Source organism: Stegastes partitus, unplaced genomic scaffold (genome assembly GCF_000690725.1).
Source record: "Stegastes partitus isolate 25-593 unplaced genomic scaffold, Stegastes_partitus-1.0.2 Scaffold24, whole genome shotgun sequence".
Lineage (NCBI taxonomy): Eukaryota > Metazoa > Chordata > Actinopteri > Pomacentridae > Stegastes > Stegastes partitus.
In genome coordinates, this window is record NW_007577755.1 from 750,418 (window position 1) to 808,871 (window position 58,454).

The 58,454-nt window shown below is 40.5% G+C and overlaps 1 protein-coding gene across 1 annotated transcript; it reads left to right on the forward strand.

The window, feature by feature from the left end:
• The first annotated feature begins 24,433 nt into the window (after positions 1-24,433).
• Positions 24,434-32,501, forward strand: dclre1b (DNA cross-link repair 1B). Its single transcript, XM_008296402.1, has 4 exons — positions 24,434-25,026; positions 27,931-28,096; positions 28,236-28,418; positions 29,988-32,501. Exons 1-4 carry the CDS (start codon positions 24,829-24,831, stop codon positions 31,154-31,156), a joined length of 1,716 nt encoding a protein of 571 aa, XP_008294624.1. The 5' UTR covers positions 24,434-24,828; the 3' UTR covers positions 31,157-32,501.
• Positions 32,502-58,454: the final 25,953 nt, after the last annotated feature.

The following is a 58,454-nucleotide window of genomic DNA, read 5'->3' on the forward strand; positions in this document are numbered from 1 at the left end:
AAATGTCAGTATGTCATCATGATAAACTAAGATGATATAATAAAGTAAACATTATAGTTGCTAAACATCAGCATATTGTCATGCGTTTTGCCTGTGTTCAGTCTAACAGAGCCGTTAGTGTGGCTGCACACTCTTGTTTAACCCTATTCAGGACTTTCATGTTGCCATACGTAGAAGGTCTTTCGGGGCCCATTGGACCCCAAGAAAGAATATCCATCCATCCATTATCTATACACCGCTTAATCCTCATGAGGGTCGCAGGGGGGGCTGGAGCCTATCCCAGCCAATTTAGGGCGAAGGCAGGGGACACTCTGGACAGGTCACCAGTCAAGAAAGTAAAATATTTGTTGATATTCACTATAGACTTTTACACTATGTTAAATACATTTTCTGATAAGTTATAACGTATTTTTGGTTCCAAATGCATGACAAATGTCCCTCTTTTTATATTTAAAAGAAAAATCTTCAAAAATAAAAAAACATTACCTGTCACCTAAACCAAATCGCCTGGGGTCCAAAAGATCCCAAAAGTCCTGAATGGAGCGAACCATGACCACAATCATTCCCTAATCCAAAGTTATTTTATACCAAAAGTTTAAAGACTTGTTTTTCTTTTATATTTTGTGTTGCAGCTCGACTGTTGGACTCCTCTCTTTTTGTGGCAGTAACCTGTTTCAGTTTGTATGCAAATTTGCATGTTCCAGCCCTTTTTGTCCTGCCTGCTCCTCTTGCAATTCAATCCTGCCTGATTGGAGCAGCATCTGCAGCGCAGACCTCCAATCAGTTACCCTGAACAAGTGTTTTAAAGCCCCATTGTTCTGTCATTCACAGGCAGCTTCGGTGTGTCGTTCATGTCTATGTGTTTAAGAGTTGTTTGAGATTTTTGTGAGATGCTAGTTTCCAAGGAAGCAGTTTGGGGCTCAGCTAGGGAATCTCGCTTACGTTAAAGTCTCTTGGAGTTAAAAGAGTGTTAGATATCAGATAGAAGTGCTACTCCTTCTGTATTTTTGTTGTGGTTAGAGTAGATAAGCGGAGCTGTGGTTTTAAAGCTGTTGTTTTGTAAATGTAGTTTAGACTGGGGTGCTTAGAAACTACCAGTAGAAGCCCTCCTTTTGCTATATCTATTTAATTTGTTCGAGTAGCATTCTCTGCCCTCTGTTCCTCCTTTTTTGCTTTGATTTTATGATTTGTGTTAATACCCTATTGTTAATTAAGAACCAAGATTACCTCTGGCTAAACTAGAATCCAGTTGGCTAGTTTTGTGACTTCCTTTCCCCCCTGTACAGTTGGGGTTGTAACATTTTTGTTTGCATTTTCCTTGGATCTTATAGATAGCTGCAGCAGAGATAGACAGAAAATGTGAGGAGAGAGAGGAGGGGAATGAATGACATGCGGCCAAGGTCCGGCTGGCCGACAGCTGAACCCAGCTGCTGACAGCTTTTGCACGTGTTTGCCTGAAACACTCTATTGGATGGCTCAGTTTCGATCATAACCGCATCACAACATAAAACGTGATTAGTGTTTTGAATGGGAACGAGAAATATTGTGCTCGGAGTAAAAATCAGGTCTATTGTAAGTAATTACAAACAAAGCATTTTGTCGATTCATTTCGATCGGTTGTAAAACAATAGGAGCAGCCGGGGCAGGGTGGAATATATAGCTATTGCTCATTCAGCTCATTCTGCATTAAGTGGGCTGTGTTCACCCTTTCATAGCAACGCTGAAGTGTACTTAACCCGTTTACCTGACTTGAAAGCACAGCTGTCAATTTGTGCTCCAGGTCTGTGAACTTGCATTGACCCCTGAACATTAAAAGTAAACATTGCTGGTTGCAAAAAGGCTAAAAGATTTATCGGCCTCCTTCAGAATTTTGCTAGATGTTCCCGATCACAGTAGCGCAGATTATGGTCAGTAAATTCCTACTTGATTTCCATTTTCATAGCTTTCAAAAAAAAAAGGTTAATCTGTCTAGATTAGTCTGATGCTCCTCAGCCCAACACTTGACTTCGATACCCAAAGGTCAAATTGAATTAATTAGACACTCCACCACAGAGCACTTGAGGGAACACCGGATCTAAAATCAAAATCAACAGCACTCAGCATGTCCTCCTGGTTGTACCACACACAAAGAGACCTAAGAGGGCACACAAATGCTCCAAGGTAAGCAGCTCCACAGGACAAACCTGCTAAATTATAGATGACCTGGACAACTGAAAGTGCAAGTTCTCCTAATGGAAAACTTTTTAAGCAACACTGATGGATGGGGGAGAGAGAGAGAGGAAACACTCTTACTGAAAACGAAGCTCTGCATCTTGGTGGAGAGCTACTGTAGCTTTGGAATGAATATTTTATCTTTCTCTCTCACTATCTCCACACAGTATCTTTCTGACAGCGCGAGCAGTGCTCGAACAGAGTGTCTGTCTTTGCTGAGGCGTTTCATGGCCTTGGCCACAGCCTCAATCTCAGCCCCTCGCTCCCAACGAGACCAATCACGGATCACGCCTGCCTCCAAGTCCTGGGAGTCCAAGTCTGACAAGCAGCCGCTTGAATTCAAGATTTAGCACGGTGGAGATTTTTCTTGCTATCCAGATGTGCGATGTCTTTTTAATCACACTACTGCATTACCCATCCTGTTTATTTTTCAAACCAACTGTTCTTGTTCTTCTCTCTGCTGCTCTCAGGCACGCACTGTGTAATTTCTTTTCTCATGTCACCCATCAATCCGTGTGAATCTTTACGAACATCACTGCCAAACTGACCTTTGTTCTCCATCTTTTTACATCTGTACTACTACATACACCACCCTTCCTCCTACATCAGCCGCCCACAGACACTCGCTGTTGCACTCTTGCAACCCCCAGTTTTATATTTCACCAGCTGCCGCCACACAGTGTGAGCAGTGAGCTCGTGCTGACATGAGGGGCGTTATCAATTAAAAAAGGGCTGTAATGTAAGACTCTGGGGTGCTCTCAGCAGGAGGCTAAGTGTCATTTCAATCAGAATGCAATCAAAAATGACACTTAGTTCAGCCGTGAATCTGACAGCTGATCCCTGACACGCCATCACAGAAATGTCAATTTAATGGTGATGGGGGAATGAACTCCTCACATCTTTGAATATTTTCCAGTTTAAATCACCACATTATTTTGTGTGTGTGTGTGTGTGTGTGTGTGTGCGTGTGTGTGTCTTCAGTTCTTCTCTGCCAACATTTGCCCATCATGTCATGTCACTCGCTAATATGATGATGCACTAAGAGTTTCAACCCTGACACGGTGGCAGGTGTAACGAGCAGTGCAGTACTCCTCGGGGAGTGGTTTCTGTCTCACCTCTCTCACTAACGGCTCTGAGAGCCACGAGCTTCCTCTAAAGAAGTGCTTGTCTCACTAACCTGGAGGAAACCTCGTGTGCAGAGTGGATGTTACTTTCTCAAAGCATGGAGACATCTCAGGGCTGATGGCGTGTCAACACTTCATTCTGCTGCTCTTTTCACCTGCTCAGGTTGCATGCAGGATGAGGTGACCAGCAGCTGCAGGGACCCGCTGAAAAGTTTCTGCACAAAAAGTGAATGTGCTGTATTACAAATGTACTGCAGGAGGAATAACTACAGTCAGCAAAACAGCAGGTGAAAGAAAGCGGTCATTTAAGGGTGTGATATGTATGTTTTTTGTTTTTCGTTTGAAGCTTTCAGAAATTAACACAATATCAGCCGAATGTGAAGAAAATGAGAGGGGGAATGTGACATCATTATCTGAAATCAAGGAAATGGCAGGACGTGGTACCAGTATGTATATAATTAGTGCTGTTAAACGAATAAAATTTTTCATCAGATTAATTACGGGGTTGCTGTGGATTAACTGTGATTAATCATGATTAAATATCATTCATTTTTAATATATTATTTGCATTTCATTTTGCATGAGCAAACAGACTCAAGAAAGCACGGAATATATATGCAGTGAACATGTTTGTTACACACCTTCAAAGGTTCATGTTAACAAAAAGAAAACTCCTTCCTGCAGAGTGTGCATATTACTGGATGTAGGTCGACTGTTTCGTCTTGGGGTTTTGTTTTGTATTCAGATTTCCCACAGACAGGGCCAACGTGCTGTTTAGCGTCTTCCATTTCGAGTTAGTTGGTTCTGCCACTACCGGATCAACTGCCCATTTGTGCATGTGCAGCGACATGCTCGACAGTAAGTCTACTTGGACAAAGTACCCGAAATGTGTTGCAAGAGACTTGTCAGGGATTTTGAGTCATTCTGCGCTAAAGATGGATTCATTTAATTGTGCCCCATTCTCAGCAAATTATTGAGATTCTCACATGGTGCAAGAATGCCTTTGAATTTTTCAGCTCAAAATACTGCAAGATAGTTAAATTTAACAAGAATGTACAACTCCTGTTTTTTTTTTTTTCCTCTTCTAAATGTCTTGTTTCAGCATCTGTGACTTTAAATGCAGCTGAACTCCTGCTTTCCAGGCCCCCTTCAGGAAAAAGACTCTCTCTGCTTCTGACATTGATAGCATAGAGCAAACAGTTGACAGATACAGTTGTGAATGAGTGTGAGGTCAGAACTTTCTGTCTTCTACTTCTATTATCTTCTCCAAGGTGTGTCAAAAACAACTTCAGGACTGGTGTCACAAAGATATATTTCAAATGCAAACTACAAACTACAAGTTTTCCCCTTCCAAGTAATCCCCCTGGAGTCTAACACACTTCCCCAGCCTTCTCTGCCACTTCGCCATGAACTCCTGGAAGGATTCTTCCAGGATCCTCCGCAGCTCCATCGTCACAGCCATCTTGATGTCGTCCACATCTTGAAAACGGGTCCCCTTGATGACCCCATTGAGCTTGGGGAAGAGGATAAAATCCCACGGAGCCAGGTGGGGTGAGTAGGGAGGTTGCTCCAGCACGGCGATGTTCTTCTCAGCCAGGAACTGTGGGATGCTCAGGGCATTGTGAGCAGGCTTGTTGTCATGGTGAAGCAGCCATGACTTGTCCTGCCACAACTCTCGCCTCTTCTCGCGCACTGAACGAAGCAAACGATGCAGGATCTCTTTGTAGACGTGCTGGTTGATCGTCTGTAGGGGAAAACTTGTAGTCTGGGTTTGAAACTTTTCTGACACACCTCGTATCTTCTAACTTTTTCCCTGAGTCATCATTTTACAAGGAAACACCAATTTGGAGCCCAGCTGTTGTTAACTCATGTGTATAGTGAGTCTGTCAGACAACACAGTGATTATAAAATCAGCTTGCTGGCATGTAAAGCTGGGAGGCTATCTACTATGTGTGGGTGTGTGTGTGTGGGTGGCAGGAGAGAGAGGCTTGATGAAAGGCGAGTAAGTGTCTCCATATCTTAACAGCTTTTAGTTTACACCTCCAAGGTGTAAATATTAACCACAAAACACAATAAAAATAGATTTTCACCACGTGGGACCTTTAGGGCACTTCCACACTGGCGTCATTTGTCAAACCTGGAGGCTTTGTCAATCTGTGATGTACAGTCTATGCTGCACTCAGTCCAATATGAGAGGATGAAGAACCAGCAGTGAGTTTACATTGGTGTTGCTTTTCCTGTAGACCAGGGGTGTCAAACTCATTTTCATCCTGGGCCACAGAAGCATCATGTTTACCCTCAAAGGGCCGGTTGTAACTGTAAGACTGTATAAATAAACGACTCCTGAACATATTGTTAAATAATTGTCTCTGCATTTGATTGTTATTTATTATATGTACAACTATTGTGCATTCCTTTATCTAAAAGTAAAACACATGCAGCAGGGCTCCAGACTAACTTTTCCAATGGTAGCACTGGTGCTGCCAACTTTCTTTGTTGGTCGCACCAGCTAATGATTTGGTCGCCCGCCCCCTTGTTTTGGTTCAGCACTGCCACAGCTATTAATCCACCATGCAGCTGATGAATAGTTGTTTTTGTATAACTTAGTTATGTTGCAGTGATTTTCAGTGATGCAAGACTTGATATTTGTAAAATGTTTTAACCTGAAAATATATTTATTCTGTCACCACTCCTCTTCTAATATCAGTCATTAACTGGACACAGGCTAAGCACTTGCCGAACATGTGTATGAGTTGATGGTACATTTTACCGATGTTCCCTGAACGCCTCACCTGCTGCTCCGCTAGAAATTGTGATCGATGTTAAAATGTGAATCATCCAGATTGAATGTGGGGCTACTTTTTCTTCTTAACTGACTCAGCAGAGATCTGTCTGCCTGTAGCTGAACACTTTTATCATCAGGTGTGTCGGACCTCTCCCTCTCTCACCTCGCTTTTATGCTTTTTTGTCTGTTTTTAAACATCATCGGCTATGTATGGTTGTGTCATTGGAACACAGTAACAGTGAAACTGACCGTTTTACCGTCAGGCAGAGAGAGACTGAGTCAATGGGGAAGAAATATGACTATTTCCAACCACAGTAACCGGACCAGCAGCTGACGGAAGGAACCCGATCAGCCTGATGGTCATCGTCCACTCCCACAGTGCGACCACGTGACACTTCAGCTGGCACACGCTCATAAATGTTCACATATGAGAACATTTTGGTCTCAGTCTGGAGCCCTGTGTAGGCACATTGCTGTGTTATTATAACATAAATAACATTATATTAGGTTATATTATATCAGGTAAATCCTATTATTCATCAGATGAGAAAACACACATCTCTCGCGGGCCACATAAAATGACGTGACAGGCCAGATTTGGCCCGCGAGCCATGAGTTTGACATATGTGCTGTAGACGGTGCTTGGCAACATTCTGACAGTGTTTATTGTTTGCTAAGATGGGTGTTTGTTCATGTTTTGTCCACACCACTCAGAATAGCTGTATCTGACAAGCTCAGTTCACTCACCATCCAGCAATCTGCCAAAATGAAGTCATTTTTTGTTACAAACAAACCAGCCGCACTGACTTTGTTTAGAGAATCTCCAGTGCAGCTAGCGACAACACAAACTGTACTGAAACACATTTCTAGAGAGATGTTCTGCTATTCTTCAGAGACGGGTTTTGTTTGAGAGGTTGTGCTGCTCTACCTTTTTCTTAAAAATACCCCAAAGCTGTTCTATTGAATTCAAGTCAGGCAGCATCCTTGTCCAGGTTTTAGTTTTCACTTCTTCTCCTCTTTAGAAACTCTTCTGTGTGTTTTGGCAGAGTTGAATCATTATCATGCTGGAATATTCCTCTCCTGCCAAGGTTTCTGCAGACTGGGAATCATCATGTAAACCAGTATTTTGGTGTATTCACAGCTATTCATGATGTAATGTATAACGGTCGTCATGCACTCATGCAGCCGCTTCATCATCACACTCCCAACTCAGTGCTTCACTGTCAGGACTATGCGTTCGTTGTGGTAGTTCTCGTAAGTTTCACTTGATCAAAGAACGTGTTCCCAACATTCTTCAGGCTTCTTTGCATGTTCTTTAGCAAAGTTTCATCTTGCAGTTTTGTGCCAAAGAGCAAGTAAAGATTGTTTTCCAGGAAACCGTCCGTAGAAGTTGACATCATGAACAGACCTTCACGCTGTCTGAGCTGTCACAGCAACTCAGATTCCAATTGATAAACCCTGTGCCAAATCTAAAGCACTTGCCTATCTGTTTTGTTTTATAGCTGGGTTGTACAAGTCGTGTATTGTCATTTTAGGACAACTGCCACTGTGGCTCTATTGATCCTGATTACTGCAGCAACAGTGTTTCCACTGACTTTTAGTTGGTCACTGATCTTCCTTCCATTTTTGTGATTTCTCACAATCAGATTTTTTTTGATTCTTCTGAATATTCTTTGCCACGTGGAGCTATGATGCAGACACTCTGATAGCCCATAGGTCTAAAATAGTTCTGGTGTTCACAGGTCATTTTTATAACCATGGTCATGCAGTTAGGCTGATTAAAAATCACACTCAGTGTTGTTCAAATGAGGTTTTCTAAGTTAGATTTTCTGACTTGTGTGTCAGTGATTGCAGATTTACTCGCTTTGGTTGCAGTTTTTACTTGACTGCATTTTCAATACAGTCTTTTTGAAGGATTTGTCTTTAATTGTTCATGAAAGCAAATACTCCACTGGACTTAGATATTGTGCAACAATTGAAAGTTGAAAGGTAATACAAGTTTGAAATGTATCTGACAGATTGCACAAGGATGTACTCACTTCTTTTGTACATGTATACTGTACATATGACATATGGCACCACACATGAAGCGCTATCATGATCATGACCAGTTTCAGTAGGAGGAGGGACCAAACCTAAACAGGGGGCGGAGGATTGCTAGTTTCTTACAATAGGGGTGGCCAACACGAACACAACTCTCTGGCAATATGCTGCCCTCTTCTGTTGAACGCTTTAGTTCATTTGTGAATGTTAATCTTACATATTGCACCTTTAACTTCAGGTCACATTTGTCTTCTGTTTCTTAAACACCACGACTGTTCTCCAATTCAACACACGCTGCACAGCTACGTACATGAAAAATCTATAATTGCACACATACAGAGCGTGCTCTTGATCACATGAATAATGAATGCCCCCCTCATGCTGCTCTCAAAATAGTCCGCTGTCAACATGGCAGCCTGGCATGACAGAAGGCGGATATTGAATATTGGATTGTTTCTCTCGTTCCTCCAATCAATAGCTGGCAGGTCAGCGTCTCTACAGTCTAAGAATCTGACACAACGGAATGAAAAGGATATTCAAGGTTAGACGGAGCGCGCCTTCCGAGTCAGGCCCACCTTTGAGTGAAACTGTCAAGAGGTAAAAATAATCTTCAATCGAGTAACTCACTGATTGAAATCTGATGACAGGAAACACACTGATGGTGAAAAACAAAAAAAAACAGGAATGAAAAGCCGAGTGCTTATTGTTGCGCACACTGCTGTTCTTGTTATCTCACCGTTTATCTTACTCACAATGAGTAAACCCGGCCTTAAGGAAAACATGGCCTCACCTTCCTGTGACAAGTTTGGGAGTTTAGTATCCTCTTGGAGTTGCTTCTTGGTTAACAAAGGTAGAAAAAAAAAAGTGGAACAATTTGTCTGAAACAGGCCAAGAGATGGCGAAAATCTAAGGAGATTCTTGACAAAAAGTGAGCAGGTCACATCTGCAAATGTTTCTTTCAGCTTGAATGACTCCTTCCTAAAAAGCTTATTTTCTATGACTCGCATTTGCACACAACTCTGAACCACCTGGTGCAAAATAACTTCCTCAGTGAGTGTCAAACAATCCGGCAACATTCATGGACACAGAGATAAGGTTAACAGCCTTTTAAAAGTGCTGAGGTGCTGAGTTTTGGAGCTGCAATCTTTTCTGGTCTGTGCCTCTCTGTTCGGTGGGCTTCTAGCAAGATGAAGCAGCACATCTCACAGTAGATGAGCCACTGAAAGCTGCTGCTGCTGCTGCTGCTGCTGCCTTGTAAAGAATATAGAACACAGGCAGGAGTTGTCTCAGTGGAATGAGTAATTCATCCACGTAAACAGCATCATAATAATGATTCTCAGCGACAATTCGATACCGAAGAAGATGTTAAATGGATTGCGACATGCAAGGACCGGTTATTATCTTATTAAAAAAGATTGTTTGTGATGTCGTTTCCACAGGGGAGAAACAGTCGGCTGCTGCATTCAAATGGGCTTCAGTTTCACACTTGTATTGATTTTTGGAATGTAGAAGTTTTGCTCCATCTAAAAATGATGTACTGGGGAGGAGAAGTGCGTTTAAAGTAAAAGTCAAATAATCTACAGAGTCCAACTTCTTGATCCTAAGCTGTTATCAGTAAAGGTCCCAGCACAGATTTGGTCTTTTACTGTCTCAACTCTGGACATTTCGTCCCTGCAGCCCCAGCCTGAGAAGATACTAAAAATATCTAGGAGCAATGTCTGAATCCTGTTTTAAATTAATTCACTCCAAGCGAGTTCTTAGGCGTGCAGCACTCTGCCAAACACTCTCTGCCAACCGGGCCTTATAAAATGGTAATGAGAACGCTGCTGTCTGCTGACAATGAGATAGACGCAGCTAACACAGATGCACTGGCAGCACATCCAGATTGGCTGCTTATTTCACAGCTTTGAAAATATATTTGTGATAGCTTGACTTTGTCTGACTGTCTCATTGTGTACAATAGCAAAAACCATTTACTCAGAAGCGAGCAGCTTCTTTCGCTGACACTTTGGTCTGCGGGTGATGGAGCTGCATGTCCTACTTCTCGTGTCATCACTGCTGAGAAAGCTTCAAATTTGACAGCAGCACAAATCAAAGCAGCAAATTAATTTGTCATAACCTGTCTGCTCCGGAATAACACTTTAAAAACTCAGGAGTAAGTGCTCCGTTAGCTCCAGTGTGAGCTGCAACACGCATCGACTGCTATTTATGTAATCTGGTTGCTCTCTGCTGCAGTCCCCAGCGAATAGCAAACATCTTTTGTTAACACTTGGAGCCCTGCGCAAGACCTAAAGTCTCAGCGGGATTCTGAGGATATTAATATTTCACTCGCTGTACATAAGATGAAACTTAAAAGACCATCAAACTGACAAGACAGTGTTTATCTAAAGGGTCAGCTGACACAACAGATGGAGGAGATGAATGTGGATCCAGACCGCTTCGATCTCAGCAGAGGACAGTATGGATGGAGTATAGATAGATGCATTCTTTGTCTCAGGGAAAATGCACAGCACCCTAGTGATAGTTTTAAATAGTTAAAGAAAAAAGGTACACTCTATAAATCAGTAATTTTTAGGATTTCTTTTGTTTTTATTTTTTTTTTACGTATTTTTGTGTAATTTTTAAATACGTGAAAACATCAAATTCATTCAGCAAGAATGTGAATTTATATGTCTATTGTAAAATAACATTAAAAACCTGTAATAACCAGTGAATAACCATAAAACTCGGATTCTTTTCCCTGCCAAAAAATCCACTTAAACTGCTATTGCAAATCTATTGTAATTAGATAGACAATAAAATAAATAAATACATTTAAAAAATGCATTAAAAATACATATATTTGTTTTTAGGTTAGAAAATGTTCATGAGGGGATGTTTTTTCATTTCTTTTGTTTGGTTTTTATGCCCTATTTGCTGGATTTATGTTTCTTTTTATAGTTTGTTTTAACAGTGTACAATAAAATCCAAATTAAAAAAATAAATTGTCTATAAATACTTATAAATAATTAAACATCTCCTACAGTGTAAACTACAGCCTAGAGCTGCTGCACCTCAGCTGAGCGGATGTAGAGCAGCGCAGCAGTATTTCATAACAGCTTAAATCACATCGGACCAGAGAGCGGTGATGGCTTCCATCGCCTGTCGAGTACAACAGCGAGAATCAATCATTATCAAACCGCCGTTAACAATGGATCACGTTGACTGCTTGTACCGGCAAACCCCACAAAGAATTACTCACCCATTATGCAGGTTCCTTCAGGATTAAAGAGGCTGATGTAACTTTGGTTCAGCTGTTTTCAATTTAGAAGTCGGTGGAGATCAGAACAGAGCTGTTTACCAGATGAAATTGATTTGTTTATTAGATGTTTTACATTATGTTTTTCTTTTTAAACTTACCATTTGTGTTCGTATTTTATTCCAAATGAGACAACTTTGGTTTGTCCTTTGTTTTCCATAGGATTTTGCAATGTCTTCTATACTTTACTTTTAAAGGCTCTCTGTGTGATAGTCAGGGAAATGTTGTTAATAATAACACTTGCAGCCATTCAATGAACAGCAGTCAGCGTCTTGTTGCTCACATTTGTGCATGTATACTCATACTTTGTAGATGGAGCATCCTGATAGACCAGCACTGAGGTCACTGACATAGTTTTGACTTCAAACTGTATTTGACTATATTTGACTCTCCTTCACTGGAATGGACAGAAAGGTCTGACTATGTAACACTATCATTTGAATAATGTTTGGGTTTTTTCCCCCCTGCTTTGACCCTGTTTACCTCTGACATTACCACTTAGTCAAACAGGGTTCAACAGATAAATCAGGAAAATTTGCCTGCAGTGTTTTACATAGAAAATCAGTCAAAGAGTCGTTATAGGCAACCGACACAACCAGAGATATATTACAATCCATTCACACATTGGCATTAAAGAAAAATACATGCAAAGTGCTTCACATTCTCACACATAGCTCCTTTAATATTGATCCCTTTGTGAAAATTCCTATAGGTTCATCTGATATAGTATTTCATCTATATGTCATCCAGTTCGTGTCGATTATGTAACTCAAGATGCAAGATTTCTCATAAACCCAATGATTACAACCTGTACATGCCATATGTGTCTTTTGATCTGACAGTTTCAAACCTGCGCGTACCCTTGTCGAAACACTGGCTTCTTATCTTAATAAATAAATGCACTGCAGAGCTACAGTAGAGTGGTTTCAATCATCTCTGTATAGTCTGCTGTCATGCTATCAAACCAGTGAGTGCTGCAGCGCCTCAGCGGATTTCTTTTACTATACGCAGCCTTTGAAGTCTGTTAACCCAGACAAGAGTTAATGGAGACAAATGAAGGCTTGCTGTTAAGGCTCATTATTGGAAATCAGTCTTCTGTATAAATTTGCAGCTCTGGGCATTTAGACTTCAGAGGGATCGTCTGTAGTTGTCTTATACATGCAAGGTACAGCAATTTAGTTCATGGTTGAGTCATATTGGTTCTTTTAGTTCATCTGAATGGCAGACTGGCTCACCAGCTAATTGGATACACTGCCTATTGCAATCCAATGCAACAGACCTGTAATAAATAAAATAAAAAACAACTTTGTAGTCCTATAATGTTTGAGTCGTGTTGACAACGCATCAGAAAGGAGATGATTCATCTCTGTTATTTGGTGTTGCGGTGTTGTAACAAGCAGCATTACATTTCAAGACACTTGTAATGTTTTGTCCAGCCCTGGTTATATTTGGGTGAGGGGGACAGAGCAGTAGACAGGCGTTGCAAACTAGCTTAGGACATAAATGCTGTGGTATGTGGCATCGGTCAATGCCAGTAAATGTTCGTTAAATTGGAAACACCTTTCAATACAGCGCAGTCCAGCACAACAGTACCACTAACTAGAGCTTTAAAATGACCACAGAGCTGAATCATTACATGTCTGTGCAATCAACAGAGAGTGAAAATTGAACTCTCGACAAAGACTGGATTCTAACATGTCTTCCAGGGATATAATAGACTGGTCAGTCAGTTCATCTAATCCTGTAGGTTCAGGTTAACAGGACGGCCGATATCGTGTTTAAGCGTCCAGTGCTTGGTGTAGACAAGGAGCTGCAGCCCGCTCTGCCCCTGCCTGCAAATTAAGACCCTGCATGACCTTTAAAACTGTTGTATCAGCCCTCTCAGTCCTCCAGAGCCGGAACACGTGTAGTGATTCACCTCATTTTAAACTGGCTCTAATTGATGCTGAGCAGGCCATCCATGAGCATTAAGTATTGGCATCTGGCTGGCGCATTGGCAGAGAAGGAGAGAGATGAGATAAAAGAGCATTTTTCATTCACTCCCCTCTCTGTGGTGGAAGCACTCTAGGATATTTACCTGAGCCTCTCTCTTTTTTCATGTGTGCACATCTGGCACTTCTACAACGAATGCAAATTTTGTCAACTGTGTGGGCTTCAGTTTGAGTTTTACCTGTGCTGTTTATCAGGAGGTTTAAAAAGGAAGAAATCAAATTCAGAAAAAGTAAACAGCTATAGGTACACTATTCTAAAGTGTGATCTTCAGAACAATAGACAGTTGCTTCAGACAGTAGTTAGATCACTTCTTGCACACTTCATCATGTCGCAGATTAAAATAGGTAATTTTACAGATTCTTTTTAAATATATGAAAATGTAGATATTGTTACAAAAAATTAATTTGAATAAATGTAATTTGACTATTGTAAAATAACATTTAAAAAACTGTAACAATGAACAACCACATATCTATTGCATGTGTATTTTATATTCATTGTAAACATGGATAGATAGATTACAGAAAATGACTGTATTTTCACGAGATAGTTGTTTCCCATTGTTTTACTGTATTTTTCCCTTTTTGGAAATCCCCCACTTTTTTTGTTTTTTTACAATTTTCTACAGTGTATAATAAAAGATGCCTAAATAAACCGACAATAAATAAAGAATAAGGGCTTGCTACTGTGTAAACTACAGTCTAGAAGCTGATGCACCTCAGCTGGGTTAATGTATGCCAGACAGTAGTCAGACTTCTTTACTGCTTGCACACTTCATTGTGTTGCAGATTTGATTTTAAATGAATATAATTGGCATTTTTCTCATTAATTAAATGACTAGGGAAGTGCTCCTTAGTCAGCAAAAGACAGCTTTGAGCCTTCTTAAGCAAGTCTCTCCGAGCTTTGCACAGCTGGATTCAGGCAGTTTATCACATTCTTCCTGGTTCTCCTGTCAGTATCTATTAGGCTGGACGGGAAGCATCTGTGAACTGCCACTTTCAGGTGTCTCCACAGCTGTTCTGTAAGGTTTAACTCTGGGCCTTGGCTGGAGCCTTTAGAGGACAGTCAGAGAATTGTCCTGAAACCACTCCAGTGGTGTCCTGGCTGTGTGCGACGGGTCATTATTGTGGTGAAAGGTCTCTGCAGAGAGTTCCCTCCACTTGGTCCTTGTCCTTGGAACCTGATCAGGTGTGTGCCTTTTGAAACTGCACTCCACAAAAATATAAATGCAGTCTCCCAGCTACAAGAGAAAGTTCCTACAACACTGGACAACATTACCTACAAGTACCAGTAACTTTTTAAAGAAAATGTTTTTCTCAAATGTTCAGAGTAAGTTTTAATTAATTTTTTCATTTTCAGCAATGTTCCTATAATGATAATCCATCCATCCATTATCTATACACCGCTTAATCCTCAGTAGGGTCGCGGGGGGGCTGGAGCCTATCCCAGCCGACTCAGGGCGAAGGCAGGGGACACCCTGGACAGGTCACCAGTCTATCACAGGGCCACACTTAGAGACAGACAACCAAGCCAATTAACCTCAACATGTTTTTAGACTGTGTGGGAGGAAGCCGGAGAAAACCCAAACTGCACTGGGAGAACATGCAAACTCCACGCACAAAGATCCCAGTGCCCCCACCGGGATGCGAACCGGCAACCTTCTTGCTGCGAGGCAACAGTGCTACCAACTGCGCCACCCTGCAGCCCTATAATGATAATATAATATTTTAATGTCAACACTCAGAAGATGTCAGGATCACAGATGATGTTCCATTATAATAACATTCAAAAAATGTTTCCCAGATGTTCTATATAAGATGTTCCTGTAATGTGACAACAAAGGTGGAATATTCTGCCTGCACTGCTCTGAGGATGTTTTTGGGATGTTGTTAAGGAAGACATTCAAGAGTGTTCTACTATAAAACATTCTCACAGTGTTCCATGATAACAAAATGTAAAAAAAAAAAGTTTCCTAATGTTATTGATGCCTCAGATGACAGTGTTTTTATTCAGGAACATTTTATATTCTCATGTATGGTGATATAGTAAAGATGGATGTTCTCAGTGCAGCACTGAAAAAACATTTTCAAGATGTTATCGAGACCTCAGATAACAGAACATTCTTCATAAGATGTTCCTGTACAGCAATATATTAACAGAGGTGGAACATTGTTGTTGCAATGTTCTGAGGACGTTTTGGGAATGGTGATGAGAGAACATTATAGAATCTATAAAATGTTCTCACAATGTTGCACAATGTTATGTGATAGTAAAGGAAGAATGTTCTCTGTGCAGCATTCAGTTTTGAAATGTAATAGTCCAACAATGTTATTGCCAAACACTTTTAGAACGTCTTAAGTCATTCTACCTTTGAGAAGAACATTCTAGGAACTAAAAGAAAACTCCTCGCTGAAAACGTTAGAAGAACTTTGCAGAGGTATTTATGAATCTGCGGGGATGCTGACTTTGACAGAGAGTTAAAATCTGATTCTACTGGTGACAAAAATTCGTAGCCTTTGACTGAATCCACTTCGTAGTCAGGTGTTACTTTAAAGGACAGTGATCAGCACACAGACACACTCCTTTAACCAGTGACTATTCTAGAAGTCCACCTTATAAGGCAGCTTGATTTAAATGAGACGATAAGAGAAAGACTAGAACAGACTGTTGGCTGCTGGTATGTTGATTACAGCCATAGTCAGACACTTTAATTTCTATAACTCCACAATTTCTCATCAAACAAATGGGTTCAGACATTATGGTACAACAGGCAATCTGCCACACGATGCTCCGCATGGATGTGTCCAATAACGTGATCCTGTCCCTTAAAATGTCTGCCAATATCACTTCAGAAACTGTGGGACAACATTGCACGAGCAGCATCGACAACCTCATTGTGCTTCACAGATGTGTGATTCATTACTGGCCAATGATCTCTGGTCAGTGACCTCACTCTACATCTGCCCGTGATCATTTCCAATATGGTGCATATTTGGTTATTTCATGCTTTAATGCTTTGCTTGTGTTTTCATCGTATCAATTAACGCTCCCTTTATGATTATGAGATGTAAATGTGTTGTGTATCATGATGTGGGAATTACAAGTAAATAAAAAAAACAACCTCCCCCCAAAAAAGAGAGAGAACTGAAGCCAGATGAAAAAGGTTGTGTTTGAAAAAGACTACAGAGGCGTCCAGGGGGGAAAAAAGAGAGCGAGAATAGAAGCATCCTGGAAGGAAACGACTGGGAGAGATGCCATAAAAGTTTCTTTTATGTCAGCTCAACTGGAGCTGCATAAATAATTTCAGCCATTTTTTATTGCACTGTGTGAATCCACAACTTTGTAAATGATAACAAGAGCATAACAGAAGTGGGTTAGCCAGAAAGCAAACTAAGAGGAAAAGCAGAGGAATCATCTCATTTTTATGCTGAAAACCCTAAAACTCATTTTAGTTTGCCCTCAGCCATCTCATATTAACCTAAAATATCCATGAATAAGAACTGCATCGTCAATGTGGTTACAGCGGAGTTCATTCATAGTGACTGAATTCACTATTTACCTTTTATTTTCAAATCAGTTGTCCTACTGAGACACAGTCCTTGAAACCCCATCCCACATAATCCATAAATGACCTCCTCGCTTTTTCAATTTCTCTGTCTTCCTGTGCAAATATACTCAGATTCTTAATCCTACAGGGGGTTTAAGACTTAAACTGCCATCAGAATGAGTGCTACTGACCTCACATTTGCTATTTACAGACTTTGCTGTTAAGTGATTGCAAACCTGGTGGATAAAGGTCACGCTCATCACTACTGTGGCCGAATATTTTCAATAAAAGTCTGTGAACCTGAGAGACCTTGTGAAAAAAAATTACAGCATCATGCGGCTTCACTCCTCATTGCTGCAAAATGTTCTGTCATTGACTACACCCGAATTGCTATGAACTACTTTTTTACAGTATATTCATATTGCAGGGAGCGCATTGATCGTCCTACACTCCCATGAGAGTGCAGCTACCATTTAATTTACTAAAAATCAATGTGTAGTTGCAAGTACATGGGAGTATCCCCTATAGAACGGCTGTATTTCCACATAGTGGGATATAACGAGGCAGCTAATGAGGAGTTGTTACCCATAGCCTTGTATAGATTGACACACTGACACCTGGATTTTCATGCCCTGTTAATAAACTGTGGATCTTTTCACACTAATAGTCTCATCAAGTTAACCCACTTGACTGAGCTTGGGCCCTGCTGTGTGTTTGCATGGTACCTCATTAGCAGCAGGACAGACTATTGTTCCGATGTTTGTCTGCTTTACCAGCCGAACTGTAATAGGCACAAACAAGGTTACCCCCCTCGTTTCTCTGCAGCTGCTCATTGCCAGTCCCTTTAAGGCTGCTGTAAGCAACTAACCAGCAAAACACACAGCACACCTCCACAGTCACCCAACAAACACAGCAGAGCACTTCTGCTGGCTCCTCCTGATGGACAGCATCGTTACAAATGTGTGAAACGAGAAGAGAAGCACCCACAGTTGGGTCTTGTAGCCTCGTGGGTGCTGTCACAATGCTGGGAAATAATTGAGCGGTCCTTCTGCAGTAAATGCGGCTCTTTGCGATCCTGTTCCGAACATGTATTATTCACATGGGCAGCACTTTGCTAAATCATGAGCAAATGCATGATTTGTCATGCACATTGATACACTAAACCATATTGCGGCTCTGTGAGTACAGTTTCTTTGGGGCCTTTGTGATCAATTATTCATCACGTCTTTTATTATGGTTTCGTGTACGGGGTACCATTGGCACAAGTTATCTGTTAAGAGTGAAAACAAAAATACAATTGTCACATCTGATAATGTCTAAATTCGATATAGGAGGTTTTCCCTGAGACATAGATCTTCTTTGACATAACTACCTCACATGGAGAGTTTTCTTGATCACGTTCACACATTTTGGAGTTTCATTCAAACCTATAGCCAGCAAACAACTTAAAAACTGTTTTTCCTCCAAGTAAATGATGCTTTAACTGCAGACTTTTTTCTAACCATTATCATTCTAACCATCTCTGAGCCAGTTTAATATACCTACAATATTACTTCTCTGCTGTAGAGAGAAAAATAGTTTTATTAAAAAAAAAGCCTCTTTTCTTCCTCATATTCAATTTGATCTATACATCAAAACACCTCTGTGAAATCTCATCCTGATCGGTGAGAAAAAAACAGTACTGAGTAGCTCATACTCAACAGAACTGACATGAAAGCAATTGAAAAATGGTCATGACAGCAGCAAACCAGTCGAGCAAAACATCTTACATGCACAATCTGAAGCGATGTATATAAATCTGATCGCGGGATGGTCGCATTCTTCATCGCTCATGTGGAAAAATAAAATGATACACAGCTTGATGTTCTTGTTGACAGTATATTTGTGAGGAGTTGTCAGGCAGCTGTCAGGGTGAGTTGCGTGGGGATAAGTGGAGCACTCTAACATATAAACCTGTCTGCTGCAGCAAAACTGCAACAAATCTTGAGATTCAACAAAAATCTTTTTTTGTTGTTTTTTGTGTTTTTTTCTTTACATGAAAGCTTTTACCTATTGCTTGGGGCCATGAATTGTACATGTGTCTGCGCCAGAGACGAATTACACACAACATTTCTGCTGTAAACATTGCTTCAGTCACCTTTATGCACCCCACTCCTGTTTATTTAGTCCAGTGTATTCGGGGGCCAGTGCACTACAAAATTAAATCTAGGTGCATTTTTTGTGCAGTTTTCACAGAGCTTTCAATATCCATTTATTAACTTTCCCCTTTGGATGCACAGGTTGCATCTGTTTTGATTAAAGACTGATATGGTTGATAAATTGACCAGCTTCCACCTACAGATCGAGAGAATTAATGACCATCCCCAGCCCAATAAAGCTTATTAAGATGGCACCGTCTGTGAGAGCTTTTAGTCCTCATGATTTCCCCGTACCACTGCATCATACCAAGAGACATTCAAAAACACTTGGAGCCCTCAAGGAACACAATTAGAATCATCTTCCTCTCAGTATGCAGCGTTGCCGTGACAGCAACCCACCAGCACATTGCTATACATTATGCAGACCCTAAAACTGCACCCTTTGTGGATCCGTGGAGGTTTTTTTCCACCAGGCTGCCTGCGTGCCACACCGCCCGGCTCACTTCCTGAAAGTCTAATGAACTGAGCCAATCAAATCAGATGAGCGAGTGAGGGAATCAACAGCATTTTGTGGCGCATCATGGCTCGAAGCCTGGCTGGAAATAGCAGCTTCTCCACCTCTGACACTGGGTGTTGTTACAGCAGTGTGGAAAAGACGGTGGTCACAAAGACTGGCTCTAAAAACGGGTTGGACAGCAATCACGCTGCTGCGCTGTGGTATTGTGTAAGAGTTTATGCTGGTGTGTCAGATATGACAAACAGCAAAAAGCACAAATAGAGACATCAGGGAAGCCTCCATTGAGGAGCTGAAGAGGATCAAGTCAAAGAAAATGAAGCACAAGGCACTTCAGCGCAGAGAGACAGAGTGGAACCAGGACAGTGACAGAGAGATAAAACGAGAAAGCCAGATGGAATAAGTGGAGAGTGCCTGCCAGAAGGAGGATATGTGTTCTCACCAGCTTGTTTTAGCCAAACTTCCTCTTCGCCCCCCCATGGGACATTTTTGGCTTCTCACACGTGTCCATAAATATCTCTACAGGAGTGTGCAGCACCACTGCATCATCCCTGAGGGGATATAAGACATAAGCTGCCATCGCCTTTGACTGCACCAATTTGTTGACTCGGATGAACAGAGGTGGCTCACATTGCCCTGTATTTATGTGGGATCGATTAATAGTGATGTCAGGGATAAGAGAGAGAGAGTTTTCAATGCCATTTCTGAAACACAACATTTCACACCCTCAATTCTCCTAGCAAGTCAAAAAGACAATTAAGTTAGCTGCACACGGGAAGGTGTACCGTCACTTTGACGCGCTGAGGTCAGTAGAGGTATGTGGACTTAAAACCCTGTTTTTAATAACAGCAGTGGCAGATCACAGACTGTGCAGCCATCTGCTTTCATAGCATCACTGCTGCTGTCTGTAAGCACTCTTGTCTTTTTTTTTTTTTTTTTTCCCTGCATAACAACATGACAGAATGAAAACTCATCCCTTTGACCGTGGCAACCTTTGGCTTGAAAACAGTTGCAGCTGATTTTATTCTTGTCACCATGGTTATGTTTTTATCATTCTGGAGAATAAAAATAGTGCAGCTTTGCTTTGTGCATATAAATCGCTGCTACTGCTAATGAGGATTTATAAGCATTTGAGGAAAATATGTGATGATGTATTCATTCAGGAGTGGTTTCTTGGCTATACAGCACGTAAGTTATCAATATTTCACTCAAGTTGAAACCCTGTTACTGTACTGCAGCTGTAGGCAAGGTGCTACATGGGAATTTCTTTCTTCTCAGAAGTTATGTATAATCACTCTAAAAATAAAGCATAGTACATCAGGAGTATAACTCTAATTTACCGTCTTGTTCCTTGACTATTTGAAGTTACCCCTGTGAGAGTGTGCAGTAATCTGAGGCTCTCCCAGTTGTCTTACTTATCGCAAAGCATAAGATGTGAATAGTAACAAGGGCTCCACTGGTTTCCTGCAGAGACATTTGTGCATGCATGAGTGTATGCACGAGTGTGTGTGTGTGTGTCTGCGGAGAGAGAGATAATTAACTGTAAAGCAGGGTGTGATTAATGCGCTCCTAGGTACGGGGAGAGGACACACATGGTGCGATAAGAGAGGGCTGCGCTGCAATCCCAGGTATAATCCTGAAAAGTGAGCAGTGTGCAAACGGAAGGGTGGGTGGGGGTGGGGCGCTACAATGGGCTGCTGTCATCGCCATAGCAACGCCCCCATTTAGTAGTACCCCCTTTTCCTCAGTATATCAGACACACACACAAAAAAAATGTACATATGTTACAGATAGTTGGCTGAGATGATGTTCAGGATGATTACCTGCATGACTATACAGTATATTTAACAGGTGAGTTAGTCACTGTGGTTACAGAGAAGAGTCAATCCATCAATGCCACAGTCACATAAACACCATTTTAATTGTGCATTTTCTAAAAAAAATAACTAAAAATAAACTGCCATATCTGCGAGGATCTTTTCTGTTATTTGTGCGTTTGTTAGATTAAAAAAAAAAAAAAAAACCTTCTCTCTCCTTTTAGAATCTTCTCATAACATGGACAGCTTAGAAAAAAAATGTCCTTCAGACTCGTTTTATTTTGCTGGAAATGTAATTGTCACTGCACAGCTGTTTGCTCTCTGTTGGCGCCATCTTGTGGAAAGTAGAACATATTTCAGCCATTTTCTTTCTCCTCTGTGGCTACAGTTTGTTATCGAACAACATAAACTAAGCTGAGTAAAACCGCATAAACTTTAAATTATGCTATAATGTGTATAATCTCATTATTGATTAATCAATAAAATGTGTAGCACATATGTTGGCTGTTTTGCATTTTTAATGTTTGTCTTTCACAACTTACAAACAATCAATCAATCAACTTTGACTACTGCATTTGTACAATGCTTAACAAAAACAAGTTCACAAAGTGCTCCATAGAGATAAACACAGAAGACACGCTATGAAATCAAGAAATAGAAAGAAGTTTGGGAAGCTAAAAAAAAAATTACAAATCCAAACTGTGGCAAAGACATATTTTCTTTTTTCTTTTTTTTCTTTTTACAAGAATAAATCTCATTTCCCACTGCATTTTAGAAGGGAAAAAGGCTTTTTGAGAGAACTTTTCAATCTGTACATGATCTATCAGTGTTGATGAATCTGCTTTCAGATTCATTACTGGTCATCATCACAACACTCGTCACTGTGCGCTGTATGCTGATGTCAGCCTCCCTTCCTGTCAGGCACAAAAAGGGAGGCTGACATCCCAATACTACGTGGTTTTCTTTTAACGTGGGCTCTTACCAAACATGCTCAGATGACTGGTTGATTAAGTTGCAGGTCCCGGCAGTTTTTACCAAGTCTGGAAAAACCCAGGAATACCCCGCAGTCTGAAGCATGATTCATTTTCATCCTGAGGGCAATTCAGATTTTAGATAAATCACTTGTTTTTAAATGTTAAATGGTTCAATAAATGTTTTAATGATCTTATAAGCTTTGCTTTTTGATGTTTCATTGTTATTGCCATGCAAGTTTCCTGTTTGTGTGCCTACATCTTTTATTGTACAGATTTATTGTATATGAGGCTTCCATACCTAAATGTACTACAAATTTTAAATAAAGATTGATTGAATGAATGAAAAAGAACAATCACATGACTTTTATTTATTAAAGTTCACTTAGAAGTGAATCACTTCAAGTTCATAAGTTTTATGTTTAGTGTATGTTCATTTTATTTCCATTCATGCAGAATTTTGTTTATCACTGACTAAAAGTTTTTGGTGAGTTTGCTGTCTTTAAAGCAACTCAGCTAGTCCAAAAAGTTATGTAGGACAGTTTTAGTTTTATATCGTAAATTTTAATTTACTGATTTAACTAATATTTATAGTTCTATATTATCTTGTGTCAAAAATAACAATAATTGGCAACTGGTTTGAACAGAATTAAGTTTTTCTGGTGGAAACTGGACTTTATATAGATATCTTTATCATCACTGGAGTCCTCACTGAGAAAACCTTTATCTTAACAAAAGGTTCTTTAAAGAATCATTTCTGCAAATAAATCTTTAATGGACCCCCAATGGTGCCTCAAACAACCATCTCAACTGTATCTTTAGGCACTATAATTTAGTTACTCTCAGGGGGAACACAGACCGCTAAAGCCTTAAATGAACTTGTGGATCCATACAAAATATCAGAAAACAGTGAATGGATTTAACTGCTGTAGACACAGTGACTTTAAAAACCTTCATGTGTGACCTGTAAATGTAAATGAAATTGCACCATTTCTAGGTCTTCCACTATAACACATTTAAACAATGCGTCAAGAAAGCCCAGCAATTTTTCCACTCTAACTCCCACCTCCCATCCTCCTCCACCACTTCCTACAGACACACAATCAAGAACGTTCTGACAAGCTGCAACTCTGTCTGGTTTGAGGCCTGCAACGCTTCAGACTGGAGTCAGAGAGCGATGAAGACATCAGAGACAATCAATTAGACTTCACTTCCATCCATCCAGGACATTGCACACAAACACTATGCAACCAAGACCACCAGCATCATGAATGACCCCACAGCCACCCTCATCAAGGACTATTTAACATGCTGCCCTGGCAAGAATTTCTACAGCACACAGGGTGGAACTTCCAGGTGCTGCACCAGCCTCTTCCCCCAGGCATAAAGACTGCTGAAGTCACACACTCTCACTCTGAAAATCTGTACCAGACTGTTTATGCGCAATATATAAGGTGCAATATAATGTTTTATTCAATGTGCAGTGCGCTTTAACAGGCTCTCTGTCCTAATTTGTACTATAGCTATGTATACAGATGCAAATGTGTGTGTATAAATAGAAATATATGAAATTATTTACTGTTCTTACTGTATTTTGCACCCATTTCATTGTTTTCTTATGTTTTATAGACCAAATATGATTAACTGATTCATTGAGGAAAAAAATCCACAGGTTAATCGATGATGTAAATAATAGTTATCTTATCAGCTCTAATTTCATGCCACTGAATAACACCTTCAGTAATTTAAGGAAAAGAACAACTACCCACATCACAGTTATTGATGGCGCTATAAAGAACCAGAAAAAAGCTTTATTTTTCTGAGTGGTTGGATGTTTTCATCGTGGCCAGTGGCGCCACCACAGTGTGACCTGTCGGTGTCAGTGTGGCGCAAACAGCAGGTCAGCAGCTACAGTATGAAACCAACGAAGAAGAAAAAGAGAGGAAGGAGGGGTTGAAGCGTTAAATTGAAAACAGAAATGGCGGGTTGTCAAAGCTGCACTCTGCACACTGAAAATGCAACGACCGGCCAGCTGAATATGTTCCAGACGGTTGGAGAGCTATTTTTGACATCAGGAGCGTCGCGAAGCATTAAAATAGCATGCAGCTAAAACATGCTAACCAGAGTTACAGCTGTGTTTAGCAGCAGGAATTCACTCCAGTCTTAGCTAGCTAACAGTTTAGTGTCTTTTTTAAAATTATTTTATTGCCAACAGTGAGTTGAGTTGTCGTTGACATTTTGGTTTAAAGTGTACACTGCAACGACATTTCCACAGAATACCAGTACGACAGCGTGTTAGTCGAAATAACTTTGACATGAGCAGCTGCTAAACATCTGGCGACGAACCTGTTAGAGTTACCTGAGCGTCCTCCAGTGAAGCCGTCAACGATGTCCGTCAATGGGAAAGTCATCCCGCACACCCCGCTGGCTGTGGACTTCTGGTATGTTCGGAAATGTCCAGGTACCCGGCTGTTCTTTCTGTCCCACATGCACAGCGACCACACCATGGGTTTGACCTCCACCTGGAGCAACAGGCCCATCTACTGCTCACCGACCAGCGCCGCCCTGCTCAGACTCAAGCTGCAGGTGAGAGAAGCTTCAGAGGAAACACACGCACGTCTGAACGGAAACACACTCGACCCCTGAGTCCAAAGCTGTCAGTGTCTCACAGTTTAGCAAGTGGACTGTCTTCTTCACCCAGAAAAGTCCATTCAGTGTAAGATGAAATACACCTTTATTAATCACACAGCAGCAAAGGGGATAGTGTGGGGAACATCAGTGAAAAAATGACAATATTGCACAGATCTGTAGAAATAACAACGTTGATATTGCACAGATTCTTCCATGAGTAGGAATACTGACATTACACAGATTTTCTCTGTATTTCACTCATAGTTTTGTTTTAGATTAGATTGCACGTTATTTTTCACCACCAATGGGGGAACTCACCTGTTGCAGCAATATAGATACAGGAAAGAGCACAAGAAAGTGACAGGAAGAAAAAGAGATGCATGAGCTGTAAGCACATAGCTACACCGGTATCTTAACCAACAATTAATGGGGCATACCCAGAGCCACTACAGAATTTTATCACAGCAGATAATTCAAGCAGAGGAGGCAAGGAAGATGCACAAGAGGCTCTTCTCATTACGCTAAATTTAGCTCTCTTGAGAGACGATCGAGCATCAAGGAGGCTCGCTGGAGGAACGATGAGTGAGGATACACAGGTGTATCCTTGATTTATTGTCAGTGAAGTCTTCCCATGACATAAAGGAGGCGTGACACAGCTGGATTATACAAACCATACTGGAGGCAGGACTGACAAATGTGTGTATATTATATATAATACCCAGTCACAATATTTGTCTTTTTATGTTGCGTAGCACTCTTTGTGTGCCATGAGGTTTTTTTTATACTTCATTGCACACATATGCCACTTAAGTCATAATGAAAACTGTTCTGTTAGATAGATGGAAATCATAAAAATACAGTGGTAGGCTTTACCAAAACAATGGGCAGATGATGCTGCTGTACCACACGCCAAATGTAATTGATGAAATTTTACACTGATGCATTCAAGGTGAGGATGTCTCATTTTGGTAAATACATGTTGCCTTGAATCCTGTCTTTATGCTTCTCTTCCTCACCTGCTCCACTCACATCTCTGGTAGGTGAGTTTAAGACTCAAGGGGAGGAGTCGAGGAAAGGAGTCGATAATGTTAGATTAGTGAAATGAGATGTGCCTGAGGATGGAAGAAAAATTGTAATCATCCTTGTATAAGCACAGCTACATCATCTGTCCACTGTATGCCTACCACTGCATTTTACGATCTCTGTCAGACGAGCTTACAGCCTGTATTTGCTTCTAATTCCATTCATAATGTGGCATAATATGACCAGAATGCACAGATGTCACACATTTGTATTTTCTTATTTAACTCACACACACACGCATGCAGTTAAGTATAAAAGATTTGTACAGAGTACTGTAAAGAGCTTAGGATGATTGAGTTGTATATATTGTACATACGTTTGCCCATCCTGCTGTGTCACACATCTTTAATGTCATGTGCAAGACAGACTTTGGCAAAGGTTACATCGAAGGTACACAAGTGCATCCCCCTCTTATAGCTTCTCTGATGAGCCTCTGCGTTTTAGGAATTTCAACATCCTTAATGATGGCGCACCAAGATTAATTCCTGAGTCATGGGCAGGAATGCAGAGGGGACGAGAAGGCTTAAAATCATCAAATGGGATGGGCTCTTCCAATTTTTCACAGCAGACATTTTAACTTGGCACATTTGGGAAGGCACCTTTGAATTAACGATAACTCAGTCCCAGTGAAGCATGAAAGTGAAACAGAAAATGCAAGAGCAGGACCTTCCCTAAGTGGAATGCAGCTGTTGTTAAATACCTGTCCTTTCCTGACTGTGACATGGTAAAATATATGGTGTGAGAAGGGTCGTGTCAAATCTGTTTCGACTTAGCATTTGACATTTCACAGCAGGAAAGGCACAGGTGGAAATACTAAAATTATTAATAGTGCCTACCCTTAATTTTGCTGTTAACATTTTAAGGACTTGGTATCATTAATACCGCCTCACTGTTTCACTGACAAGTTTTGCGGGGATCCCTGAACACAACACAAAAGTATTTATTATTAAAGGTATTATTATTGCCTGTGCAGTATCTGTTATCACAAGTCAAAATGTATGCCTTAAATAAGCTCTGTTGCTGAAACCAACAGATATTAATTTTAAAGTCTAGTCAGGATTCCACATTTTTATTTGTCACATTAATATTGAAAAACAAATAAGTCAGTGTAAAACACATGAATATGTACATAAGGTCATGAGCAATACTTCTAAAATTCCCCATTTCATATCATAGTGTAACTATTATGCAGCCATTTACATTTGAAATATTCCTTAAATATGTGTAGCATACAGAAAGGTGATTAACTAAATTACAAAAACACCCACAATGTCTTAATGTGTTGGGCTGCTGCTATCCATCAGAACAGCTTTGATGCTTCTGCTTCTCAGTATGAATTCTTCACAACTGTCAAACTCCAAAAGTTTCCTTCATGTGGTGCTTCAGCAGTCCTCCTTTGGTATTCAGCTGGGTTCTGATGTGACTGCGAAGGCCACAACATAAGTTAACATAATTTTTATACTCCACAAACCATTTCATGACCTTGTGCTTGTAGGCAAGCATCTACATTTGGTGCTTTGGTGTTTCTCCACTCATTTATTCAAGGCTGTCCTTGAATTTGTCACTCACCTGTTGCTTCATTAAGTAGTAGGAATAACACTCATAGGATATACCTTATATAATTATTTGATCTCGGTAGACTGTGTGGCAGATGTTTTTGTGTAACATTGAAAGTATATCAGACGAAATCTGAGGTTACTAGAGCTGGAGTAGATGTATTGCAGCGCTAAGATTTTTTTGTGTTATTCTCTATTGATCATTTCTGTTTGTGCTCAGGTGAAAGAGCAGTGGATCCATCCTTTGGAGCTCGGTGAGCCAAACCTGCTCCCGCTGGACGACATCGGCAAGGAGAGGCTCACGGTCACATTGATAGATGCCAACCATTGCGCAGGAGCAGTCATGTTTCTCTTCGAAGGCTACTTTGGCTCTATCCTGTACACTGGTCAGTTTCTCTAATGCGTCTCTGAAGTATGAAATATTTTCTAAAGCCGTGTTTTGTTTTATTTCCTGTCCTTTTTCATTTTTGTGTTTTCCAACATCATGAAAATCCATATTTAGCATTTATATGTTCTTAATTTCAGGTGACTTTAGATACACTCCTTCGATGCTGCGTGAGCCGTGCTTAAGGACCAACACCACTATAGACGTCCTGTACCTGGACAACACCAACTGTGACCCCAACCGAACTCTGCCAACCAGACAGCGAGCCACTCAACAAATCAAAGAGATCATTCGCAGGCACCCCAACCACACTGTTGTCATAGGTGAGTTTGTATAGACCTTTTACAACATATATTTTACACATAAATGGCTAGCTCTCTGTAAATATGTAAATCTTCACTTATCAGGTAAGTGTGTGACAGGTAAGTCATGATTTATTGTGACTGTATGTGCCGTTTTTGACAATGTAATTGCACAACTGCTCATTTATTCACAAGAACTAATATGTCCGGGCACAGCATTACCTTCAGTGCAGTTCAGTTTTATTTATATAGTACCAAATTCAATCATATGCCATCTCAAGTCACTTTACACAGTGAAGTCCAAACCTTACAATATGCAGGGACATGTGACGGCTGAGCCCATCTCAGACTTCCATTACCTTTGTCCCCATAAGTGCAGAGTCTGACTTGTATAGACATTTAGCATTTAATACCTAGTACATATGAGGAATTTGTGTTGAAAAAAATTGTAAATGTAGCATCTCCTCAGTTAAAAAATATCGAATTATCTCCCAGGCCTTGGGGCTGAAGTACAAAATCATGAGATTTTTTTTTTGGAAATGAAAAAATACCCAGCTAGTTTCCAATGACTGTGAAAACATGGGACAGTGGTGAACTCTTGTCTGCTGTATAGCAAGTTTCAGCTCATTATTTAGCTCTCCTGCCAGCAGCTGCACCGTATTGATTCACAGTCAGAGCTATCATGGCATCATTTTGGGGCAGTGCTTGCAGCTGTTTTCAAGGGGAAGCACCTAAAAATCCACTGTACAGACTTGTTTGCAGCAACCAGCAGACAGACACGGTTAACAACTGGTTGATGCACATTTAGGTGCATTTAGCAACCAAAGACTCATGTATTTCTGTCAAGAGCTGACAGAGAACAAAAGTAGCTGGAAGGTAGTGAACTTCTATCAGCAATGTTTGTCTGCATGACATCATTGTTGTGTGAGTGTGTGTGGCTGTGTGTGTGTGTCTGTGTGTGTCTGTGTGTGTGTCTGTGTGTGTCTGTGTGCGTGAGAGAGTGGGTGAACGATGAACATACTGTAAAGCGCTTTGTAGAACCTACCCGTCCATAATGTTCCTCCTTAACTGCCAGAAGTTGTTTGTTCACAAATTCCCATCATCAACTTAAAAGGTGATAAGTTTGTGTTGTATTCACAGACTGTTTCTGCTGCCCCTACGTAGGGCTGCAAATAAAACTATTATTTTAATTATCTGATAATCTATTGCTCATTCTCTTGATAAATAAGTTATTGATTTGGTTTATAAAATGTCAGAAAATTGTGAAAAATGTCACTCAGTGTTTCCCAAAGACGACATTGTGTTGTCCATAACCCAAAGATATTCAGTTTACTCTCAAAAAAGAGTAAAGAATCCAGAAAATATTCAAATATAAGACATTGTTATCAGAGATTTGTGACTTTTCTTTCTTGAAATATTAGTCAAACCAATTTGTTGATTATTAAGGAAGTTGCTCGATTGTTGACAAGTATTTGATTATTCTATGCAGCTCTACACCTAAGTGTCCAAAAAATCTGTTATTGCAGGTTTAATCTTGAATTCCTTGTTGTTGCTAAGTGCAGAGACACAGACCCTCATTCTGTCTTATAGGCCTGTATACACTCGGCAAGGAGTCCCTACTGTTGGATCTGGCGATGGAGTTTAAAACCTGGGTTGAAGTGAGCTTTGAGAGGATGGAGACCCTCAAAGCTCTGGAGCTGCCTGATGTCTTCACTACTGAGACAGGGGCCGGTCGGATCCGAGTCGTGAATCAATCAGAGATTTCTGCTGCCGCTTTGTACCAGTGGAACAAAGATCAACCCACGTTGGCCATCTTGCCCACCAGCAGGCCGTTGGTCTCCTTTCACCCCAGCGTCCACGTAGTGCCCTATTCAGACCACTCCTCCTACCAAGAGCTGGAGGATTTTGTCTCTGCGCTCAAACCTACCTCCCTTGTACCTATTGTGGGAAACTGTGTTCCTGGAAGTCTCTCTGCCTTGCTGCCAAGTAAAAAGCGCCATGAAATCCTGGTACCGGAGTCAGTCCGACACTACATGTTGAGACAGCCTGAGAGGCAGCTCAGCCCATCAGCATGCATGAGCCTTCAACGCAGGCACTTCCGACCTCTTGATCCTAAAGGTGTGATATTTGAGTCTCCTATAAGTGGATGTAGTAGGTCATATGAAGAAGCCTGGGAGGCAGAGTGCCTGGAGCAAGATGGATCTGAGGAAGAGATGGACACAGAAGGTAGCGAAAAGGACTCTGACTGCATCCTTGTAGACCTGAGCACACAGCTCAGCCCTGACAAAAACAAAAGACAGACTGGAGACATGTGGAACCTTAATATTGTCCAGACAGTCTCTGAAGAAATGGTGACGACAGAGTTGGAACCATTCGATTCATTCTCCCAGAGCAGCTTTGCTCCAGTGGAGATCTTAACCAACACCAAGGCCTGCGTGAAGCCTGTCAGGACCACAAGAAGGCCTTTTGAAGCTAATGCCAAAATAATCAGTAATCACCATAGCGGACATGGAAATGTTGGTAACAACCACACATCATCAGATGGAGATAGCATGAGTCAGCACAGTGAGATTGATCAGAATGACAGCGTGACATTATTTCAGAACATCTCCGATCGTGATTCCAGCACTTCATCCAGCTCCTCAGTTGTGCTGCAGCTTGAATATATTGAGGAGCTTGAAAACAGGCTTTTAAAGAATCTGCCTTTCTCAGAGGAGGACATTAAGGCCCGTGGCCTCCTGCAGAACAGCTTTGTTTAACACTCTCTCCTCTGTACCTTTGTGCGATTCAAACAAGGATGACATGTCTGATTTATAATGTGATTTGATGAGTTTTGCCTTCTTTCAAAGGCCTTTTTGTGTTTCTGCGTGTTGATATAATGCACTTTAAATAACTGTTCTGTCATAGGTACCTTCTTATTTAAGTTTCTTTGTGGTGCCATTTTTCTGTTGGTGGATTTTTAAAGAGTGTTGTGATCAGAAGGTCTTTGGACTGGAACAGTTCATGTGACAGACTAACATTTGCCCTTACTGTTTCCTCCTGGTGTGTAAAATAAGGGCAGGAAATGGTTATTAAAAACTATCAGTGTTTTGTTTTTTTATTGACAATAGGTTAAACTGAAGCACAGCCTTTTCTGTTAGTAATTTGTCACATTTAGAGGGTTTTCCACTACTCTGTGTTGGCCTGCTTTAGCTGCACTGAACAACAAAGACATTTCCACTGCGGCCTCCCAGCTGCTCAATAGGAGGATCGACCACTTTTGCTTTTGTCCAGTGAACTGCGCTGGAGACTACAGAGTTTTAAAAAGTGTCTTTAGTGTACTTTGTGCTTTTGGAGCTTCTCTCTGAATCTATGTGATTTAGATTTGGGTTTCACTCATGTGTCCTTGTTTGTACGGATACGAGCCTTAATTTACTGGTTACTGATGGTTCTCAGCTGTGCCAGAGCTGGCTGAAGTCATGACTTGTGGATGATGGTGGCACAGCTCAGCATGACTAACCACCCCAGTGGGAAAACCCCATATTGTCACATGTAGACGTGTGTTTATTACTGATTATCGGGTTTACCACCATCCTGAAAAGCACAATCATTGTTTGTCTTTCTACTGTGATCACCTGAAAGTCAGAGTCAGCGAATTTTGGACTTCTGTGAGTCACCAAAGGATGTTTCTGCAGCAAAGTGAGTTCCAAGCCAAAAGTCTATTCATTCTAGCCTAAAAGTTACAATGATGTAAGGAAAAGCTTAAAAGCAGTCACATATTTGCCAAATGCCACATCAGCCTTTTTAATTTAAACACAAAGTTTTGACTGTGTAAGCAAAGTCATTTTTAGGATCATATTCTTACAGTGATTTTCTGCTGGAACTTACTTTTAAATTGGAATAGTGATGTTAAAGATCAGTTGTGGTGTTAGTATAATGTGTGTTTTGAATTTTTGAGCCAAGAGGACGTTGCTACACTGGTAGTCTATATTTACAAAAACTAGCTTGTACTTACTGTGATTGTTTTTAACTCTGGTTGTTGTACAAAATAAAGCATTTCCCCCTCAATACATAATGTAGCCACTATGACAATGATCTTCCCTTTGTTAATCCACTACTGAAGACTAGTGTCCAATGGATTGAAAAACACAATTTTCTCAGAAAAATACTCTTACTATACCCTAATGCGTGTTTCTTTTTGTTGTTGTTGCTGCTGCTGCCAAAAAGGGGAAAAAAGCTGCTATTTTCAATTTTTGCAGGTTTAACATTAGAGGTCACAAAAACCAGCAGTGTGCCGGAGTTTAATACTGAACTCTGACAGTGAAGTGTTCATTAGGACTACAGAAGGAGCTGAGACCCTCTTGGAATGAAGACTATGATGATAATGATGATGATAATGACTCTCAAGCTACAATAAAAATTAAAACTTCAGCTGACCTCAAAGTGTCGCTATCATCTAACTTCGCAGTTCCCCAAATTATTTCACATCATTTTCGAACAGGATCCAACTGATCTCCTCAACTGAATTGTGTCCAAAGTTCTCAAAAGTTTTCCCTGTTTTCATATTTATTTAAAAGATTTCAAAGGTCCCAGCTGTAGAAAAGTTATTACTTTTTTATTTCGAGGCTCCTTTTGGTTTGGAAGTTATTACATTTTTAAATTTGTGTGTTTGAAAGCTTGCCTCTAGAGGGTGCCAAAGTTAGAAATGCTATATCATAATTGATGTTTTCTGAATGATGTAAGGATCCATTTTCATGTCCCAGTCAGCAGGTGAAATCTGGTTTTCATTTATCAAAGTGGGCTGGATTTATATGTGAATAACCAGATTTTAGCAATGTAACACAAGTAAAGTTTCTGGAGATTTGAGTCTTTTCCAAACACTGTGAATGTCTGTGTAGATTCTCAGCCATCCAGGTTGTGGTGATCTTACAGGCTTCAGTACAAAGCAACTGGACTTCTCTTTTAAGTTTGTTTCACCTGTCATCTAACAGGCAGAACTGATGAAGCCTCTTGGGTGAGAGGTGAAACAGCTTCAAGAACCTAAAAGAGAAGTCCAGTAGCTTTTCACTGAAGCTCTTAAGACTGTGAGAATTAACTTTTTTTCCCACTAAAACCTAGTGGTCAGTTACCTGTTGAATTGTATTCTCATCTCGGTCTTCTCACATTTCCTCTCGGCTCTGTCCAGGAAACTTGGTAGTAAAGAAAGATCCCTATGAAGCTTATAGGGAATCCAAATGTTTTGGATTGTTGGGTGTTTCTGTTTCTGCCTTTGTGAAGCGCTATGAGATGACTTGTTGTTGTAAATATGCGCTATACAAATAAAATTGAATTGAATTGAATTGAATATAAAATCCTCTCAACATAAATCATCCTTTTACAAACTCACTTTGATACACTGAATTCCAGAAAAGTCATTTATAAAGATCAAGTTTTAAAGGGGGCTGTTGCCTCGCAGCAAGAAGGTCGCCGGTTCGTGTCCCGGTGGGGGCACTGGGATCGATCTGCGTGGAGTTTGCATGTTCTCCGCGTGGGTTCTCTCTGGGTTCTCTGGCTTCCTCCCACAAGGTCCAAAAACATGTTGAGGTTCACTGGTGATTCTTAGGTGTGAATGTGTGTGCTTGGTTGTCTGTCTCTAAGTGTAGCCCTGTGATAGACTGGTGACCTGTCCAGGGTGTCCCCTGCCTTCACCCTAAGTCAGCTGGGATAGACTCCAGCCCCCCGCAACCCGAGTGAGGATTAAGCGATGTATAGATAATGGATGGATGGAAGTTTTAAAGGTAATTACTAAACTACTGCATTAAAGTAACATTAGCTTTGGTGTCTTGTTGTTAATGAAAAGAACAAAAAACTGATGGCCTTGTGATCTGTAACTGTAAAGTCATTGGTCTTAGTAGCTGCTGACATTTAGTGTGTGAAGCTTTCAGTTTCTCTCTATTGTTTGTTGTGAACTGTATTTACACATGGGATCTGTTGTTCACTACATATATATCAAAACGATGTACTCGGACCCCTTTTATTGTCACCTGCAGCTGTATTCCCAAGTGTTAGACTATAAGTACTTTATACCTGCGAACATTGTGGAGCGTCTTTACCTTTTCATTTAGGAAACAAATAGGACTTCTGAATGTGTTTTATGCAAATGACTACAATGTAACCTACATATTGTCTTTTCTGTAAATTCATTTTGACTACTAATAATAAACCTGTGTTATGATAAATTCCTGCATGCTGTATTTAGCTTTATGAACTCAGCAGCATTGTTTGTTTGCCACAGGAAAATATCCATCTTTAGAAAGATTTATTTCACCTGAAATAAGGGAAGACGAGATCCACACTGCAATACTTGGAACCGTTAAATGCAAATCGAATACAGGCTCCCTAAGTGTGAATTGTTTCCTCGGTAAACTACACTTTTATCTGCAAATTAAGGTAATTTGTTGTCCCTTCAAAATTGATGTTTCAAACATTCCTAACTCGTCCACATAGCGTAGCACAGCGATTTGTCCTGATTCTAGTGTAATGAAAGCTTAAGAGTCACAGCATTTTTCTGTTGCAGTGCCGTTATTGCCCCCTAAGATGGCAGTAGTTTGCTAAAGAAATCTTTAGACGTTTTTACTTTATGTCTTCCCTCTCCTTTAATTTGAGTTTTATGTTTTTGCAGCAGATATTATTCCCATTTAAAAAAAATCATGTCTTTTGAACAAACTCTAAATTTCCCCCTACAGTTTTATATTAGGATAATTATCATTATATCATATGAACTAATGAAAACGTTATATTACAGGAGGTAGCATATACCACCATGGCAACTGAATCTAAAAATTACCAGATGCCTGCAGTGCTCTGGTTGAAAACCAAGCTTTGACCAGTCGTTTCCACATAAGACTGGATTATTGTATGAGAGCAGTACTGAAGCATGAATGCAGCACTAGCAGACTACAGAGCAGGACCAGCTGTCTGTTCTTTTACCCACCACACAAAGGTAGTTTAAAGCTCTGCATGCTTTCTGTTACCCTGACAAAGAGACAGAAGCTCATCCACCATCTGCTTATGAAGCATCACCTGAACCTCTTGTACCAAAATCCTCATTTCCAGTAGAGTGATTTGCCCTAACACACCACATTAATGAATGGACAGGGAACACCAGAAGATCAAATCTCCACACCAACAGTGGGATCCAGTGTGTGTCCAAATCTGTCCGGAGCAGTGCATTGAGCAGAGTGATACCTCTCGACAAACAGCACCTCAGATCCAGCTGTATAAACATTTTTCATCTTCCCTGATCCTCCCACCTCTCATAAGGCTGCGCTCTCTCGTGTAAAGTCATCTCTGTGTGAAGTTCAGATATCTCCGAGGTATCATGTTGTGACATTATGAAGTCGGCGTCGGTGGGTTGTCACAGTGACAAGCTGCCAACAGGAGTCTCCTCATGAGCTCATAAAGGATGAATGACCAGCGCCTGTGTGATGTTTCACCGCATGTGAGAGAAACTTTCAGCTCGGGGCTCACAGGCGACACAAATACTCATGACGACCGGTGATGAACGAAGTATTCACTAATGCAACACTATAAATTTTACTTAAGTCAGAAAAATGTAAATGTTCAGTGCAGGGAAAAGTCCCTCTACATAAGATTTTCCACAAAATATTAAATGTAATGATTTTGTTCGACTTCTCGTCTGGCTCTGACACCCTGGACTATATAGCTCCTTAAAAAAAAAAACCTTAAAAGACGCAAGGCCAAACATGCTGCAGCACCTGGCTAAACGCCTGCACCGGTAGATGAGCTTGTATGAGGACTAATGGCAAACAGAAGAACAATGAGTTTCAGGTTTGATATAAAAGTTTGCATGATTGCTTAAGGCAACATCAGAGTTCTGTTAGGACAACCAACGGTCAACAGTATGCAGAACTAATCGATAAAAGTTCCCAAGAACCTAAAATACTAACTTTTAACTTAATCACTTATATCTTAGAGTCACTTTAAAATATGCTTGCTTGTAGGTAATCTCATTTACCATGTGTAGTTTTAGTTTTTTAGTCAGGTAAGTCTCCATAATTGACATTCCAATTTAATATAGTCAGCGAAATTAGTGTTTTATAAAACTTTTGTAGGGTTTAAACTGTAATATTCAATATATCTAGCTAAATTCACATTATAAATTACACTATAGGTTCTTCACCTCAGTATTTAAACTGGTAAATTCTAAACGGCAATCTTATTTCTCTGCTGGAAGACACTTTAGTTTGACGACTGTTGTAGTACATGTGCTATGTAAAAAACAGTAGCCTGACTTTTGATGTGACTTTTTGTCCAGTTACTATTAGACACCTACACTTTGGCCACGCAGTACTAAAAGGCATGCAGTGTTGAAACTTTTCTGCACAGTTCTTTCTGTATTGATTTAAACCTACTCAAGTTAAACCTGAGACTTGGCACTGTAATGCAATAGCCTTTTATTTATTTCATATTGAATATCCTAAAGAACAAAAAGTGTCCACGTATTTTACTTACAGTTTAGGCTGTATAGCATTATTACATTATGATTACTGCTGTATTAATGTGTGAGCAACAATTAACAGCTGTAGCAGCTTAAAGTGAAGCTAGTCTGAGCTAATTAACACAGGTATGTTACTGATGGTTAATTGTTTTTATTTTACTGATTAATTCTCGGTATTTTCAATTAAACTGACAAAGCAAGGCATGTGGCACCTTCACACGGCTTTTGAATGGAACTTTAGGCCAAACATTAATAGAATAATTAAAAAAAAAAAAAAAAAAAAAAAAGATGATTGAAGTCTGGAATGCTTGATGTTTTTGCCTGAAAAATCACACTATTAGGAAAAATAGCTGCCTTATCTAATCAAATAACCACTAGTAAAGACTGTCAGTATGCCCTGATACTGTGGTTTTATCTGAGGGGGTTGGTGCCAAAGTGGGCCAAACCACATTTACTAATTTTAGAGAAAAATGGGGTCAAAATTTTGTGTTGGTAAAAATAATCATGGTTGTTAGAGGAGTCATTAAATGCATCCAAAGCTGTTTCAACACAGTCCAGAGATAGAAGCAGCTACATTGTGAGGACTGACTGAAGTTTCAATTTCGCCTTTTCTTAAGCTGAGTGCTTAAACTTGAGATACTTTTGAGGAACATGGTGTAGAAATAGAAGCTTGGTGGTGGTTAAATACGTTTTTTTTGTTTTTACTTTACCATACCTACAAGTTGAGTTTTCATGGGGCTTGAGGTTGCACTGTCCACCATCTTGAATTGCAAACAAGTGCAAATAACTGCGCTCGCCAGCAATTCCTGCAGCTTAGCCCAGTTTGCTGCTAATTTTTTCTGCCAGAACCGTTATGGGCCAAACTTGAAAGTGGCATTGTGACATCACTAGTGGGCTGTTGGTTGGACCACTTTGCCACAAACTAGTAGACCATAAACACTTAACAAAAAAACATAAAACTCAACTTGGGATTTGCTGTGGTTTGGCCCATTTTGGCACTGAACCCCTCATCTATTGTATATTGATTGTATGTTTGGTTTGAAGAGCAACCAAAGTTGTCAAATATATATAGTGGAGTTAAAAAGTACAATATTTCTGGACTACAAGTACAAAGAACATCAATATACTGCTCAAAAAAATAAAAGGAACACCTAGACAACACAATGTAACTCCAAGTCAATCACACTTCTGTGAAATCAACCTGTCCAGTTAGGAAACAACACTGATTGTGAATCAGTTTCACCTGCTGTTGTGCAAATGGAGCAGACACCAGGTGGAAATGAGAGACAATTAGCAAAACAACCCCTAAAAAGGAGAGGTTCTGCAGGTGGTGACCACAGATCATGTCTCTGTTGTCATCCTTTCTGGCTGATGTTTTGGTTACTTTTGCATTTTGTCAGTGCTCTCAGCCCTAGAGGTAGCATGAGGCGGTGTCTACAACCCACACAAGCTGCTCAGGTAGTGCAGCTCATCCAGGAGGGCACATCAATGCCAGCTGTGGCAAGAAGGTTTGCTGTGTCTCTCAGCACAGTGTCCAGAGCCTGGAGGAGATACCAGGAGACAGGCCAGTACACCAGGAGATGTGGAGGGGGCCATAGGAGGGTAACACCCAGCGGAAGGACCGCTACTTCCTCCTTGGGGCAAGGAGGAACAGGAGGAGCACTGCCAGAGCCCTGCAGAATGACCTCCAGCAGCCACTAATATGCATGTTTCTGCTCAAACTGTCAGAAACAGACTCCATGAGGTGGTATGAGGGCCTGACGTCCACCAGTGGGGCTTGTGCTTACAGCCCAGCACCGTGCAGGGAGATTGGCATTTGCCAGAGAACACTAAGATTGGCAGATTTGCCATTGGCGCCCTGGGCTCTTCACAGATGAGAGAAGGTTCACACTGAGCACATGTGACAGACGTGACAGAGTCTGGAGACGCCGTGGAGAACATTCTGCTGCCTGCAACGTCCTCCAGTATGACCGGTTTGGTGGTGGGTTAGTAATGGTGTGGGGAGGCATTTCTCTGGAGGGCCACACAGCCCTCCATGGGCTAGCCAGAGGTGCCCTGACTGCCATTAGGTACCGGGATGAGATCCTCAGTCCCACTGTGAGACCATATGCTGGTACAGTGGGCCCTGTGTTCCTTCTGTTGCACAACAATGCTAGGCCTCATGTGGCTGAAGTGTGTCAGCAGTTCCTGCATGATGAAGGCATTGATGCCATGGACTGGCCGGCCCGTTCCCCAGACCTGAATACAATTGAGCACATCTGGGACATCATGTCTTGTTCCATCCACCAACGCCACGTTGCAACACAGACTGTCAAGAGTTGACTGATGCTTTAATCCAGTGCTGGGAGGAGATCCCTCAGGAGAACATCCGCCGCCTCATCAGGAGCATGCCCAGGCACTGTAGGGAGGTCATACAGGCACGTGGAGGCCACACACACTACTGAGCCTCATTCTGACTTGTCTTGAGGGATTTCCACTGAAGTTAGATCAGCCTGTGATGTGATTTTCCACTTTTATTTTGAGTATGATTCCAAGTTTGAGTATGTTTTTGTTACATTCAGAGAATATGAAGCTCTGGCAGTGAGGCCAAGGATAATAATTTTGATTTGCATTGATCATTTTTATGTTTTTTTGTTCTCAATGCATTCCACTATGTAATGAATAAATTTTTTCAACTGGAATATTTCATTGATTGAGATCTAGGATGTGTTATTTTAGTGTTCCCTTTATTTTTTTGAACAGTGCATAAACTCAGCATGCAAATGGTTGTCTTATCTGACTCACAGAAAAAGTTAGAAATCTCATTCGTATTTTAATTTTTGGAAAAGTGTTAAGCCAATTGTTTTTGAGCTGTAGACGTGATGACAAACTCTTGACCTTTGAGTTAATCCACACTCTAGTCAAGTGTGGCTTTGAAGGACAAGGCTCAGACAGCAGACCAGCACAGAGACGCTGCTTAGACCAGGACAACTTAAAATGCAGCTTTATTCAAATGACATGATGCCACAAAGGACCTGACAGAGACAAGAGAGATAGGCTGCTGAATGCTGTGAGTTGAGGCCGTAGCCAGACACTTTATTGTCCACAACTCCAACATTTGTTATGTAAGAAGTAGTTTGAGCAGTGGTGTGCTGTCAGGGCCAGCAAGGCCTTGTCTGCTGCCTAAACTCTATCAGAATCACTGACTTATGTTGTAATATTTTCCCATTAATCTTTTTACATTATTCCCAATAGTCTATTCTCTTCATTTCATAGCGTGTCTCTGGGCTGTGGTGCTTCCAGCAGTCTATGTTTATATTAGAGCTTTTATCCAATCATATGTCAGTCATCATGTGTTGCCAGGGTCACAGAAATCTGCCCTGAGGCCCTTAGAATCAAAAGTGCAGGAGCCTGTGGCTTAAAATGCACTGCAATGAACTTTTTGCTTCAACCAATCAGATTTAGAGTTGGTGGTCCCAGGGCCAGCTAGCTGGCCTACAATGATGTCAGCATTTTCACGTCCTCTGATTGGATGGTCAGAGAGCTTAGCCAAAGCTAGCGGTTCCTGTCTGTAGCAACCTGCACAAGTTAAAAAAGTATTGTTTTTAAATTAAAAAAAATGTATATATATATATATTTTAAGTTAAGCAAGTGGACATTCTCAGCCCTACAGCGAATTAAAACTTATGGAAGAAACTAGACTGGACAGACCTGACTTTCAACATCAGCCTCCATAATGATAGAACAGGACTTACAGGATTGTCTGCACAACAGAGTGACTGAACTCCTCGTGAGGAAAGAAAGGAGGATGGGTTTTGTGTTAAAATAATCACAAATTTTGGTGAGTAAAATACATACTTTTGTCATTTTATTGGGTTGATATTGATGCTCCTGCTAGATGTGATATATGTGGTGCAGCTGTGGCTGCAGTGAAAGGAGACGTGTTGAATAGTTTTAACTGGGTTTCTTGCTTTAGTGATGGCATTCATTCTCACTACATAAGATACCTGTCTGCAATACAACATCCTGCTATATTGCCATTTTGCATAATACTGATGGTTTCTATAACCGTGGCAGCATAATGATGGTGTTAAGAGATGGTTTGATTCAGGTAGGACGCCACTGAAGGCCTAAAATGCATTGAGTGCCATTGAGTTTGAGACAGAATAGTACTACAGACAATCTGCCACATGATGCTCTGGATGTCTGACAACTAGATCCTGTCCCCAAAAAATGTCCACCAACTTCACCAAGTCCTTCTGGAAGAGTCGGACAACATTAAACAAGCAGCATCGACAACCTCATTGACTCTGAGTAGCAATTGTTTCTGTTTCTTAACCTGCCTGTTATCATTATAATATAGTGCGTACTTGTTTTTTTCATGACGTCCATTCTGTTGTAGAGCGCAACAAATACTTTTCCCCCTATGTTAAACGAATGAATAGAAATTAGCTAAATATTACATGCTACGTTCATATGTTTGATATATATATATATACACATAGTGGCATGAAAAGAAAATGCTCAAGTAAACACGAACATCTCAAAATTGTATTTAAGTGCAGTACCTGAGTAAATGCACACACACAGTGGTTAGATCTTATCAATGCTGTTTTCTCCTGACAGAGGAGCACCACAGGACTCCCACACAGGTCAAATGTTGAAGTCAGTGAGACGCCCCATCTTCCTGTACATGACCAGGATGTAACCTGCTCTGTGGGGGGAGCCGACAAATCAGGTTACAGGACAAATAGAACACACGGATGGATTGTTTCAGTGTGCTGATATGGTGGCTTATATTGTAGCCGTTTGCAGTCCTTCTTGGCAGCAAAGGGAGGACGGACTCCTGTTCTCCCAAGATCAGTTGAATTGTAATCAGGACGAGACAACACCCGAGATTGAATTTGCATTGAGACTCCTGCATATTTAACACAAACCTGCTTTTTTCCCCCCCTGCAGCCCCAAATGCTATTTTAAGACAGTGCACTTGTACTGCAAAAACAGAAAACATGTTTGTGACTAAAATAATGATAATAATTTGGTGGTTGAGGGAGGAAAAAAAAGAGGGAGGCATTTTCTTTTTTTTGTTACATTCAGAGAATATGAAGCTCTGGCAGTGAGGCCAGGAAATGAAAGGAAATGGAGTGTCACATACCCCCACAAACATCGCAGCAGGGTATTAGGGCTAAAGTAATGGATTCCTCACACACGCCATTACTTCAAAGTGGAAATCATGAGGACACTGCCACCTGCAAGGCCGAGCCCTCTTACCAGGACTAAAACTGCTCATAGAATAACGTGGCTTTTGCAATTCACTCGGCTCTCCCTTCAGATCAATACATCCATATAAAGGATGATGGTGTGATTAACGGAGACTCCAGCTCATGCAACTGATAGATCACAGTTGTACAAAACAGAAATAATTGCTGGTCCAGGTGTACGCCAACAACAAAATTCACACAGAATCACAGTGTGGCTTCTCTTTGTGTGAGAAGGATCCAGCTGTGTAATTTATAGCTCTGCTCCAGCAAGAGATCTCTGTACATTCTTCATCTGTTACCAGGGACTGAAATTCAGCTCCCCAAAAGACCTTCAAATACAACAAAAAGTTAGTGCACATGACAAGCGAGCACACCCAACTTCTGTTTTAAGTTTCAAAGCACTAAATCAAAACCAGTCCCAGATTGTGGCCGGCAGACTCCCTGCTGTAAAGCCTCTGAAGTGGACACTGATATGAGTTGTTCATAATTTATTTGTCTGAATTTTTACAATGACTGCATTGTTGTTGTTGTTTTGTTTTCCTCACCTTGTACTCACAAAGCTACGTCCTTCATTTTCACCGAAGCATGTCTTTCATACCACGTCTCACCTCACCTACAATATATCCAGAAAGTTCAAGGAATTTTCAGATTTTTACAGTTTTCCCCACATGTAGTTGTCTTATTGCATGTTTTTGTATCTCAGTGAAGACACTTCTTTTTTGTTCCCTTTTTTGTGTTTGTCTTCTTCCTAAACACATACAGTTGCCCTCAAAATTATTCAACCCCCACTGCAAATCAGGTTTATTGGCAAAACTTTCAGTTGTTTTTGACAAACAATTCAAACAGAAACAATTGAAATAGCTCAACACACTTAATATTGCATGAAGTTTCTCCAAATTCAAGACAAAATGCCACTTTTAATGACTGCTGCAAATTTATTCAGGCTCCCCGAATCCCACATAAGAGCACTCATTTGCAAATCAGGAGTTGTCTCAAGCACACTTTATATCACCAATCAAGGGCTCTATGAGTGGCATTCGATGTGTTTGAGATAGGACAGAAATACAAACAAGGAAAAGGATATAAAAAGACACCAAAGGCACTGAATGTTTCCTGAGATACTGTTGGAAGCATAGTTTGCAATCCATCCATCCATCCATTATCTATACACCGCTTAATCCTCATTAGGGTCTCCGGGGGGCTGGAGTCTATCCCAGCCGACTTAGGGCGAAGACAGGGGACACCCTGGACAGGTCACCAGTCTATTGCAGGGCTAGTTTGCAATGTCAAAGTTAAAGGAACAGTGGTTACACTACCTTCATGTGGCACAAAGAGGAAGCCATCAACAGCTGCCAACAAATGTCTGAGGACGCAGGTGGCCAAAAACCCTCGAGTGACTGCAAAAACCTCCAGCAAGACTTAGTGGCAGCAGGCACTGAGGTTGCACACACGAAAACACTGAAGGTCTCCATACCCAATCTACAAGACGTACACCACTACTGACCCAAAAGCATGAGAAAAGTCGCCTCCAATACACTCAAAACCATATAAATAAGACACAGAAGTTTTGGGATTCTGTTCTGTGAAGCGATGAAATAAAACTGGAGCTTTTTGGGCCTATGGATCGGCGGTATGTCTGGAGGAGGAAGAATGAGGCTGAAAAGAACACCCTGCCTACAGTGAAGCACGGCGGTGGCTCGGTGATGCTCTGGGACTGCTTTGTGTCTTCTGGCACTGGAAACCTGCAGCGTTTGGAAGGCAAGATGGATTCAGTCCAGTATCAGCAAATCCTAGGAGAAAATGTCATGCCATCAGTGAGGAAACTGAAGCTTGGGCGTCATTGGGCTTTCCAACAGGACAATGATCCCAAGGATACCTCAAAGCCCACCAAGGCTTGGCTTCAGAAAAAGTCCTGGGAGATGCCAGAGTGGCCATCGCAGTTGCCTGACTTGAAGCCCATAGAAGATCTTTGGTAGGAATTGAAGAGGGCAGTCACAGCACAGAAACCCAAGAATATTAGAGAACTGGAGGCTGGATTGCTCATGAGAAATGGGCTAAGATTCCTCAGGAATGCTATCAGAACCTGGTGTCTGGCTAAGTATCATGTTATCAGCAACAGGGTGTTCTACTAAGTGCTGAAGATGCTTGTTAAGAAGGGGTTGAATAATGTTGACTATATATGAAGAAAAATACATAGTCAGCGTTCTTTCATAAATTAATATATATTTTTAAATCTTTGTTTTTCATATTTACTCCATAATCAATAAACAAAGAATCTATAAACCCCAGAGTATTTCCTTAAGAATATTCTTTCAACTAGTCCTACTTTAGTGTATTAGTTGCTGGTTATGTTGGTTCTAGTTGGTCCTAACATTTTGGGTCGATTATCCAACTCAGTCCAGTGTGATATTTTTTTTTGTGTGTTCGTGTTTGTTTTGTAATATTTTTGATCAGTTAAAGCTATTTTATCTGATTTGAAAATTTAAAAATGCATATCTGGACAGCTATGTATGTTTCTCCATAAATTTGTAATCTTAACATTTCTTCTATTGAGTGGTTTTATTATGGACTCTTTTTATTGGATTTTATGGCTTGTGCAGTTTATAGATCCAAAGTGGGATGTTTACCATTTAATGCTGTATTTTTTTAGTGTAGTATGACACAGACAAGCAGCTCTCGCCCTTTTTTGTACCTCTTTATCAACCACCTGTCATGTTACAAATACATTTATTTTATATATTTAAACTTCTTTCTTTTTTTTTTTTTAATGAAATACAAGTGGATTTTGTTATATTAAGTTTTATATACAATCAAATTTTCAATGCTTAGGCAGCAGAAATGCGACTGTTCCAGCCATTCATGAATTACTTTCTTCACCATTCAATTTACCCAAAGTAGCTATTTTAACTGTTACTCAGGAATTTTCTTTTAAAGTCTTTTCATGAAGGTTTTTTTTAATAGAAAATTCCAGGCGGCGTATGACGGTGCATGTTGTTAGAAAATATACACGAATGTCGAATTGTATAAAAATAAAGACTGACAATAATAAAGAGAGGCATCCCCACCTCACACTCCCTTGTCTAAAATAGATATAAGGCACGACGTCTAGAAATAAAGAACTAAAATGTAGGTTGTAGCTATTTTCGTGAAGTCAGACTTGATTTTCCGTATGTTGTTAAAATTCATGTCACGCTGCGTTGTTTGTCTGTTATGAAAGGATGTCAAGAAGTATCCAAGTCTTATAGAATTTCTTATCAAAGCGACTCACTGAAAAGCATAGCATCTCCTATTTAAGGCAGGTCATTATATATCTGGATCCACTGACTCAGCGTGGGCAGAGCAGCATCCCTCTGTGAGTCAGTCACCTTCTGACAGTGAGGTGAAGGCAACATGAGGTGCTGGTGTCAAACGTGGATCATCTCCAGCAGTCATGCCAGCCAGAGGGTCTAGTTTCAAAATGTTAAATAGATATCTATCCAGAGTATTTGTAAGAGCACAGCCACTTAAATCATATTTAGTAATTTGATCTATTTATCTAACCAGCTTATCTGTTACTTTTAACTGGTTTTTCAACCATTTATTTTATCTTATAGTTATTTTTCTGCTTGTTTGGTCAATAGTTGTCATGCATGATTCAGAACATGTTTAATTATCTCATAGCTGAACTCAGATGTTGATGCAAAAGTTCCCCTGAAGACAGATTTGTGGTTCTGCTTTGGTGTCTGTTTGCATAGCTCTCCGCATATGTAGAGTGAAGGATTATGGGAATTCAACCAACACATAAGCCACAGAGACATGCTTTCATGCAGTTCCCCAACAAGCCTAAAGAAGGTCGACCCTTAGCAACACTTAGAGGAAGTCAAAAGCTAAATAGGTCCTTTCAGTATGATAAACAATCCAGCCAGATGTTTTTATTCCTGAAACATTCTGAAAAAATTCTGCAAAGTTCTACGCATGTTTTCAGCAGGAAGTTACCTTTCAGTTCCCAGAATGTTCTTTTTTTTAAGGTCGAATAACTGAAGTTATTGTAAAAATGTTTGGTGATAAAATTGTTAGACTGTTACGTTTTCAAAACGTGTTATACTGAGAACGTTCTTTCTTTGTTATCATGCAACACTGTGGTACATGGTGGGAACATTTCAATAATGTTTTCTGCATCCCCAAAACGTCCTCAGAACATTACAGCCAGAATGTTCCACCTTTGTTCATACATCACATTACAGAAATGGTTCATAAAAATCACCTGAGGCCTCGATAGCATCTTGAAAATGTTTTCTGAATGTTGGAACCTGGAATCATGTAACATAATTTGTGTTCCTCTAAATGTTGACTTTAAAACATTAGATTAACTTTATTTTAAAGATCATTGGAAATGAAAAAAATCTTTAAAGCTTCTTTCAACATTTGGTTAAAACCTTTTTTTTTTTTTTTTCCCAATTATTAGAACTTGAACATAAGTGTTGTGGGAATGTTTCCTGCTAATCATTTATTAGCACCGCTTGTGATTGTTGATATAACCAGACTCATTCTGCTATGAATTCAGTTCTTTCTGCTTCACTCTCAAAAGCAAAATGACTAAGAACAGTACAAACATAAACAAGAGCATCCGACATTTCCGTCTGTTTCACATAGTTTTGACACTATTACAGGTAACCAAGTGTCTGCAGCAGCATGTTTCAGCCTTGAGTTGCATCTACAATCTCTGTCACAGCCCTTTATTATGTGTGTGGGATTTCAGCACCATGGACAGGACCCAGTGAACCTAGATCTGCCCTGAATAGAAAATCCACCTTATGTTATTATAAACTGAGGCAGTTTTTCTTGTTTCCTTGGTGCAGGGCAGGTTAGAAAATATTGCTCACATGGAAATAAATGTATTTTTCCACAAGGATAGGATTTGAAGGTTGAGTGAAACATTCATCCATCATACAGAACGAATCCTCACCCCCCAGTGAAGCACGAGTTAAACCAAACACACAGACTTGACGGACCTCTTGACTTGACACAGGACTTTCCTGGAGCAACAGGGCGGCATTTCAACTCAGAGAAAAACCTTATTCCTCATTTTATTTCCCCCGTGACATCTCAAATTGCTGAGTCTGTCAGTTTTCCCTGCTTTTTCAAAGACTTTCTGACGGAGCTGTGTGGGAGACAAGCACCAGCTCAGAGCTCAGCATAGGTGACATCAGACGAGCAGCACAAGTCTTTCAGCGGGGTGGGACAGACAATAAGGACGCCACTGGTTTCTGCACTTTGTAGTGATTCCTCTCAGTCCCTTCTTCCCCGACTGTCGCAGAGAGTTGGAACGATGAACTGTGTCACACCCACACAGCAGCAGAGCCTGTTATCTTTTTTGCTCACAGTCTATTGCTATTTCTGTTGCCCCTGCCAGTGTTTTTGTGCGCGGGGGTCTACACACACACACACACACACACACACACACACACACACACACACACGCACGTATGGCAATGTATGTGTTTGTGTGCCTTCTGAAGGAGGGGTAAACACACAAGGATGAGCAGGAGTAAGAGGGATGAGACTAAGCGCAGTAGTCACAAAACATCTCTGTTGACTGGAGAGAAGGCAGAAAGGAAGGATTTGGGGTGCAGAGGTAAAAGCTGCCAACCTTGAAAAAAAACCCAAAAAAGGCAATTATTTTCAGAAATGTAGCTGTCGTTTTGGGACTTCCAAAGATTCTCTTACCCACAAAGCATGATTAAAAATGCGACTTTTCCATCTCCTTATGCTGGAAAGACGTGTGCAAATGGATATCGTCAGATGTTGCGCAGGATTTTCTGCATGCATCAGGCTTCTGAGCGTCGTAAGAAACGCTTCTGTGTACAGTCTCATTCATTCGTCGCATTCTTTCACATCAAAAGAGCCTCAATCAGGCAGCCTTGAATTTGCAAAGAATGTTTTTTTTCCCCCTCTCTTTTACTCTGTCTTCATTCAAGGAGAAGTCAGTCATTAGTCTCTTTGTTAACATCCCATAAGGCCATAGTAGGGAGTAAGTGGCTTGCACAGGTCCAGATCCTGCTGCTTGTGGATGACTCATAGGACAGTGCTTCCCTATGGGGGGCTCCATCTTCTCCTCCTCACTCCTACTGTACTCTTCTGCTCTCTCCCGCTGTCTCGCCTCCTCGCTCTGTTCGTTCTCCCTCCCCTGTGCTCCCTCTAATCTCCTTTACGCCACATTACAGCCCCTCCTCTCCCCTCACTGTCCTCTCTCCACCTGCCAGCTTTCCCTGCCTTTCAGCGCTCCGCTTCTCATCTTTAGAGTCGCCATCCTCCCTCCCCCCCATGATGATCTCCTCCCTCAATATATATTCTCTCCAGCCACACAGATTAGACTGGCTCCAGGTCACCGTAAGCAGGTAATCTAAGGTTGGGTGGTAAATACATGCAGTGGGAACAGCAGCAAATAGAGCAGTTGTCAGCGAAGGGAATTACTATCCGAGCGCCACGTAAAGCTACCACCTACTTTCATTTATTTGAAATCTCAAAAGCCTTTTAAGGCATGACAGGCTGGTCAAGTCGAGCGTTGTGCACTTTTCAGGTTGATGCTAAATGGCACATGTCAACCAGGGAACAGCTCTCCCTGCTGAAACGATTTATGGCTGCTGGCAGAGCTCAGAGATCTAACGGCCTTTTGATTTGCATGAGATGGAGTCTTTAAATCTAAAGAGCCTGAAGAGATCATGATACCACTGAAAATGTGGTCAATTCCACAGGTGCATTTTCAATCTACAGGCAATTTGACCAGACGTTTTATGAATTAAATACATTCTTGTCTCGAACAACACTCCAAAACAGACCCCACAGTTACAAAAAATTAAAAAAAAAAAAAAAACAGATTTGTGATTAAAGTTTAGATTTTGCAGTTTTTATTGCACAAAAATGTCTCTTTTGTTTTTTGTGCTAAAGTTTTGTTTATTCATGGATCATCAAAACTGTTGCCGATTGGGCCAATTAATCAACGACTAGTTCGTAAAACAGTTCAGACAGCAGTCTGTGTAGTGTACAGGCAATTAAAACTGAATACACACTCAGTTTATTAGCCTCAGACTCTGTTTTTTTCACCGCCTCAGTCTTCCTGTTTCAAGCTGGTGTAAAGAATCAAGTAAATTTGCCAAAATATCCCTGACAGCTTCAATTTTGTGTTGTTTTTGTCTATAATGGAAATGCATTTTTATGGTAAGCAGGCTGTTCCAGTTTGCAGTGAAATAAGTAAATAAGCCTCCCTCTGCCACATGTAATGATATTCAGTACATCAGACTCCCCCCTGCGATGCCAGCACCCCCATACTGTGGATACTCAGCTCCATTTTCTATTTGCTGATATCATTAAGGTATGTGGTCGGTGTGTTAAATAGTGCTTTTTTTTTTTCTTTTCTCTTTAATCCCTTCAATGCATTTGATATTTATCTCAAGGTTACTGCAAACCAGATATCTCCACTCTGCCCCTGAGTTTAAAGTGAGGAGGTCAATAGAATATGTAGCTGTTGTGTTTCTTTTCCGTGAATTTGACCTGATAATTAAGGCGATTTATCACAATTAGTTTCTGAGTGGACGCTTATCCCAGCGGACAAATCTCTGCACATTATCTCATATGGGTGGTGATGGGAAACCACCCACTGCTCCATTACAGTGCACTGAAAACTCACTCATTCTTATAATACAATTCCTATCGGGAAGCCTAATGGTGATTTATGGCCAACACAAGGGGCGGCCAGTGAGTTGTGGTGGTGGTGGGTGAATTTGTACTGTGTTGTGGCCTCAAGGTAAGAAGAGTACATTCTGAACAGCAGAGCAGTTAGCTTAACTACAGTTAGCTTAAGTAACATCCTTCCTGCTATCTCCACATCCGACAGGAAATAGCTGTATGTTTTCATCCGACCTGACCTGAGCTTTACAAATTGACGGCTGCTGCTCCAGCCTCCACCACCACCACCACCACCACCACCACACGAGGCTGCTCGCTACCTGGAGACTGTTGTAATTGGGCGACACACCATGAAGACATCTGGTTATGGGTGGTTTCCAGGTCAGTACTCAAACTGCAGTCCACCCTGATGTCTGATTAGACAGGGAAAAGTTTCTGCACACCTCCCTGCTCACCTTGTTGAGCAGATTATAAACAGACACTGAGTCCTGAGCGGTGAACTATGCTGACCTTACCGCGGCAGATTGATTCTCTGTCAATTAATCAACAGTTAGTTTTTCAAACAGTTCAGAAAGTCGTCTGTTTAGTGTACAGGCAATTAAAACTGTACAGACATTTAGTTAATTAGTTTTGGACTCAGTTATTTACCTTCTTAGTCTTTCTTTCATGTGTTGGTATTCAGAATTAAATAAAATTACCAACATATCCATGTCAGTTTCCATTTTACTGCTGTTTTTGTCCAAAATGGAAATGCAATTCTCTTTGTTTATGCATCTATTTGCTTGTTTTTTTAACTTATTAAAAGTTGCAAACCTTAGATAATAACATTCGATAACCTACTGCATTATTATTATTTTATTACAGATGTAATTTACGCAGATGTGTACTGTGTCGTATCTAAGTTACAAATGTGTGTTCAGCATTCCTCCCTATACAACCAGAACTTTTTTGTATAGATTAAACAAACAAGATATATAATGCATTAATCGGTGAAGTTTAGAGTTTCTAATAGGCAGATTTGGTTTCTAATCTGTAACCATCTGCTTCACATTTACCACAGGGATAAGAGAGTCAATCTTCTCATTTAACTCTCGGCAAAAAAGTGAAAATAGTTTTTCCGAAAGTGCAAAACTATTCCTTTGAGCTTAGTTTCCAACCAGACAGGCTTTCAATAGCAGTTTTCAGAAAATGCTGCCTGCCTGAACCCCAGAGTGACTGGTGTTATATATTCTTAGCAGAGCTCCTCTGTGAATGATGTTTGCATATTATAGCCTACGTGTGATGTTATATACAATATAAGTAGCACGTAATTCTATGCCATTAGCTCTTGATTTTCTTCCTGGCTGCCAGTTGGTGGTTATTGTTCAGGCACTAAGAGGGTGGGCAGGGGAGGTGTTGGCTCTATCTTAGGCTGGTAATTTATGGCTCCAGCTGCTGTCTCCCTCTCCCCAGGTGGACATCTTGATTCCTCAGCAGTGCATCTAATTAGGGGGAGAAAAACACATTTCTGAGGGGAACACATTCTGTGAGAGGGCAGCGCGAATCCCTGATTGGACACCAGTTTCCCACAGGAATAGATATGTAGATACAAATCGATCATCCTATTTAAGACAAAAAACATTCAATAAGAGTCTTATCGCAGATTTTTTTTTTATTGTATGAACTCACATTTACAGTTGTATTTATCTATCTATCTGTCTATCTATCTATCTATCTATCTATCTATCTATCTATCTATATATATATATATGTATTATTGTGGAACTTTAACTTGAAAAAAGTTGTATGGAGGGCTGCAAGGTGGCGCAGTTGGTAGCACTGTTGTCTCGCAGCAAGAAGGTTGCCGGTTCGCGTCCCGGTGGGGGCACCGGAATCTTTCTGCGTGGAGTTTGCATGTTCTCCCCGTGCAGCGTGGGTTCTCTCCGGGTTCTCCGGCTTCCTCCCACAAGGTCCAAAAACATGTTGAGGTTAATTGGTGATTCTAAATTGTCCGTAGGTGTGAATGTGAGTGTGCTTGGTTGTCTGTCTCTAAGTGTAGCCCTGTGATAGACTGGTGACCTGTCCAGGGTGTCCCCTGCCTTCGCCCTAAGTCGGTTGGGATAGACTCCAGCCCCCCATGACCCTAATGAGGACTAAGCGGTGTATAGATAATGGATGGATGGATGTATGGAGTCTTTTTGGCTTCAAAGAGAGCTGCATGAAATCTAGTGAATGATTGAATGTAAAGACAACGAGTCTGAAAATGAATAAATCCAGACTTGTGGATTCAGAAAGGAATAATTCAATCTTGAATACAGGTTTCCACCCAGGCAGGCATGTCCGGTACATTTTGATCTTTCTATTTACAGTCAGTGGTTTTCACAGTTGGGTAGCTTGTAGTGGATGTAAACTGAGCTTGTGTTTCACCCAGTAGCTCTGCAGACCTATTAGCATGTTTAGTTGTTTAGGGTGATGAAGTGAAAACTTAAGTGCAGCACAGACAAATGCATCTTATCTGAAACAGGTAATTCCACATTACTGTGCGCTGACCAATGCAGACTGGAGTCCTCTAACCAGACTTCTGTTCAGACTGGCAGTTCCTGGGGATGTTTCTTAAATACTGTGATACTTTGCACATTTTAAAGGATGCAGAGTAGAAGCTAGTTACAGGTTTCACTGTAGTACCGTGTCAACGTGATTATTCCGGAGGTTTGCCGAGCTCAGCGGGTGGACGCAGCACAGGATTTCTGAAGAATTTAGAACTTTCCTGCTGTGTTTGGGCGGTGACTACTTCAATTACAACTCTTTTAATGAGGAGTTAGATAGGTGTGAATGATGGAAATCCTCTTCTTGGACTATCTACTCATAACAAGCATTTGTTCTGAGTACGATTTGTTGTCCTGATAGTCTGTGTGCTTGCAGTCCAGATACTCCACACAGTCACGACGGACCCTGGTAGACCTGAGCGATTGACGAAAATTACATCACGCTTACTCTTGAGGACACATGGATGCAGAAAACATGAATTAGCTTTGAGGCTACATTAGCCACCACTAGCATAACATCCCCAAATCTCAAAGCAATGATGTATTATTGCATTGAGAATAATGTAGGGGCTATGTTTTGACAATAAAAGCGAAGGGATTTTTTTTTTTTACATTCATGATTATTCATGTATCTTGTTTTGCTGCACCAGTTTTCATACTTTTTTCATCAAATGACACATTCAGTGTTATAGTAGAGCAATGCTAAACAGATGGAGTACTCTCGGTGAGAACTGGGAGTTGAAGGTGCAGGATGCAAAAACAAATCCTGCGTTTGTACACAGTTCTTGCTCTGCAAACTGGAAACAGAGTGGCTCAAACTGATCCATTCAATGCTGTGCACGTTTGTGAGGAAAGAGGGCAGTGGGAGCAAGAATGACGGTGAACCTGGCACATGCTAATGACTGAAATATGCTAACTAGCTAAATACAAACAATCCCAGAATCATAGGTGGAGTCCACTATAAAGCAGATGTCATTAATATTTTTAATGATAAAATTGGGAGTGATGACAACATGAAAAGCATCATAGTAGTGGTGAAACTACAGAAAGTTGCCCCCAGAACCTGCAGCTCTTCTTGGGTTTGGGGAGAGTTCTAGTGAGTTTCATGTCATTTTCAGCTGTCCAAGCTGAAGCGTTTTGGATCACACTCACTGCTCTCTTGTTTTCTGCCACAGCAGGCAGCTGTTTTCAGCAAAGCTCTAAAAAGCCAGTAATCCAGTAGCGCAGCCAGAAATCACATTGTGAGTGGGCAAAGAGAAAATCAGTTGGGCCTACCTCCAAGACCCTTAGGCACAGTACTTTAGGAAAAAACTGCCATGGAAGGTAACTTGTTAAAGCACTGGTGCAGGCACCTGCGCAAACAGACAGAAAATCAAATTACCACTGATGGAGGGCATGGCAGAAGGCTGGCCAAATAGCCACATACAGTCACACATGCACTGAAGCTCATCCTCTCCTCCAGGGCCACAGAAACAGAGATGTGTAGAAATGTGTCCATATGCACAACAAAGTGAAACAGACAACCCAGCGGGGATGTGAATGAAAAAAGCTATCCAGGGATGATTGAACTGTTGGTCGGGTTTAGTTTGGTTTTTCATTTCAGAGAAAGTTTGTATTACATAACCACAGAGTCTTTATATGCCGTCGACAGTCACCACTGGTGCTGTGATGTCTGTTGGAGGAGGACTATCACTGCACAGTGTGTTATGTGTGGTGGCCACTGCCAGAGAAAAGTAGCTGTTGACAGGAAAGTTTGGACTGTATGAGCAACTTCATGGCTCTGCCCACTGTCTCCTGGTGTCAGTTCTCAAAGTTAGTAGTAGTTTTGACATCATGTTGCAGAACTACAGTGGTACTAACATGCGGACAATGTCTGGTTTTGCCCTGTACAGGTGTCACAGATGTTTATTCATTTGCACTGTAGACTGTAAATGATCTGTACATGATTTCATTAACACAGGCGCTGGCTCATGTGAGACGGCAGCAATACACCTAATCTTTGGTAAATTACTGCACATATGTACACTTATTTACACGAAGACTGGCCTTTCTAGGCTCGAACAGTCACGCTCAGTCTGATTACTAAATTTGATTACATTAACAAACCTTTGAATTAACTATTTTACTTGTAGTTGGTGACTTTCCCGTTAACAAAGTCGGATTCTTTAAGTCCTTCCTGAACATTAATATTTTACTGGTTGAATTTAACTTGTACATAGAAGACTTCACTCTAATGGAAAACAGAAATTGTAATGTATGTGGTTATATTTTTAATGGCTGATTTAGTTCTATTGAGTCCAATCTGATATTGCTTCCAATCATTCTGTTTGGATGTTAGTTCAGATAACTGCGACAACATTGTCAGTGTTAATACTGCTTTTTTATGTGTCATTTACTGTCTTAACTTCCTTATATCTCTACTGATTAATATACAATAATTGTTCTACACAAGAATAGTGACCGTAGGCCCACCAGCTGTATGTTTGTAATGTTCAATAATGAGGAAAAAAAAACTTTTCCCTATCGGATGATGTCCAGCTTTAATAATGACAACTAAATTTAACCTTTTTCTCCTTCTTGCATCATTATTGTGTGACAACTTTAAGCAATGCACTTTGTTTCACTGTTAGTTGGACTTGAGGCAAACTGCAAGTTTTCTTTTCTCTGCTCTGAGCAGAGCTGTGGACTGAAAGAAGAGGAGGATGGATAGATAAGGTCCTAACAGATTCACAAAATGTTGTTTCTCTGGGTTTCAGCTAACAACTACTTGGAGAACATAGTGGAGCATTTAACGGCTAAAAGATCAGATTTGTCCCTCAGGACTTGTTAGGAGATTAAAAGCAGAGCTTAGAGGAGACTGAAAACTGGACTTCACTAACAAGGTTATCGTAAAATATAATGTGAGTGTCATGCTCATTACTTGTATTTACAAAGCAGCTTCATCTCGTAGTGACACAAAAAAAACTCACCCTGTATTCTGCCAAAGTTGTCAATATTTTATTAATCTTCAGTTAAGGCAATCCATTACAAAGCATTTCACAAACCACAGTATGACGACAATATCATGTCCAACACCTGGTTTGGAAATTATTCAGCATGCAAGTCAGAGACCAAGAGAGGTATGTAAACAACCTGGGAGAAAAGAGGAGCAGTGGCAAGAAGAACCCATACAGTATGTGTCTCATAGGAACGGAATGGAAAGAAACCAGAAATGCAACATGCTGGTGGTGGCTTTTATCTCCAAATTACATCCTAAGAAACAAATGAAGCATGTGGCAGATGCACTAATCAGGTGAAATGAGGGCAGACTACCAGACTCTCTGCCACTTTGGCACAAGCATGCACATTGTCTAAGGAGGCCAAGTTCAACAACTGAATACATGTTGGCACTGAATATTCTTTATATGGGGCTTATGTACATAATTAGAGTTGGAATTTCAAAAAGAAGGGAAAAACATTCCACTGAGAGAAAATAAATCATTCTGTTGTTGGGAGGAAATAAACAACTCTTCATTTAATGTTTAGCAATTGCATAAGTATCATTACTGTGTCATTTTCATATTTAGAGTTTTAACTACTGAGAACAGTAGTTTTCAGATTTCCCTGGGGGGGATCTTGCAGAGGTTACAGACGACAGGAAAAAAAAAAAAAAAGTAGCTTGAACAGCCAAAAAAAAGCCATTTCGTTCTCCTTTGACTGATTTTGTGTTGCATGAGATAAGTTTGAAAAGTGTGCACGACACCTCCAGCTCACGTGTTCTTGTTTCGTCTCTTCTCACAGACATTTGCAGTCACACTCACAGTACCCGAGTCGCATGCCGATGCTGATTTAACGAGCATCGCGCCTGCCAAATGTACTTTTCCTCATTAATTCTCTGTGAGCAATGAAGAAAATCCGACTCACTTTGAAAATTATAATTTGAAAAGGTTACTTGCGACATAAAATATTTGATATTTATAAGTTAATCATAGTTAAGTTTATAATGCATAAATATATTTCATGACAAGCATATTTAGTGTATACTATTTATTTCCTTTTGGAATGAATGGCTTTCTGTAGAGGTATACTGGTATTTATGAGCGGTTATGTAAAAAATAACTGAATAGCCTCATTGCAGTTCTGATGAACAAGTGAATTTGGCAGCAGATTAAACTCTGCTTTGTCTTTCTGAGGGAGAAATGCCATCACTTATAAAAGATTTAAAAAAAAGAAGAAGCCAAATATGGATGTGGGCTTGTGACAGAAGGAGTTCAGTGCCTCTGGACTGAGTTTCTGCAGTTTCATCGGACTCTTTCTGCACCACAGCAGTGGGGAGTCAAAGAACAGTAAGCGGCTAACAAAGGAAGCTAACATGATATATGTAAACACATTTGTTCCAGACACAAAAGCAAACCCAGCAGAGCTTCACATTCTCCGAGAACAACACATCTTTGTAAACGCTGGTTCTCCAGTGTCATTCAATGAAACCCCCTTTTAAGTACAAAACAAGACAAAAAAAAAAATGCACAGAAGCTAAACAGGACAAAAATAAACCCATTTCCTAATGAAATCCATGAATGTTTACTTTTCCATGAGGCAATGTAAAATAGCCACAGTTGAATTGTAAACAAGTCTTGACTTTGAATATTATACAACAAGGCTTGGCGACACTGTTGACTTCCATTACTTCAAAGATCATTAGTGAAGAGCTGCAAGTATAAAAAGTACAGAACACTGGCGGAGACGGCGTGTATCAGAAAAGGACCTAATCTTGCAACAGTTTTTTTTTTTTTTTATCATCGCCAACATTTTCTGTGTGTACATTTTAAACATGAGACCTGCTGCTGCTGGCAGAATAACACCTGGGAATTTGGATATGTTTCCATATAATAGGCACATTTGGATCGAGATATTGAGTGACTGAGAGAAAGGAGTGAAAATGATGGCCATTGTATGTATATATATATCGATAACTCAGGATGCAACCGGGCCTCAGTGGCTATAACTGTCTGACAATATTAAATTTATACACAGTGGCTAAAATGAAAAAGCCATGAACAAATGTGAATATATATCGACAAGTGGCGTGGATTGAATTGCAAAACAAAGCTGTGCAATTGTATCTTAGGTATTTAAATAGTATCCCACTGAGTTATAAACGGGGCCGTTGTGCATTAGTGTGAAACGATGTTATCTGAGAACAGTCAGTGTTAATTGGAGAAATGTGAAACACGATACAACAGAACACTCTAGTCCCAGACTGAATATAAAAAGATGGACACATATTTTAGTTTGCTGCAATCAGGTGTTGTTTTCTTTAGATCACTATGAAAAACAATCAAGCATCTCTGCTGCAAGATTTGTGATTGTTCAGTGTTCGTTCTGGGGGAAAAAAAACAAATCAATTTAAGGAGGGAAATAAAGTGGGTGGTGGTTGACATCAGTATTTCAAAAATACGTTTGAAGGGTCTCTTAAAAGTACCGAACACAATCCCAGCTAATAAAGTGTAACCACAACAAATATAATGGAAGGGAGAAAAAAAAACAAACAAACAGAAAGATGGCAAATAAGATATGGCAGCATGACTTGAGCAGTATAATTTTCCTCTTTGCATACTAATAGGGAGAGCAAGTATGTGCTTTGAATCTATTTTTCTGTAAACACACAGTTTTTTTTCTTTAAAAATGATAAATATAAGTTTTTATATTTCAGTATAATAGTTCTCTTATAAACATTCGTTCAGTTGTCATGCTTTTTTTTGAAGTGATTGCAGAAGACGGTGTATGTTGAAAACACAACTTCGCATTATTTTCATTGTGGTTGCTTCCATCAGCTTATCGACATTATTACCTTTGTGCTTTTTATTTGGACAGTTAATTAGTGCATTCTGTTCATACAAATATAAGAAACACGTATAAGACAATGGTGCTGAAAAACTCAGTATGGCAACAGCTGGCGGGAAGGTCCTCTACATTACAGCTTGCAATCAAAAACACTTATCCGTTAGTGAAAATGATTCATACACTGCTGAATGGGGTGGTTGTCTTTTAATCACATGCTCTTATATTACAGTCCTTATCAAAGTAGAAATGGGGGCTGTTGCTTTATTACACTGGTCACAAAATATAAGATGGAAAACTACAGGGGGAAATATGACTTCTGTCCCCC

What these genes read in the sequence shown, in the direction of transcription:
- dclre1b (XM_008296402.1), top strand. Translation starts at nt 24,829, where the DNA reads ATGTCCGTCAATGGGAAAGTCATCCCGCACACCCCGCTGGCTGTGGAC. An exon ending in TGGCTCTATCCTGTACACTG is followed by an intron (nt 28,097 to 28,235) that starts GTCAGTTTCTCT and finishes TCTTAATTTCAG; the next exon opens with GTGACTTTAGATACACTCCT. An exon ending in CAACCACACTGTTGTCATAG is followed by an intron (nt 28,419 to 29,987) that starts GTGAGTTTGTAT and finishes TCTGTCTTATAG; the next exon opens with GCCTGTATACACTCGGCAAG.